Here is a 69,110-nt window from a genome sequence, read left to right on the forward strand (position 1 = left end):
CCGTACGACCAAAAATTGATATCAAGATAAAACATGACCCTTTCAAATTATCCCTATTATCTATTTAATGGTAAACGAATAGATTAATTATCTTCCAATTATAACCAATTACACAATTTATTTTGATCCCAATTACAATCTTGTAATAATTTATTGGAATAAGGTATTGTCAAAGTAAAGTTATTCTGCATTTGTTAAATAATGAATTTCCTATAATCTTATATTTAAATTGGATTTTTTCACTTATTATTAATTAATTTTCAATTTGATGTTTAATATGATATTAAAACCCAAGTTCTATTTCATTGTTTTACCTCCCTTCTAAATTTGTGAAGTAATAAATTTCTTTTTATCTTCACTTATATGTGGTGAAGGTCTATTAAAATAATATTATCTCACATCTATAAATATTAATTTTTTTTATGTTTTTATATTTAAGTTAGGTCTCTTTATCTATTGTTAATCGATTTTAGATTGGATGGTTAATAGATACAAATTTATCATTATACTTATGTGAGGGGTTCAAATTTACCATCAATCTTTTAATTTATGCATGTTTACCAACATACTTATAATTTTGGAATAAACTTACAATCATACTTTAAAATTTGAAGTACTTAAAGAATATTTTGTAAAAATTCTGTTTGAAACTGTTTTATAGTTCAAAAAATAATTATGAAAATGATATGGCAGAGAAAAACAAAAGCTAAAATCAGGAATTCTTTTTATTTTATTTATTTCCTTTTATAACAGTGTTTTCTATTAAATATAATGTTGCATTATTTTTAAAATTTTAAATCTTTTATTTTTTTATAATAACATTTTTTATATAAATTACCACATCATTTTTTTTTCAATTGATTTTGTTTTTCCTGTATTTTTTAGATTTTTTTAATTATAAAAAAATTATAATAAAAATTTTTATTAAATAATCTTTAATTGCTCCAAAATTTAAAATATGATGGTAAATTTTTCCTAAAATTAAAAGTATAATAGTAAAATTACACCGGTTAAAGGATTAGTGATAATGAACCACTAACATAAGTAGAGTAGTAAATTTATATCTTATCCAGTTATCCCTAATTTATTAATTCCTATATATATATATATATATATATATATATAGTGTAGGAAGGGTAAAACTTTGATGGAATTTGTTATGCATGACTATGTTTAGAAACTACTAGTGGAAATTTTTTTTTTATATTCAAATTAAAATTTTTAATACAAAAGACGCTACAGTTTTAAGATAAAGGAAGTATTGCATATTTTAAATTTTGAACAATAAATTTATTGAATTTTAATTGAATTTTTTACCTGATTTTTGATTAGATATTTAATAATATTACACATATATTCATGAATTAATTGGTGACATTTTAAAGAAAATTTGATTTATCGCTTTAATTTCATTGCATTCAACCATTGTCGGTTATTTGTTTTGCATCAAAGAATTCATCGAATTGCTACTTTGAAACTCATGGCAAATGCTGGCCTAAGCCCAACTGTTGCAGTAGTAGAAATGTTGGAATTAGAAATAGTAAAACAATACGTGTTTGATGAATTTTTATTTATTTTAATTTGATATGATTAGATTTTAGAGATGGGTTGATTTTTTTAAATTAAATTCAGATCGAAATCAAATTTTAAGTTGTATCGCCTCGATCTAATATGAGTATATATAAAAAATATATTTTTTATTATTTATTTAATTTTATATTTATATATATGTTATATAATAAAATTATTATTTAATTTTTTAATTTAAAATATTATATTTATATATAATTAAAATGTAATTTATATTAAAAAAAATAATATTTATAAATATTACACTAAATTAAAATTATTAAATTAATTTTAAATTAAATTGATTGTAATTTATAAATATACAAATTAGATGAAAATAATATTTTAATATTGAATTAAACAAAAATCCATTCTAACTCAATTCGGTGCCAGAATTCTCAAGTCTCCAATTACTACCTGCACCTTGCATCAAATTAGTTTATTGGTCGAATGATATTGTACTCATTGTAATCATTCGTCCTACCATTATTTTTAAAAATATTTATAATACATTTAAATTTTATTAAAATAATAATCAAATTAAGTTTCATCTGATCCAAAAATCAATAAAAGCAAACATAAGGAGGTTTGATCCAAAAATCAATAAGACAAACATAATAGAATGCCGGGGATAATAAATAAACAACACAACTAAATCATTTACACTTTCCTTTTCTGATTATTTTAGTAGGAGATAAAATCTTTTTTTTTTAAATCTTCAAGCAGAAGAACAAATAAGCTTTTTATTTCCTTGGAAGATCTTTTTTGGAAGCCAACTTGGGAACCTATCCTTCCTTAACGTGGAGAAATGTATGGGCTACAAAAGGTATTCTCTAACAAGGTGCTTGGTGGAGAATAGGAGAGGGAGAACTATGCGCATCTGGAAAGGTAATTGGACGCCCTTTAATGTAAATTTCAATCCAAACTTGGCAAGGGGTAGATGGGACGAGGATGAAAGGGTTGCAACTTTGGTGGATGAGCAATCACGATAGTGGAACTGGGAAGCGCTCCACGAAAGATTTCCAGCAGAGGTGGCAGAGGCAGTGTGCACCATCTCGCTCAGCAAAATTGGCGTGCCAGATAAGGTGATATGGAGGCTCGAAAATTCTGGTGAGTTTATTGTTAGGAGCGCTTCTAAAATGCTATGTATTTCAACAGAGGCAAATGGTAGTAGAGGAGCAACAAGCCAACAGGGATGGGATAGAACAACCTTATGGTCCATTATGTGGTCAGCACAGGTCCCAACAAAAATGAAAGTATTCGTGTGGAGAACGTGAAAAGAGATTCTCCCTGTAATGCAGAACCTATCCAAACGAAAATTGCAAGTCAATAACACATGCCCAAGTTGTGAAGGAGATGAGGAAACAGTGTCTCACGCAATCTTTGATTGTCCACTGGCGAAAGAGGTCTGGAGGCAATTAGGATTCCTGTGGGACGATGGAGCAAAGGAAAATCTGCAGATAACAAAATGGGCAAGGAAGTTAATGGAAGACCGGTCAAGAGAGCAGAGACAGCTCTTGATCATTGCTGCCTGGGTGACCAGTAATGGTGAAGTCCATGGTGGGCAGAGGAGGAACCACACAACTTCAGTGAGTTTTGCCAAACAACACCGGCAAGATTTCAACTCTGCTCAACAACAATCCTTTGGCCAGCAGATAAAAAGGAACCAGAAGTAGGAACCTTCTCCTATAGGCACGTACAAAATCAACTCCGATGGAGCGGTGAGCGCAACTCAAAGGAGAGGGGGCGTAGTGATAATAAGAAACTCTGATGGACTGGTTATGGTAGGCCGTGGATAACAAATCCTCTAACCATAGAGGCCATTGGGGCGCTGAGTGCAGTGGACTTTGAAAAGGAAATGGGGTTTGCAGATGTGACACTAGAAGGAGATAGCTTAACTACAATGTCAAATTTCTCCCCTGTTGGTACACTGATAGAGGAAGCGCGAATAAAGATTCAACAATTTCACAATGATAAGATAGTCCACACCATTAGAGATTGTAACAAAGCAGCACATTGTCCTGCTAAACTAGGGATAGGCTTGCATGAAACCACTACCTGGGTTGAAGAATGTCCCAATCAGGTTAAACATATTGTTAATTCTAATGCAAACTTTGATTCATGAATGAAAGTACTCTTTTCTAGGAAAAAAAAAAACTTTTTTATTTCTGCCTGCAAATGGATGGTCATATTCTTAAAACCTACTTCACAAATAATGCCATCATCCCATTAGTAACAGTAACAGATTCATAGATTTTTCTTTTTGAAATGTCTATTTATAATATCTATATATATATATATACATATATATAAATTTATCAATTTTATTCAAGAAAAAATTGTAAAAGGCGAATTTTTTTTCAAATTTTTTAATTTTCAATTTTTAGGCTGTCTAAAAAAATACTTTTGAAAGTGTCCCAAAATTTTTTCTTTTAAATTTTGTTATTTTTTTATTTTTGAGAGGTGATCCAAAACGCTCTCCCACAAAGGTACTCCACCGATGACTATTACCGTCGTATTTGAGAGATTTGTAGTACAATAAATATTAAAATTGCAATTTTTCAAAAAAATAAATCAGCTCCTGATTTAATAGATAAAAAGCAAATGTTTCAGGAAGCAGATATTACCACGATCCACCTTTTATGAGTGTACCCAAAATTAGAAAATAATCAAATTTAAAGATTTTTCTTCTAAACATTTTAAAATTTTTTAGCACTTTAAAACTTGAAAAAAAAAAAAAATTTAAAATTTACATTAAATATTATTTTTGTTCATAAAATTGATAAATTTATAAAAAAAATTATATATATATTATAAGCGACACACCTATAAAAACTTTAAATTCACTGCATATTACCTATTGTTCATGAAAGCACATAACTACGAAGCTTAATCAATACATACAAATAATCAAGACCGAAATTTGATACAATGACAAATGTACCTGTATATCTTTGTGCTTATCAAAGCTAAGAAAATAATATGACCATATACAAGTACAGAAGCAATATCATTCAACAAGACAGAAGCAATTCGATCCAAAAGTTGCAGATTCAATGAAAAGAGAAATCCTTTGTCATATGCTCCTGACAGAAAGAAATTGTATGATCAAATTATATAAAAGTATTCTCAAAGTGCATTAAAGTGAGAAACGAAACGTCTAAGGAAGCATGGACACCGCTGAATCCTTTACATCAGTGTATGACAACAATACGGTTTAAACATACCGAAATATGTATCGGATTCGGCTGGATACGATAAAAAAATTTTTAAAAATTCCTTTCATTTTACTTTCTATCCTTTTTTCTTTTTTTTTTTTTAATATCTTAAAATTATGTCCCTTTTAAACATTTAAAATTTTTACTTTTTTATATTTTAAAATTATTTTTATATATTTTTTATTTTTTAACATTAAAAATCATAAAATTTTAATTTTAATATTAAATATATTAAATCAAAGACTTTTTTTTTATTTTAGTAAAAATCAACAATACCTAAATAATTTGGAACGAAGAAAGTATTGATTTTGTAATCGGGCACGGCTTGGACAAGGCAATAGACACTTTTCAAAAAAAATCACGAAAAAGAAAGAGAAATATAGACATTCGTGAAACAATGAAAAAGACGAAGAAGAAATGGAAGAAAAAAAAGAAATCAGAATAAAAATAGCAATAAGTCTGATGAAAAAGATTTTTATTCATTTAAATTTAACTCGATTTTATATAATAAATATTAAAATTCAATCTAACTTGATAATTAAATATTATTTTTTATATCCGACTCGATCCAACTTACACGTATATAAAATCATAATCAATTTAACTTAAAATTAATAAATTATTTTTAATATAAAATATTATCTTTTAAATATAAATAAATAATTAAATAAATAATAAAAAATATTTTATATATATACCAATTCAGGATAAGTTTACCTGATACCCATTTTTTTTTAAAACCTGATCCAAAACTTAATTTAAAAAAAAAAAAAAAGAAAAAAACCTTTTGGGTAGGATTGGGTCGAAACAGATGAATTCGAATTAAATTGTAAACCTAGATAAGAAGAAGAAAGAAAGAATTAAAAAAAAATTGCGGCGCTACCTATGTATGGCAGAATGGGCTTTTTTACTATGATTTGGGCTTTATGGTTTGTACAAGAAATAGGCCCAAATTACATTTTAATTATTTTTACTTTACCCCAAAAGCATAAGATATCTTTTAGGCTTCTGTTTAACTAAAATTTATGAGTGAGCATTAAGATATATGATTTAAAAATATTTAATTATTTGCTGATGAAATTAAATTATTTAAAATTAACACTAATAATAAAATATTAGTTTAATTGCTTAAAAATTTTAAAAGAGAAGGATTTTATAAGAAAAATAAAACTAAAAATCATTTATGTATGAAATTGAATTAATTAAAATATATAATATATTTAACATATTTTTTATTGTCCTATCCTTGCAGTGTCGTGTCCTAAATATTTCAAAAACATCATATTAGCGTGTAGTCGTATCCGTGCTTCCTAGAGAAACATCATAAGTTTTGTCTTGGTAATAGAAATTGAAAGAAAGTGATACCTGTTTCTGAACCGTATCCGATGTGGCAAGCAATTTTTAAAAAAAGGTTGAAAGGCACTCTTTGCATTTGGTTGATCCCACTCTAGTGATTCCCACCATTCTTCTGTTGCTGAGATTTTCTCAAGGTTTGAGGGAACTAGATATAGAGAGAAAGGAAGTCTGTTTAGCCTTGGACACCCATATATTTCAATTACTTGGAGAGACTCGCAACGCAATATTCCCACATAGATACTCTTCAACTTTGGTAGTTCACAGAAAAACAAATGCCTTAACATTGGATGATTTGTTGTTGCTGTGTCCTCATTAATGCTTTCGCCATGATCCTCTTCATGTTCCTTCGCAACTATCTCCTCCATTTCAGGACAAAATGAAACTTCAAGAACTGAAAGGTTGTGAAGCTGCAGTAGCAAACTGGGAGTGAACAGCCTGATAATGTTTGGGCACCGACTAATAAGAAAGCTTTTGAGATTACGAAAGGTGCCATCGGGAAGAGTTACAGCTCCTACTTTGTAGCTTAGGGAAACAAAGTTCAGCAAATCTATAAGTCGTAGCGACTCCAAGCTTTGAAGTGGGATGCTTGAGGAGGCCTGGAATGCACATTTCACATCAGCACACTTGGTGATTTCACAGGACCTCAGGTCAGTTGCATTGTTCAATGAAGAAATTTCACATAAACTAGCAACACCATGACAGTCATACATATCTAGAGTCTGAATGCCATTTGGAAGGCAAAGCTCATCGTGTCCTCTCCCAATGAAGCACTTAACTAACTTTACATGTTTCCCAAAAGACTCCTGTTCTTCCTCAACTGTCACAGCATGTGATTCACCCACTCGGATAGAGTACATATGTGGTTCTCGACCTCTAGTACTAATAGAATGGACATATCTATTAAAATCTTGCATACTGTAGAACTGGCCTGAAAACATTTCCAGCTTCTTCAAACCTGCCACTTCTTCCCCTTTAACCTTTAAAGTCTTTGATGCCCCATACGTTATAAGCACTTGGAGGTTTAAGAGTTTGGATAGAGACCCACAGGGTAAGAACTCCAGATGTGGTGTATAAAGATTAAGATATCTTAGACTGACCAACATTTCTAGGCCTTGTGGAATTTCCTTGATTCCAGCATGACAGAGGTCCAACTTCCTCAGAAAAATGAGTTTGTCCAATGGTGGAACACACCTTAACCTTGCACACCGTCTAAGCAATAAGGCAGTGAGTTTCTCTAACTTGGAGATGGAGTTTGGCAGAACTTCAATGCTAGTATCAGATAGGTCAAGAACCTGAAGGGTGCCCATGTGCAAGAAAAAGGGATCTGGGATCCTTCTCAAACAATGATTTGATGAAAGTAACAAGGTCGAGAGCCTGGGACACATTGGAGATGCATTAGAAGGGATTTCTGATATGTAATTATGCATTAAGGAAACCATCTCAAGATCCTCTGTCCAATATGTCTCATTTGGAATTTCTCTCAAATGCAACCCAGCTTTTACCATTAAATGGGAACTAATGTCAGTGACATGATGGACCATGTCCCTAATCAAATCATGCATCTTCACCCGTTTATTATTCTCATTCTTGTCCGTAACACATTCCAAAAGGCAAGCTTTTTCAAGTTTGTTCAACATAGCATGACCTTTGTCAAACGCTGCCTGCCTGCTACTCATTCCATCTATTACTCCCCCTGCAATCAAACGCTCTATTAACTCCTTTCTTCCAATATCCAAATCTTCAGGGTAAAGTGCACAATAAAGAAGGCAATGTCTATGTTTCTCATCATCTAAGTGATTATAGCTAAATTTCAGCTGCTCAAGCACCCTTCTCATGTCATGATGCCCCCTTGTCGAATCTCTTAGTTCTTCTAGTGCATTTCTCCACTCACAAGATTCAGTGACGCCTTTCATACTTCTAGCAATTGTGACAATAGCAAGAGGTAAACAAGCACACTCCCTTGCTACTTCTTTTGCAATCGCTTTTATGTGAGGAGAAATAATATTACAACCAGCTTTCTCCACAAACAAGGTCCAAGCTTCTTCTTCTGTAAGAAGCTCAGCTTTGATTCTTTTACATCCCATCCTGAAACAAACATCAGCCAATCGGGTTGTTAAAATGAACTTGCTTTCATTATCTGCAGTTGGTTCGGGGATTCCTACATCCTCAAGCTGAAATTCTTCCCAAACATCATCTAAAATTAGAATATACTTCCTCATTGTTCCCATCATTGCAAATAACTCAGCAGCCCTTATCATTTCACTTTCATTTTCCGACATACAAACCCCTAGTGCATGGGCTACTTTATCTTGCAATTGAGTAACACTAGTGGATTTTGATACAGACACCAAAATTACATTGTCAAACTTGTTAGTTTCTTTGATGAGTTTGTTATGGATGTGTTTGATCATTGTTGTTTTCCCCACTCCACCCATTCCATAAACTCCAATCTTCCGATAATTATCATCCATCAAGCAATTCCATATCTCTTCTATTTTACTTCTAACCGTAGTTTCACCAACTAATTCTGTTGTTGGCAATATGTCTTTATTGCCTGGCGGAGCATCAGTTACTAACCTGTCTCCAAAAGCACCCTTTTGATGGAGTTCTTCCACTAGCTGAATCTTAAAACTGATCTTCTTCCCTAAATGTGCACGAGATAGATATTTCCTTTCTCCAACTTCTTGACTAATGGTATGTAGTTCAGAAGTAACCTTTTGGACACTGTCTAACCAAAGTTTGACTTCTTTCTTCAATGTTTTACCTGAATGAAGTTCTATGTTCAATCTTGATTCTATGTCTTCCCTCCTGCTGTTTAATTCTTCCATTTTTTTATGGAGAATCATCATGTATTTTTCAACACTTCGATGATACTTGAAACATTTTCCAATTGGATCCCATATGATTCTTACAATTTCTAGGATTGATCCTAAGACCTCCATGTACGCAAACCTGTCAGTGTTAAAAAAATGTTCAACACCAGTTCATTTGAGAAGGTAATTGATATGCAAAATTTTGAAGAAACAACTCTATCTAAAGTAGAAAGGATCAAGAATTAACTCTCCACCTACTTCCAATTATTTTTAAATTGGATACCTCATAAAAATTTCACAAAAATTCTTTATACTTTTTATGACTTTAATTATTTATATAAATATATATATTTATATATGTTGTCATGATAGCAAACTCAAATAGTTTTCTCCCCATTGCCCTAATGTGAAATTCCCTAAAACTCATAACTGACAACAAAGATGAAGTCATATTATTCTCAAATGGCACTGATGTTTAAAGAAAAGGAAAGCTTGCTTGAGATATTATGATATACCTATAAAACAGGAAAAACAGAATAAGTTGCAGGAGACTGATTATCTGAATTTTTTCTGCAAAAATAGTAAGTAGAAAAGCGACTGCAAGTGGGAAAAAACCTTTGTAAAAAAATAGGTAAATAAGATTGAGAATTAAATTAAAGAAGATGAATATACCTTTGTCTGAGTGCCTTCCGCCAAAAGATGAGAAATAATTTAAGAAGCTGAAAATAAAAAGATCAACTTGACTTGGGCGGTGTTAATGCCGGGCCGGGCAGGGCAGATATAACCTGCTCAAGTTTATGTGAATGTGCTTGTAGCATCATCGTATGCATAGCTGTAGGATCTCGGAGACGTGGCCTTAACATCGTAGAATAAATCGACGGTTTACACGTGATGGGTGTGCTATACACGCCACTGCAACGATATTAGGGACTCCCAAACGCCTGACACGCGCTTTTGCAAGCGTCACCATCCCCAACTCAGAGCTCCGACTGGCATCGCTGGTTCAAGTCAATCAAAGGGCATTGCCTTATTTATATAATTGTAGAATAGTCCTTAATTATTCGAACCTACTAAATACTTGTTTATCAAAGTTTGACATTTAAATTTATATTTAAAATTGAGTTTAAATAATATTATTAAAAATTTAATTCATAAAAAACAATTTAAAATTAGAAAACTATAACTAGAACATTTAATGAATTAATTTAATTAAGTATTATATTAATAATATTAAAAAAAGTATTCTATTAATAATAAATAATTTATAAATACAATATATAAAATTAAGAATTATTGTTTATAATCGGATACAAATAATGGATATCCTAAGAACACAATTCGAATCTATGACAGATAATAACTTTCATACTTCCTCAAAAGGTCATAAAAAAAGTAATACAGTTATACTCAAGCTATTTCTGAAAAGGTAGTCACACAGTAAAGGGGTGAGAGTCAAATGTCATATTATAAGTAGTCCAAAATCATAAAGAAGCTTAAGACTAAAAGATTAACTGACATGGAATCAAGCTTGCATGCTAAAGCACTTATGGTTAATCTTCTCGTAGAATGTAGTGTGGATTGCATGAGTACCTTGTTATGCCTATGTTATGTTTACCTGTCAAAATTTGATCAACATAACTATGTCATTAGGTTGCCTAAATAACCACGTCATTTATCTTAAAGAAAATGGTTTGTTTATTATTAAAGGAATGATTCATCTAAGATTTTACTAACATTCAATTAAGATAATCATTTCAAAGTTAACTATTTAATATTTAATTTATTTAAATTATTAAATACTACTCACATTTATTTAAGATCATTAAATATGATTAAAAATTATTTACGTAAATCATTCTTGAGTTTTATGTAAATATATCATCAATTATTAATTATTTCAATCAAATCACCGTCTTTTGACCTCACAAATAAGAAAATTGAAAGATAAAAAATGTAAGATATATCTACCAAATTTTAAACTTCTCCTTCCATTAAAGCTTCCTCCGTAGCCTTCACCACTTTTACCTCTTTTCTTCTTTTTTTCTTTTTTTCCTTACCTCAAATATTTTATTAACTTTAAGTAACAAACGCCTTAAGTAACAACTCCGACATCATCTAACCATGTTTTTTAACTGTAAGTCATAATTATTTTTTCCTTTCACCTCATCTCCTTAATTTCAATTAAAGCAACTCAAAAACACCATCATCACGGCTGAAAGAGAAAAGCTTATGGGAGATGTTAGCTACTCGAGCTACTCAATGTAGTAGCTGGTGTATGAAAAAGCTATTGCAACTAAGGAGTCTTGCGTCGAAGTCCTTGGTGCAAATGGAGGAAGCAATAGAATGGAACACTAGTGGTGAAATTTTTTTTTAAATGTAGTTGCCTAGGAAAACTTGAGGTCTAAGCAAGTAAAGGTAACACGGCACACGCTTATTTGGTACCAATTACACATTCCCAAGTGTGCCATTATTGCCTAGACGGCTGTCCTTAATAGACTTTTTACTAAGGATAGGCTAAGTTCATAGGGAATTATTATAGATTGAAGCTGCGTGTTGCGTAAACGGTCGGTAGAAAGTAGAAACTATATTTTCTTCAACTGCAACTATTCAAAGGAAATTTGAAAGCAAGTTTTGAGACTTTGCAACCTGCACAGGAAGGTTGCTAACTAGGAATAAGACTTGCAATAATTAAATTGCGATAATTAATGCAATAATTAAATCCTATTAAAGAGTTTGAAATTTAAAATGAAGAGTGTAATAGAAAATAGAGTTTGAAATTTAAAATGACATGATTAAAGAACATTTTTTTTTATCATGTTAATAATTAGGAGTTATGTGAGAGAGGTGAACTAAGTAGAGATATATTTGTAATGTAAGTTTTGCGTTGCTTGATTGGTTTGAACAATCTATTTATAATATGACTTCTTTGGTTTTTGGATAATAAAATATAATTTATTCAAAAAATATATTTTAATATGATAATAAAAAGTAATATTTCTAAATCTATTATTTTAATTTATAATTTTTTTTATTTAAAATTTAATAAGAAGCCTTTGTTGAAATCATTTAAAAAGGTTTAAAATATTATGAAATAATTTAAAAATTAAAAATTAAAATAAGACTCAAATAAAAGTTTTAATATTATAAATGCACTGTACTATTATCATCCCTAGAAATTATCGTACTTAACTTTGTTTCTTTTTTAACCCACCGTAATCAATGTTATTCAATGAAAATAAACAGCAGGAATCACACACGTGGCTACGAAAACCGGATCTGTGGTGATCACTCAATTGTAGGACAGAGGGTATTACATGGCTGTTGTTTTGACCACCAACCGCAGATTTGCTACAACGCCTCTTGATTTTGACACAGATAAATCTTAAAGCCGCTTTTTCATTTCCACAATTTTCCAACTCTATTCCATTTCTGTGTTACATGTGCTAAAACAAATCTCACTTTCTCTTCCTCTCTTTTTTGTCCACAACATCGATAGCCTCTCAAACTCTTCATTGATAAGCAGTTTAGGACAAAACTAGAAAAGCTCCTATGTGGGATCATTTCATCCACCAAAAATTCTAAACACTTTTAAAATTTTGAGTACATTTTTCGTGCGAGGAAAATGAAGCCTTTTTAATTTGAAGACACCGTTTTAAGCTCTTTTGAAGTTGTTTTACAGTTTTGTAGTCAATACCCAGTTTTTGTTTCATCTTGGTTTTTTGATTCCAGTAATTGTTTTATGTGAAACTGACAAAGATTGAGCTTTTATTTCTGGGTTTTTGTTATAAAGAGTGAAACTTTGGAGGTTTTGCTGTTTCCTGGGCGTTGGTATTAAGAATGATGTCAATGACATGCCATAATCTTGATTTTGGAACAAGAGTGCTTGATTTGGCTGCTGTTGACTCTTCTAATTCTTCAATTGAAAGGCATTCAGTGAAGAATTATGGAAAAACAATTTCTAAAGTTAGTAGTAAAAGCTATGGAGCTAGAAGGATGGTTTATTGCAGGCAAAACATTACTAGTAGTCGTGTGTTCTCCACAAAAACTTCTGAGGCTCTGCTTGATGGTAATAATTTGATAGCTAAACATGATTCATGTTTCATTTTTTTTTTTTTGGTTATAAGTGACTTAAATTCCTTTTTACACTCGATTATCTATAAAATTTAGAAAAATTACTCTATTTGTAGTATCTTTAATCTGGTTGTATCTATTTAATTGGTTTTATACTTTTATTGTTACTGATTGGAATTCATGTACTTGGGGTCATTGTCTACTTCTAGTTTTCATTTTCTTTTTATTTTTTATTCCTGAAAAAATCTCTTGAGACTTTGCTTAGGTGCTATGTGTGATAAGCCAGCATAGTTCAACTTTCATCTTATGCTTTGTTCATTAGAAGTTATAGTTTATTGCTTTCTCTTGTTGAAAATGGGTTGTGTTTGCTTTGCATACTTTGTTATTATCCATTTGAGTTCAATACTTTGGAATTATAGTTTTAGTCCACTTTTGACATCAATGTAGGAGTTGGTCAACGAACTGCACCTGTGTTGGATATGAAAAAAGAACTTAGAAGTCCCATTTCACTGGCAAACTTGTTTGAAGCAGTTGCTGATGACCTCCAGACTCTAAATCAAAATCTCCAGTCAGTAAGTGCTTACAATTGCTGTTTGATTGTTGGGGTAGCGAAAATCATTGAGGACTTTAATTATTGTCCTCTATAGTGCTACTATGATATATCAGGTTTTCCGCATGTTTGAAATAATTTTGGTCAAGCTGCATGTTTTGGTTCATCAATTGATGCCACAAGAATTGAACTTATAATCTGTATGTCACTTCCTTCCCGTGAGTCAAACTGTATATAGCTTCAACCTTATAAGTCCAAATACTAAATGCTGGTTGATTCATGATTCTCTTTTTGGAAGTGGGAAGATTTACTCGTATTTATTAAATGCTATTTCTGAAAGGAAAAACTTAGATTCTAAAGTTTGCTTGAATAATTATGTGTGTAGAGGCTCCCTTATTAGTTGTTATCTACATTTCCTGTAACTATTCCTTGTATTTAATTCTCATTTATTGCCTAGCATCACCAAGTTCTTTTAATTATTGTCTGCTGCACATGGAAGGATCAACCATTTTAATCTGATTCTGATTTGTTTACTTCTTTCAAGATCTTAATGTTTGTTATGTATCTGATGATGATGCTCTGCTAGATTGTTGGTGCAGAGAACCCTGTTCTGATGTCTGCAGCTGAGCAGATCTTTGGCGCTGGTGGTAAGAGAATGAGACCAGCCTTGGTGTTCTTAGTTTCAAGAGCTACATCAGAGTTAGTTGGGTTGAAGTAATGTTCAGAATGCTTTCTAAGATATTCAACAAATTTTAATTATAGTATTTGACTAAATTCCATCTTGTATTGCTTTCTTTCCAGGGACCTTACTGCAAAGCACCGGCGTTTAGCTGAGATCATTGAGATGATTCATACTGCAAGCTTGATTCATGATGATGTATTAGATGAAAGTGACATGCGAAGAGGTTGGCCTCTACATTTAACATCTTTTTCATGTGCTCAATTTGTTGTTCTTCTATTCAAGTCTTCTACGTTAAATAGCAGCAATCTCAAATCCGAAGAGATATTAGTTCTTCTATTAAAGTCTAATATATAGTCTGTGGTTATTGGTCTTTTTTGCACATGACTAATGCTATAGATTTCATTCTTTTCATGGACTGGGGAAATCACTGCAATGATTTTTTTTCCAGTCGGTAGATCATCTTGGTGTGCAAAGTTACTTTATGCTAACTCTATCTCATAGTTGAAGGTTTTGAGTTCTGACTTGTTAGCTAAGTTACTGAATCCTGTGGGGATAATCTCTTTTATCAAGAAGTGTGCAGATTCTAGAACAGAAAAAGGGAAAAGAAAAGTCTAAGAACGGAAAGTTCTGAGTATAAAAAATATATACTTTTTCTGCATTTTACAATGGGATTTTTTTCATTTTTCTTAGTTTTTAAACGGTTACGTGAAAATTACCAGATGTTGTTTTAGAAGCAATTTTGAGTCCTGTCACGTATAATCTTGTCAATCTTGAGCTTCTTTCTATTTTGTCTCCTTGTTTTTGACATGGATTAGGAGATTTGTTCTATCTTGCTGGCATCTCTCTTGAACTTATTTCTTGTTTCCTTTCTTTGAGTGCCTAGTCTTTTCTAGTTTTTGTTCTGAGAATGGAATAGCCGAAAAATGTTGGAAAATCCATACATTGATATTTGTTTACATCTTATATGTGAGTTTATATTTCAGTGCTCAGTACCCTTGGCTAAGGGCAAAGAAAATGTTTCTATTTTCAGACTCAACAGTTACAGATGGAATTACTATGTACCTGTCGGGCATCTATGTAAACCATAGTCCATAGATAGATAGCAAAATTTGGTGATTGTGCTGGTGATTGAGGGGCAAAAATTCTGGCCACCATTCTTGTCAGTGCATGTTAGGGAGAGGAACTGGTGCATCTACCATTTTCAAGAATGGTTATTAATGATAGAAATAATTTACTCATGGAAAGAACTTGAATTTCTTCAGTATCCTTTTTTCAAGTCTTTCATCACTTGGGAGACTGCTAATTTGAAACTGCTGTAACTTAACTGCAGGGACAGAAACTGTTCACCAACTATACGGCACAAGGGTAGCCGTACTGGCAGGGGACTTCATGTTTGCTCAGTCTTCATGGTACCTCGCAAATCTTGAAAACCTTGAAGTCATTAAACTCATAAGCCAGGTACATATGACCTATGCCAAACATTTATGATCTCTTTTGGATATAAACTTGGGTATTTGGTATTTGATTCAAATATTCCACGTTTAGGGATTGAAAATGTGCTCCAGCTATCGAGACCATTTTCAAACTATTGATATTTTTGTTAAATTAGTCTAAACTGTAATCCTTATTAATGATATTGCAGGTTATTAAGGATTTTGCAAGTGGTGAGATTAAGCAGGCATCTAGTTTGTTTGACTGTGACCTTGAACTTGAGGAGTATTTGCTGAAGAGTTACTACAAAACAGCTTCTCTTATTGCCGCTAGTACCAAAGGAGCTGCTATTTTCAGCGGGGCTGATCGTAGTGTTACTGAGCAAATGTATGAATTCGGCAAGAATCTTGGCTTATCATTCCAAGTTGTTGATGACATATTGGATTTTACACAATCAGCGGAGCAACTTGGGAAGCCAGCGGGTAGTGATCTAGCAAAAGGCAACCTAACAGCACCAGTAATTTTTGCTCTAGAAAAAGAGCCAAAACTTAGAGAACTCATTGAATACGACTTCTGTGAGACCGGTTCCCTTGATGAAGCAATTGAAATGGTTATGAAATGTGGGGGAATTGAAAGAGCGCAAGAATTAGCGAAAGTGAAAGCTGATCTTGCCATTAAGAATCTACAATGTCTTCCTCAGAGTACGTTTCGGTTAGCTCTTGAAAATATGGTGATGTTTAACCTTGAAAGAATTGATTAGTTGGATATGTTTCACAGTTCAAGCAATTCCTAGATGGAGGTATATTGAACATTATTCGAAAACACAGCCAAGACATAATAAGAGAATGCTCGAAGTTGAAGCCTCTAGCCGTATAGAAAATCTCTCTTAATCGGTTAGTCCTGCTGAATCCCAGGTTCCTTGCTGTTGTATTTTCATACAAGGTATATTGAGCTTTGACTTGAGCTCCTAATATCAATTTATTCAATTATAGATTGGTCTGGAGAAAAAATAATTCTCTATTTCGTTGTTGCATAATTGAGGTCAATGGAGCTAATAATTTTTCATTTCAAGATTGTGTGTTGATCATCAATTAACTTGGTTTGAAAATGCCTGGGATCATGTTCAAGTATGCTAGATAACTTTGTTTAGCAAAACCACTTCACACCAAATTTGAAGAAAAAAAAAATGTATTTCTTTTTTTATATTTGAAGTTATGGAATTTGAACTTTGATTATTAGAATTAAAAATTTAATATTTTGACCGATCACATTGTTATCCGAAAAAAAGATATTATGTAATATTGTAAAGATGTTGAATATATATTTTTTATTAAAATTATTTTTTTCATAAGAGACTAACAGATTTTGACAAGAGAAGTAATTTATTTTATTTCATATTGTGCCAGCCATTATAATAATAATAGAAATAGCTTAATACTTAAATATATCTTCAACTTTTTGGATAAAATCGATATAAGTTTTCGATATTTTATTGCCTGTAAATAAGTTTTTAATTTTTTATTTTATTGTGAATAAAATCATAAACTTTTAAAATTACATAATTAAGTTTAATTTTGCTAAATGAAACTAACATCCGTTTGTATTGTATAGTTGGCATCCTACGTGTAAAGATGTCCATGTGGACTGATGATGTGTTAGTTTGACTAAATAAAGCTTAACATGCAAATATGCATTCAACCTTTTGTATAAAATGAATAAAAGTTATCGACTTTTTATTACATTTTAAAATTTTTGGTTTTTTTTTTTGTTTTGAAAAAATAAGGAAAAAAATTTAAAATCATAAAATAAAAAAAGAAAAGAAAATAAAGAAAGGGATTAAACATTTTTCATAAATTAAAAAATTTAACTTTTATGATAAAATTTTAGTTTTGACAAAAAAAAAAACAAATATTTTTTCTTAAAATTTTTATTTTTAAAATTGAAAAATTACAATTTTGGAAAATAAAAAATGAAAAGAAATTTTGTATTAAAAATTCAAAATATTTTTTTTTCAAAAATAAAATTTTAAAATAATTTTTTTAATATATTAAAAAACTATTTTTATGGTAAAATTTTATTTCTGAAAAATATCAACAAATATTTTTTTCATAAATTTGTATTTTTGAAATAAAAAATATAAAATTTTGTAATTTAGATATAAATTCTAAACTTGAATTTTAGGTATTTTTAATTTAGGAAAAATTTAAATCTCTTTCCAAGTTTCTTTTCATTTTTCATTTATATATATATATTATTTTTTATTTCAAAAAATTTCAAAAAATTAAAAATACAATAAAAAGTCAAAAACTTATATTTTATTCAATCAAAATGATATGTCATCAGTCCATATCATATTTCACATATGATGTTAGTTATGCAAAATAAATGACAGTTAATCTCTTTTAATGGAATTAGAATTCATTACATAATTGTGAAAGTTTTAGATTTTATTTATAATAAAAAAATTATAAACTTATTTATATGCAATAAAAGGTTGAAAATTTATATCTATTTTTTTAAAAAAATTAAAAATCTTATTTGAGTATTAAATAAAAAAATACAAAAAGAAAATCAATCATTAATTTATAATTAACATTCTAATCGAGCATTAGTTGATATAATAGGAGGACAAATGTTTGAAGGGGATTTAAGAAAGTTAAAAGCGTAACATCCTTTCACGTGAATTAAATAAATAGAAATTGAGGATTAAAAGTTAAATTAAATTTTTTTAAAAATAATTAACATTTAAAAAATAATTAAAGTATTTAATTAAAATTTAACACGTTTTAAATGTATAAATCGTGTTTGTAGAATTTTTTATTAACATATTTAATTAAAAACCAAAATTTTTGGGTCAGATGTGTAATTAAATTATAAAATAGGAACGTTTTTATTAACTTATTAATATAAACCTACATAATTTACCTGTCTAACACTAACTTAAACCCAGGCAGCCCGACTTTAGTTTCTGACTTTACATTTTGAAGACACTAAAAGAAAAAAAAAAGAACAGAAGATGAGACAATGGAGAAGCATAGCAAGAGAAGCCGTGGCTCAAGTCTCCATCGTCGTTAAATTTCTCAGCTTCCTTCACGTCACCGACTCCTACCTCTTCTCCTTTACACATGTATGCATCTTTATCAAAAACAGTCCCCTACCTTTTTTAAATTTTATTTTAGGAATTATTCTTTTTAAAATTTTGTTATGCAGGTTCTAGGTCCTAGCATGCTCCCAACGTTAAACATAAATGGCGATGTTGTACTAGTGGAACACTTGTCTCACCGAATTGGCAAAGTGGGTGCAGGTGATTTGGTTCTGGTTCGGTCGCCGCTCGACCCTAGAAAGACCTTGACTAAGCGTATTCTTGCCGTAGAAGGTGATAAAGTAACGTTTTGCTTAGACCCCCCTCGAGACCCCACTCGAGACTACAGGTCTCGTTCTCTCGTGGTACCCTCCTCCTCCTAACTGGATCTGCCTTATTTTGAAATTTCTACAGATTTTTTTTTTATTGTTGAATATTGTAGTTTAATGAAAGTTGTTACTTTTTTTTATTGAAAAATTAAAGTTGTTGAAATGATGAAAAGTTTAGGCTCCGGATTGTTGTTTTTGCCATTTGATTCACAATTAGTAGCAAATAGTTCTGATATTTGTTCATAATTAAAAATAAAAAATCTAATTTTTTTAAGAACAAAATGCATGTTCTTTTAATATGGAAAAATTATGTTAAAATTTGTATTTTTATGTAGCTAAAACAATTAGCACAAGAAAGCAGTAAAAGTAACAACTGAATGGAGCATTGGCTAGATTGGAAGATGTAAAAATTGGAACTTTGCAGAAAAGTATATAAGATTAGATTCTTGGATGGTTTTTTTTTTTTTTTTTTTTTTTTTTTTTTTTTTTTTCTGTCATTTTACTTTGGGTACAAATGGATAGGTTCCAAAGGGACATGTTTGGATTCAAGGGGATAACTGGTATGCTTCTACGGATTCACGGCATTTCGGGCCTGTTCCTTATGGTCTTATTCAAGGGAAAGTGTTTCTCAGGGTAAGTTGTGCAATTCTAATTGCATTTGGTTTTGTTTGCAATATTGATTTGCACTATCTTTATTTTTTGGAATTGGTAATGTAGGACATATGTTAATAAATATAGAGCCATTTAGTGTATGATTTGTTTGGCATCTGCATTTATCTTTTTGCCCTGAATTCGATTCATTTCACTTTTAGTACTTGTGTATCATAAAAACCATATTTTGCCATGATTTTTGCAAAGAAAATTTTAATGCTTAAAATGCAGAGACCATTCTAGCAGACTCAACTAAATTGGTTTCACTTGCCTTATTTCTGAACTTAACCAGTTTAAATGATTTAGGATTTTATGGTTGGGACTTGCTATTTTAGGTGGACTGTGATGTAATTTTTTTATATGAATGTGCATAAACGATCAAAATTGGATTCATGATAAAGCAGTAAACATGGTTTGTCTTGGTAGCTTTGGCTTGAAAGGTTGCAGTTAAGATTTGTCCATCTTAAGAAGACTCAGACACGACTCAACTTGTCTCCAAAGAATCAAATGTTTGATTCACATAATTTTAGGCCTGGGCTTAATGAACTTAGCCAAATTGCTGAAAGAATTGAAAATAAGTGCAGATAGTTGATAAGTAAGGCTTCATTGATAATCTTGCATGTGAAGTGATTTAGAAAAGTATTATGTATTCAATACATTGAGGTTATGTTGGATCAACTTGCAATGTTCATGAACATGGATATGAATATTGCTATATTTGACATGTCTACACTTAAAATTGATTGCTCGAATGGTGGCTAAGATGCACAATTCGCCAAGTCTTTCTATTTATTTTTATATGTTTCCTGTTGTTGGTAAAATTTCGCAAATTACTTAAAGCTTTCTTTTAACCTCTTGTTTGTTAGGTATGGCCACCTAACAGCTTTGGGTCATTGGGTCAATGAGAGTTTACTTTCAAGGCATATAGTTTGCTGTCCATCTCTTTTCAGATATAGACTTGTGCGAATGTTCTTACTGGAAAATGCATGAAGGGAAAACTTCTATTCCAATCTATGAAGGAGGATTGCCTTTTCTGGTGCTACTTTGAAATAATATTGCTGATTGTCGTTGCGATGATAATTCAGTTGCTGTACAGTTTTGATCTATTGTTTTTGTTTTTGATTCTTTTTGGGATCATGCACTTTGGTTATGAAGCTTTTCATTTGCTTCCCATTGTTTGGACTGTCTCCTCTCAGCTTGTGTTGGGTTTTGACTGGTAAAGCGTTGGATTACATTGATCAGAAAATTTCATAAAATAGCTTCTTCAAATGGGGTCAAACTCAAAGTTACTAACTCTATTATAGCAAACTCTTGAGGCAAAAAAAAAAAAAAAAGAAGGGAAAAAATGGATGAAGGGCAATAGTAGGAAACTGATTAAGATGGTTGTTGCTATCTGCCGAGTTCAATTCAATGCCTGACCCGTTACAGGCTCATCTTCGACCCCGCTCCAATGTTTCGAATGTTCCACTCTTTGTTACGAGTTTGGAGTTCAATCATGTTTATCTGATTTCCTCATGGGAACCTTTTTGTATACATTTATGTATTCTTAATAATTCCTTAGGCTAATGTATGTTTCCATTGAATGAAGATGGTTTCTTCCTTTGGCCATCTAAGGCCCAGTTTGGTAAAACATGACAGTGCAGTGCGAAGTTTTCTCGTTGCACCAAAGCTAATGCTTTGCACATCTTATACATGCATATTTCCGTTGAATGAATACGATTTCTTCCTTTGGGCATCTAAGGCCCTGTTTGGTAAAGCAGGACGGTGCTGTGGAAGGTTTTCTTGTTTAACCAAAACTTCAGTTAGGGGTTTAGGGTTTAGTTTTGCACATCTTATACATGCATATTTCCTTTGAATGGAGATGATTTATTACTTTGGGCATCTAAGGCCCCGTGTGGTCAAGCAGTACAGTTCGGTGGAAGGTTTTCTTGTTGCACCAAAGCTTTAGTCGGGGGTTAAATTTTCACGAATCCTTTTATTGGTTCTAGGTTTGATAAACCAAAATATAATATATCAATTAAAACTGTGTTATTAGAATGAAAAGAAAATAAAAGTTGCAATGTCAATTAAAACGATGATTGTGTTGTACAAATCTTTTAATGGTTTTCCAAATGTAAAAGGAAAAATTTTCATTAAATTTTGGAGTTCATACAATATTGGTCATTGTTTTCCTCCACAGAAAAATGAAAAAGAAAAAAAGAAAATTTCAATTTAACCAAAATGGCTAGAATCTTCGAAACTTGGGGATGTGAATTAACATAACTATAAAAGAACCTAGTCGAAGGTGTTAAGGATATTATGCACGTACGTGTACGAGTATTTATAATTTGATTTTAATTGAATCGATCGAAATGATTTAATTTTATTAATTGATTGATTATTGAGATATCATTTCAATTAATTGATTAGTTATCAAAAATAATTTTAAAAAAATTTTTGATTTTCGATTAATTTGATTTAAAAATTAAATTAATTGAATTAATTAAAATTTTAATCAAAATATTAAAAAAATTATATATAAAATTAAAAATATATGAAATTATCTATTTCATTTCAAGTTATTAGAGTTTTTAACTTAATATTTTGGGATTTGAATATTTTTGTTTGATGATTTTATTTAATTTATTTCACATATAAAAAAATAATTTAACTTAATATATTTTATTATTGGATTAATCAAAAAAATTAACTTAATTGATTGAATGAATTTCGGTTGATTAATTTTTTAAATTAAAATTTAATTCGATTAATAAAAATAAAATAAAATAAATTGATCAATTTAATTTTGAGTAATTTGATTCGAAATTAATCAAACTGACCAAATAAATATCACTAATTTAAAGTAATAATTCAATGTCTTTAATAATGATATTTTAAATTAAAAAAATGGCATTTAAGGGCAAAATAGAAAATCAACCTTAATTATCTCCTTATAAAGTAAGGATGGGATTATTTGCACCCCACATTTTTCTCAACACACCCCAATTTTTTCAAGTTTAATAAAATTATTTAAATACCCATAATTTAATTACAATTTTGCCCTTTATGTACCTTTGTTCTCTTTTGTTAGTCTTCTTCCCAGCACAACTTTTTTCTTTTCTTCTTTTTCTCGGCGAGCAACTAGATTGTTGTGAAAAATCTAAACCAAAAGTTATAATTTTTTTTGGAAGTTGTCACAATGGAAAGTGAACTGAAGGTAAACGACTATAGCATTGAAAATTAGGGGGATGAGGATTGGGAGAAAGATGATACAGTAAGTTGATTTTATCTTTAAATTCAAAAATTCAAACTTTCCAAAAATACTTTTTTGAAAACTATGTTAAGTTACTGAACATACATATCGAAATATTTTTGTATTTATCAAAAATTTATTTTTAAAAATTCATAATATATACTGAAAATGTATTTTCAAAAATAAAGTTACTAGAAATTAAATTTTGGGAACATTCTCAATTTATTAGAAATGCATTTCAGAAAAACATATCAATCTTCGAAAGAATTTTTTTTAAGAATTCTAATTTTGTTTGATTAACATGTAGAATAATTCTCAAAATGCAATAATAGCATGGTATAAACTAAATAATTTAAATACCAACTACGACTGTAATTTTTCATTTATTACTGAAGATGTAAGATTATGTTTGTAAAAAATTATGATTTAATGTTTGTTTATGTAGATGCAAAATCAAATTTTCAAAAATTCACAATATATTCTAAAAATGTATTTTCAAAAGTAAAGTTACTAGAAATTAAATTTCGGGAACATTCTTAATTTACTAAAAATGCATTTTCGAAAAACATATCAATTTTTGAAAGAATTTTTTTTAAGAATTCTAATTTTGTTTGATTAACATGTAGAATAATTCTTAAAATGCAATAATAGTGTGGTATAAACCAAATAATTTAAATACCAACTACAATTGTAATTTTTTATTTACCACTGAAGATGTAAGATTATGTTTGTAAAGAATTATGATTTAATGTTTGTTTATGTAGATGCAAAATCAAATTGTTGTGCTTTTATTTTGTAGTAGAGAAGTACTGATTTTTTTGGGTAAGACAAGTGAGAAAAGATATTGGTTTAGTGATAGTGATTAAAAACTTTGATTTAGAAAGTGTAGGCAAAAAGCTAGAATCAAATTCGCGTGTGAATATAATGAAAAATATAAACAATAAAAGAATAAGATAAATGTAAAAAATTTTCAACATAAAGATAAATCAGATTGGAAATAGTGAATAATAAATTTGTCATTATGAGTATGCCCGTAATTTTACGGTAAAAAATTGTAACATGGGTAAAAGGACATTGGGTTTCATCATATTTTTCAAACTTGTGGACTTTGAATTTGGCTTGGATGACCAAATTTGGTACCAGACTAAGCTCGTTTGCATCAGTGCTTTCATAGATATCATTTCCTTCCACCATCTTAAGTCTTTTTTCAAGTTGTTCATACATGGTTTACATTTCCGTGTTCTGAGTTGGCTTTGGCATGCCCCTTAACTTCTTCTGTTCCTGAGGGTCATCTAAATTCGATACTAGGATAGGATCAACAAGACTGGATCTCGGGTTGGCATGCATGTGAACTGGTGGTGGACTGGCAGAAAGACCCTATAGGTATAAGTTTACCCTATTGTTGGCTGTTGATATATACCTCGAGAAGCTTGTACATGGGATAGAGTAAATCCTAGAAGGTATAATGGTTCTTCAGCATTGACCTCTTCTCTCGATTCAAATGTATCAATGATTCATTTACCTTTTGACAAACTTAACAACAGTCGTTTTAGTTCCATTATACTCTCTTACTTCTCAAGCACCCTTTCTCTAATCTTCTTTAGAGCTTTTTCAACCCTTTCAATTTGGCTGACTGTTTGTTTTTCATGATTTTAGCTTGAGTTCGTGTGTTGTACGTATGAAAGGCGGAATGATTTAGACTCTTAGGTCGAGCTATCCTTAAACATTTTATTAATTACTATAAATTAGAAACACATGGTATGAAATTAATGTTGTTTGCCATAAAAGGGATTCCTTAAGATCCCCCATTATCTAGGTAGGATTATCAAAGAAATCACTTTTTGCCTCCAAGATTTGATGAGAGTATATCTACAGCTATCATTTCTTTTCTTAGGCTAGCTTAATAATGAATTGCATGTGCATTATGGTTGTTTGACACAAATGCATTAGGAAATGCTTAAACATGTAATATCAAGTTACCATTATTTGCCGTAAAAGAGGTTCCTTAAAATCCTCCAATATCTAAGTAGGATCTTTACAAAATCCTTTTTCTTGCCTTAAAGGTTCAATGAAAGTATATTTATAGCCATCGTCCTTTTTCATAGGTTAATTTAAAAATGAGTCACGTACATGTTATGGATGTATGTATTGAGAGATTCACTTTTAGACATTTCAAACAAAAAGATCTTTCATTGATTCCAAGGTAGTCAAGATTACATATCATTTACCATTCTTGAATTAGATCCATAACAACATTCAACTTGTTCATATTTCTCATTGGCTTCATTTAAAAAGGTGATCAGACATTGCCCGTATCCACTAATTAGGGCAACTTTTTATTGTAGAGCTTTTGGTTTTACAATAATTTCTCTCGCCTTCCTTACTACCTTGCGAATTTGGATAGTTAAGTGATCTATATACATTTGCCTCATTGAGCTTTCCAATTCATGCAGGCATCCATCTCCAAATCGCACATGTACCGCCAACCTAATTCTTTCTCTTGCCATTCATTCTGCATTACTGTGATATGATTCTTATATTCTTGCAGCTGTTGCTCTAACCCTTTGAGTACGTACTTGGTAAAGTGTATCCTTCTTTCCTTGCATTTCTAGACATTTCCTCTTGTCCCTCTTCAATTCTGTCTTCAGTTTTTCTTTCTCTTCGGCTTTCTAGCAACCTAGCCGTATTGGTTGAAAACAAATTCTCCCAATTTTGTTGTTCTTCGGCAAGATGAGTTGCTTTTTGTTTGTTTTTTTGTAGCTTTGCGTTTCCAAAACTGTATCCATTCTCAAAGCTCATTAGTCTCTTTTTGCTGTCTGGTATCAGGTCTGATCTTTCTGTCCTCCAACTAACCCTTTAACCTCTTGTTTTCCTCATGCAATTCTTTTAAGGTCACCCCGAATCACATCTTTATCTTTTGCGAGATTTTACAATTGGCTTTCCTGTACAATGGTTCCATATTTCAATTGTTCCAATTCTTTTTTGAGTCTTAGATTTTCCTTCCGCTTCCTTTCTTTGTCTGCCCCAAAGTCAAGTCTCGCAAGTTCAATCTTTGATGGTGGTACGTTTGCCCATTGATCAACTATTTGAGCAAAACCATCATCTGGAGGGAGTACTACATCATTAACCTGTTTTACTTTTCATACCAAGTATCTCCAGGTTATGTCATCAGTATACCTTCCCAACTAAAACCGATTGGTTTGCCCCCATGCTTTGGTAATATCACGCACTCTACTTACGTAATTATGTCACGAGTTGAGTTCAAGACTCTTCTTTAAATCCGTTACAATTAATTTTTTTCATAGTAATTAACTGGTCTTATGAATTTTATTGGGCTAAAAGTTGCTTGAAAAGTAAAAGTAAAAAAGAAAAAAAAAATTTTGAATTAAAATTTAATAATCATTTAAATTTTATTTTTTTTAATTAATCAAATCTTCAAATATTTATTTTTATCTATTGAATCTTTGTCAAAGGAAAATTGATAAACTATTTTTATTCAATCAAAGATTTAATTGAATAAAAATAAAAATATAAAGGTAATTGAATGAAAATAAATGTTTAAAGATTTAATTGATTCGAAATAAAAAATTTAAAATTTATTAATTACAATAAAACATTAAGGACTTCAACGATTTTTTGAATTTTTATTCCAAGATGTTTTTGACCCTTATGGCAAAAGTAAATCGCTTCTGGCCATTATTTTTTGGGAATTGCTTGAAAGCAAACATCAAGATATTCGGAAAGCAAAGCGCACTGCTTGGTCAAGTCTAATTTAATTTTTTAGGGGAAGGCTAATTGACATGTACCCCTAAATGTATGTTCTGATGCAAGTTCATCCTTGTTATTCTTGCTAAGAATGCTACATTTTTGTAATTGAGACTTTCAAGGATTTGAATCCTAGTCACTAGAATTAAAAGTTCAACATTTTATCAATAGATCACACCATTGTTCATTGGAATGCTACATTTTCAAGAACTAACCTTTACATGATGAATATCCTGTTAGTACCTAGAGTTTATGTAAAATTATGTGAGCACCATGCTGAGGACGAAGAATAAAAATAGAGCAAGGAGAGTGAGCATAAGAAGGGGAAAGCTCAAACCAGAATTGTCTCAGGATCATTGCAAGCGCCATTTTTGCTTCCATCAGAGCAAAGTTCTGTCCAATGCAGATTCTAGGACCCCATCCGAAGGGGAAAAATGCAACTTGATTCTTTGCCGATTTCGAAACCCCTTCTGAGAACCTGTCAGGTCTAAATTCATGTGCATCATCTCCCCAAAGTTCTTGATCATGGTGAATGAGGAGGATTGGAAGTGAAATTTCTGCTCCAGCTGGTAACAACAATTTTTCAAGTTTTATTTCTTTAGGAACGGAACGTGCTAGAGCAACGACTGGAGGGTACAGCCTAAGAACCTCGTACAAGATCATTGTTACCTGTAGCATTGAAGATATTATAAAAATGTGACAAGTAACTTAGAAAAGCTGGCTTCTAATTGGTCTGATTTTCCGTTTCCAAGAATGAAGCTGACTATACTCGCAGTTGCAGTACCAGTTAAATTATTATAACTCAAACTTTATGGAGTTTTGCTATTTTTGAGTGGTCGACCTCACCGCAGGACCTTGAGAGTAATACAAAGAAGCATTTTCAATTAGAAAACTAAATTTGGTTGAAGAATTCACTACCCAAAATAACAACATGATCTTATTCCAACCATATGGGAATACTGATTTACTAATCAAACAGCTAAATAAAGAAATGATGTGTTAATCCTAGTCCTAGGTGCGGGTAATGTTGCTTTCAACTAAGTTAAGGTTTCGAATTACATCCCAGATATATGAAAATGAAATATGGAGCAACCGCATGGTCTGATGGTCTGTTGGTAGAGTATTAAACTCTTAGTTCTAATAATCAGGATTCAAATCTTGATGACCTCAAATGCAAATATATATATATATATATATATATATATATATATTATATGGAGCAATACAGGTAGAGAATTTAGAAAGACAGGGTTCATATAACAATTTCAAGGACAGGATACTTACAACTTTCAAACGATTCAGGCCATCAGAATCTGGTTTACTGTCACCAAAAACTTGCAGAACCTCTTCTCTAGCCTTTGACTGCCAAGTTGGATACCTTGCCAGCAAAATCATTGTCCAAACCAGTAAAACTGAGGTGGTCTCTTGGCCAGCAAAGTAGAACAGCTTGCACTCCTCAATCACATCTTCAATACTCATTCCCATATTCTTGTGATCTCCATGTGCTTCAATTTCTTTAATGTTGGATTCTACAAGTAAGCCTAATAAGTCATCATTACTAACTTCACCGGCTTTAATTGCCTTCTCTCTCTTCTTTATCATTTCCTTAAGTGAGTCTTTTATATCTCTGTAAATCACCTTTATCTTCCTGTTTGTCTTAGTTGGTAAAAACCTTTAGGCAAACAAATATAAGATATAGCTTTTAGCACATAAATATATCTATGCCCGAAAATAATCTTAAACCAAAGATTTCAGCTATGCTTGAAATTAGAATAATTTATCACAATAATTTATTGAAAACAGCTTTGTGGGAAAATACTTAGTTAGAGTTGGTTTTAATCTTGTTATCTATATATTTATATTTGAATTTCTAAAATTAAGCATTTGTATCCCTAGAATTAAGGACAAAAAACTAGGATAGACAATCCCTCAATTATATGATCGGTTTTAGGAAGATTTAGTTTCCTAATTTACCATCTAATTAGTTGTAAACTTAAAGTACTTGTATAATTCTTAAGAGAAGTTTTTTAATATACATTCAGTTTTACTCTTAATTTTTCATACAATTTTATTTTTTAGCTTTTCCACATGATATCAAAGCTTTAGGCTCTTTTCAAGAAGCAAAATTTTTAGCCTTCATTGCTGACTTTTATTTTAAGCCTTCATTGCCAAATCCTATTAAAGCTTTCATAGCCATCTTATTTTTCTTTTATTTAGCCTTCATTACTAAGAGTCATTTCTGATTATATCTTAATTGTTAAGACTTGTTTAAATTCAAAGAAAGATAACAACATCAAAGATAACAAAATTTGTTATTACTACCACTCGATTTGAGGAAATGTTAACTAATAAAACCACTGGAGTACTACAAAAATCTCAGGAACAAGGTAATTAGACAAAGAAGAGATTCAGAAATTGTGAGGCCTATTTAAAACCCTTAAAAACCCTACTGGGGTATGTTTCTTCGGTAAGGGCTCTAGTTCAAATAAAGTCTTTGATTCTCATGGATTAAATGTCTCGGTTATACCTATTATGAATTCTTGGCTCATTGACTCAGGAGCCATAGACCACATGACACATTTCTCACAGAAGTTTAGTACATATACCCTATGTTCTAGTTATAAGAAAATTGTTGTTGCAGATAGTTCCCTTACTACAATGGCAGAATTAGGACATATTCAAATTAATCCCTTGTTTATTCTTAAAAAATTTTTTTATGTTTCTCGATTATCTACTAATATGATATCCATACAAAAACTTATTATAGACATGAACTGCAAAGTGACTTTTTATCCTTCCTATTGTGAATTTCATGACCAAAGTTTGGTGAAGAAGATTGGACTTGCTAAGGAAAAGGATGGACTATACTATCTTCATACATCAAACAACACAAGTAATATTCAGAATAATTTACCTTTGCCATTTCTTTTTGAAAAATCTCTCAATAAAGACAAAATTTGATTTTATCATTTTAATTTTAGACATCCTTTTTTTTGAAATTTTGAAAAACTTATTTCCTTCTTTGATTAAAGGATTAAATGTTGAAAAATATCACTGTGATGTTTGTGAACTTGCAAAGCATATATGTGTTTTTTTTAATTAGTAACAAAAGAAGTTCTACCCTTTTTTACTTGATTTATGGTGACATATGGGGTCCTTATACAATTTCTAATATTTCTGATGCAAGGTAGTTTATTTTCCTCATAAATGATTGAACCAGGGTCTTTGGGATATTTTTACTTAAATCCAAATCAAATGTGAATAGTGTGTTTTTAAGCTTCCAAAACATTATTCAAATTCAATTTGGAATGAAAATCAAGAGATTTACGTTTGATAATGCAAGAGACTATTTCAACCAGAGTCTATTTACCTATTTCAAAAAAGAAGGGATTATCCATGAGCCAACTTATTTTAATACTCTACAGTAAAATTGAGTGGTAAAAAGAAAAAACAATCATTTATTAGCCACAACTTGAGTTTTACTTTTTCAAGCAAACGTACTCAAATCTTACTGGGAGGAAGCTATTCTTACTATCGCACATATTATAAATAAATTACCTTCAAGGGTTTTGGGATTTAAAACTCCTATGGAACTACTCTCACAATTCTATCCCCACTTTAATACCACAAACAACCTCACACCTAAGATATTTGGTTGCACATCATTTGTTTATGTTCATAGTCATAACAGGAGGAAGTTGGATCCTAGAGTAGTTAAGTGTATTTTTGTGAGGTATTCATCAATTCAAAAATGGTATAAGTGCTATCATCCTCTTACCAAAAAATTTTGTGTCTACAAATGTTACTTTTGAAGAAAGTAAATAATTTTTTACTCAACCTTATCTGGAAGAGGAAACTTCATTCATGGAAGATAAGGACAAAGACTTTTTTTTTGCTTCTTTTGTATTCCTCATCAACATTTTCACTCATTAATTCTTTTGAGTCTAAACTTGTTTCCTTCTCAATATTTTCACTCATTAATTCTTTTGAGTCTAAACCTATTTTTTCTAAATCCAAGCCAAACACTAAATTTGAGTCTGAACCCATTCCAAACAAGAAGTTGTAACAAAGGATAATATTGCTATTGATCCTATGAAGGAATTACAGGTGTACTCAAGAAGGAAACTTCCAACTCCTAAATTGGTGCAAGTTTAAGAACCTAATCCTAACTCTGAAAAGGAGGTGATTGCAGTCTTTGACTCTATTTCTCAAAATGAGCATGAATCTCCTAAAACTAAAACTAGTAATTATGATTTGCCTATTGCTATTAGGATATGAACCAGAGAATGTACTAAGTATCCACTATACCCAATCTCTAATTTTGTGTCATTTAAAAAATTCTTACCATCCCACAAAAATTTACTTGTGAGCGTAAATACTATATCTATTCCAACTACATTATCCAATGTATTATCTAGTGAGAAATGGAGGCAAGCCATGTAAATAGAAATGGAGGTCTTAGAGAAAAATAAGACATGAAAGCTGGTAGAGTTACCTAAAGAAAAAAATCTAATGGAGCGTAAATGGGTTTTTACTGTAAAATACAAGGTGGATGATACTGTTGAAAGGCATAAGGCTAGATTGGTGGCTAAGGACTACACTCAAACTTATGAAGTGGATTATCAGGAAACTTTTGCTCCAGTTACCAAGATAAATACAGTTAAGATTTTGTTATCTTTTGCTACAAATTATAATTGGTAGCTTCAACAATTTGATGTAAAGAATACTTTTCTACATGGTGATTTGGAAGAAAAAATATATATGAAGGTTCCATCGGGATTTGGAGGTTACCTATAAGCAAACAAAGTATGTGAGTCGAAAAAAGCTTTATATGGCCTTACACAGTCTCCTAGGGCTTGGTTCGAGAGATTTGTCAAAGTGATGCTAGCAATGAGATAAAAACAGAGTCAAGAAAATCACACACTGTTTATCAAGCACTTGGATTTGGGGAAAGTCATAGTTCTATTAATGTATGTTGATGATATAATTGTAATCGAAGATGATAAAAAAGAGAGAGAATCATTAAAATAATGTTTGGTTAGAGCATTTGAGATAAAAAAAGTTAGGGAGATTAAAATACTTCCTAGGAATTGAAGTAGCTCACTCACGACATGGTATTTTCATCTTACTACAGAAATATGTGATGAATCTTTTGAAGGAAATTAGGAAGCTTGCATGTAAACTTGCAAATACCCCTATAGATACTAATCATAAACTTGGAGAAACTAATGAAGATATTGTTATAGATAGAGAGATGTACTAAAGATTAGTTGGAAGACTCATTTATCTCTCATATACTAGGCCTGATATAGCATATGTTGTGTGTGTGATAAATCAATTTATGCATAGTCTTAAAGAAGTGCACCTACAGGCTGTCTACTGTGTATTACATTATTTGAAGGCCAATTTTGGGAGAAGTATCTTCCTCCAAAGAAATTCGAGGCTAGTTTTAGAAGCATATACAAATACGGATTATGCAGATTTAATAACTAATAGAAGATCCACCTTGGGCTACTGCACTTTCCTAGATGGTAATCTTGTGCCTTGAAGGAGTAAAAACCAGAATGTGATGGCAAGATCAAGTGCTAAAGCAAAGTTTAGAGCAATGGCTCAAGGAATTTGTGAACTACTATGGTTAAAAATTATCTTAGAAGACTTGAAGATCAAGTGGGATAGACCAAGGAGACTCTACTGTGATAACAAGTTTGCAATAAGCATTGCATGTAATCCTGTGCAACATGACAAAACAAAACACATTGAAGTAAACCGACATTTCAAAAAGAAGAAACTAGACAATGGGTTGATTTGTACACCGTATGTATCAGCCAAGGATCAACTTGCAGAAGTGTTGACTAAAGGTCTCAGTAGTGTAACATTTTAGGAAATTATCTCCAAGCTAGGAATGAAAAACACCTATTCACCAACTTGAGAGAGAGTGTGGCAAAACACTTAGTTATAATTGGTTGTAATCTTATATATTTATATTTAAATCCCTAAAATTAAGTATTTGCATCCCTAGAATTAAGGACAAAAAATTAGGATAGATAGTCCCTCAAGTACATGATCAATTTTAGGAAGATTTATTTTTATAATTTACCCTCTAATTAGTTGTATATAAAACCTAAGGTGTTTGTATAATTCTTAAGAAAAGTTTTTCAATTTTACTCTTAATTTTTCACACAGTTTTATTTGTTAACTTTTCCACAAGCTTAAATCCATATGCTTTTGAGTGAAAAAAACTAAAGGGGAAAAATAGAAACAAAAACGAATCTTGGATAACTTATTTCTTGAACTTGAAAGTAACTAATTTTACCTCCATCCTGGAATATAAACTGACTGTACTACTTTCATTGTAAGATTGGTTTGCTCCTCTAGTAGTTGGAAAATTCGTCTTCCTTCTTCGTAGTTGCTCCCAAATGCTGCTCGGGAAATCACATCTCTTGTCAAATTTACAAGAAAAGGCCACACATCCAACTCGCTAGATCCCTCTACAAACACCATCTGCTCCCATTTGCTGATCATCTCAATACAACTTTGATAAAATGCAGGTAACATATTCTGCAATAATTTCCAAGTGAGGAAAAGAATATATAGTTGGAACTATTTCAAGCAAAGAGATATACATAACTTATTGCTTTCACTGCAATAAGTTAATTTGGTGCAGGTAACCATAATATCTCGGTGTTTATCCACTATTACTACATTTTCTAGGTGTTCCCATAAAGGCTTCATTACCAGCCACAACACTCGAACAAACCAACCAAGGATTAATGAGTCCTGCTCTTATTCAGTTGCAATAGTACCTTACTCCTCATTAAGGACTCTCTGCAAAAACATGATCAAAGAGAATTTTTTCCTCCCCACTCAGTTTTACACAACTTCTCATTTAATTTACTCTGCATTCTTCTCTTTAAAAACTCCAACATGAACTGTGTAGGAGTGGGGTCAAGTAAATGTTATTGGATCCATAAATAATTGGTCGAACTAACATAAAATGTATAAAAAATCTGCATCAAATTAACGCAAGATCTGCAGATCAAATTTTTATATTCTTTACACTAACACCATAACAATTAGAACTTAAAGTTTTATTCTGCAGGTCTTGAATCCAAATCCTAAGAGAGTGAGATGTGAATTATATATGGAATTTGAAAACATAACCCTTTTGTTTAATTCAAAATCCTTACATAGTAAAATTGAATCCTTACATACTAAGAGATAATGATAATAATAACAAACAGAAGTTATTAAGGCAAGCAAATTGATAAAAAAATGAAAAATGAAATAAATAAAGCATATACCTTCAACTTATCTTGATGGAATGCAGGGTTAATAATCTTTCTATGCTTAGCCCACTTGTCTTGGTCGAGATTTACAAGCCCACTTATAAGTAAGTTGAAAAGTGGGTTGGTATGCGACTTCTGAAAGTCATTGAATTTGGTAAGTATCTCTCTTACCTCTTCAGGATCCATAACTATCACCCTTGGTCTCGGACCAATCCACCAAAATGAATTCTTGCCTGCAATTTCCCCAACAAATTGCAGAAGAATTAGGAAAAAATAACAATCTGATATCATGGAGTTGGTCAATGTAAACCATATAAGCTTTGACAAACCATAATTCTTGACAGTTTGACAAAGGAAAGGAGAAACATATTGGGCAATATCATCACCGAGGGCCATAGGTGTGGCTCTTGCTTGTCTGCTCATGGTGAAGAGCTCTTTGATGTCTCCAGAAAAAAACCTGTAAGAATTTCCTGTTAGACCCTGTTGCCTCAAGCACTTTTCCAGCCTCTTTGGCTTCAGCCACACCCAGTTTAAAATTCTCCATCCCCATATCATCAATACCCCGACAAGAAGGAAAGAAAGAAAAGCTCTAATTATAACAAGGGAATTTTCCATGTTTCTTGATTGAGAAAAGTTTGCAGAGTAAATTGAGGTGTTTATGCAAGAGCAGCAGATAAAGACACTAACTCTGGTGGAGAAAAAAATGTGAATGGAAAGAAAAATCTTTGTTTGTATATTATTTTATTTTTGGAAATTAAAATATTTGATGGGAGAATTACTAAGTTTGGTGTTGGGAACAAAATATTTATTAGTTTCCACTATGAAAAAAAATTATTTAATAGAAAAAAAATATCAAGTTACAAAATTAGTGATTGCAAAATTGCTTTTAACCCTAATACTCATAACTAACAAGTTTATTGGGTTTTGGCATTTTCATGTATGCTTGTAATATATATATATATATATATATATCTTACCATACGTATATGTACAATAAGATTAGGTTATATGTATAACTTTTATTTATTATTTTTTTTGAAAAAGTAAATTAAATTTCTATAAAAGTCTAAAAAATCATTGTGCATGTAATTTAATCTCATACTTGGGTTAGTTTTTAGGGTTTAAAAATCTTATATTTAAAAGAGTTTATATTTGTTACACTATTAGTGAATTAGATAATAATATTTTATTAATGAACAATTATCAACTTTTACAATAAATATATTCAAATTAAAATTTTTTTAAAAAATTATTTATTAACGAGGTATTATTGGTGGATTCATCTCATTAATAAATTATCATCATCTTATTCATTGATAGTGTATAAAATTTATACATTGACAATATATTAAATATAAACTCTATTTAAAAATAATATCCAAAGCTTTCCTATATTAATTTTAATTTTTTCATAAATAAGTATTTGCTTTCCTTTTATAAACTTTCATAAAAAAATTATTTGAAAAAGCAAATTAAATTTTTATGAAAGTCTAAAAAACTATTGTACATGTAAGCTAATCCCATATTTGGTTTAGTTTTAGGTATTTAAAAATAAGATCCAAAGCCTTTTTATATTAATTTTAAGTTTTCATAAATAAGCATTTGCTTTCTTTTTCTAAACTTTCATAAAATAGCATAATAAAAAGCAAATTAAATTTTTATGAGTCTAAAAAACCATTGTACATGTAAGCTAATCTAATACTTGGGTTAGTTTTAGGGTTTAAAAATCCTATATTTAAAAGTAAGATCCAAAGCCTTTTTATATTAATTTTAAGTTTTCATAAATAAGTTTTTGCTTACCTTTTCCAAACTTTCATAAAAAAAAATTATATGCTTTTTTTTTTTTTTAAAATAAGCATACATGTACATGCCATTACCAAGAAACTCGTTAATTATAAGTATTAGCCCCATCGTTAATTTTGTAACTTGATATTTCCTTTTTATTAAATTTTTTGCCATGGCAATACATAAAAAATATTGAGGTTCCCAACACCTTAATTTGTAATTTTTCTATATAAATCTAGTGGTCCCTAAACATGAGCTATGTGATCACGTCTTTCATAAGACTTTAATACATGTGTTTGTCATCATATAACTTTGATGGATTGTTTTCAAATTAAAGTTTGACTTTGTTATTATATAATGGGTAAACATTGAATTTTATTATTATATTTTAACTTAGTTGAATTTATCACTTATAAGACAAATTTTGCAAGATTTTTGTTGAAACATGCCTAAGAAAAGTGAAAGAATGAGTCAAAATTTTGGAATGAAAGCGAGAAATAGAGGAATGAAAGGAGCAATAGATGGATGGAAAGAAAATAACAAAAATGAAAAAGAAATGTGAAGACAAAATATAAAAGATAAAAAAAAGATAGAGGTTAGGGAACGTGACAGGAAAAAAGAAAAAGAGAAAATTTAAAGGAGCGAACAATTTAAAAAGGAAAAAAAAGTAGAGAAGTAAAAAAACTTTCGAGGGAAGAGTTTCTGCATGTTTCATATGAAAATGAGAAGAACATAAGAGAGAAAGAATTGAAGAAGAAAATAGAAGGAAAGCGACGTGTGACTGTCACAGAGTAAAGGTTATAATTAGGGATTGACAATGATGTAACACAGAGTGAGAATAAGAGAGAAGGAGAATGAGAAACAGAATAAATCGAAAGAAGAATAGGGAAAAGAATTGAGTAACAGCCTAGTTATTTCTTTTAACAATCCTCTTGTCAAGCACAGCTGTTGGATATACTAGTGGTTGACCATCATCATTAACTTTAGGTGGTGATATACTTGGAACAACTTTAGTCCCAATCTTCTTCTTCAATAAATTTACATGGAACACAAGATGAATCTTACAGAGAAGAGGTAAATTTAGCTTATAGCCGACTGAAGTAATTTTAGATTCGATCGCATAAAGACCATAGTATCTGGAGGAAAGTTTCAAGTTTTTTCTCAAGGCCAATGATGTTTGCTTGTAAGGCTGAAGTTTTAAAAACTTCTTCACCCACCTGAAACTTCCTTTCACTCCTCTTCCTATCTGTGTAGTACTTCATCCTCTCTTGAGCTTTGGTTAATTAATTAATCATTAGTTTACTAAAATGTTTTTTGTCCTAGAGTAAGTCATCTAGCGGCAGAGACTTTAGCATGGGTACCAACATCCTAAGCCATATCTAATTTATTTAAAAGCTTGAAGGTATATTTGCATATTAAGCTTTTTTACTCAATCAAAATGATATGTCATCAGTCCATATCATATTTCACATATGATGTTAGTTATGCAAAATAAATGACAGTTAATCTCATTTAATGGAATTAAAGTTCATTACATAATTGTGAAAGTTTTAGATTTTATTTATAATAAAAAAATTATAAATTTATTTGTATGCAATAAAAGGTTGAGAATTTATATCTATTTTTTAAAAAAAATTAAAAGTTTTATTTGGGTATTAAATAAAAAAATACAAAAAAAAAATCAATCATTAATTTATAATTAACATTCTAATCGAGCATTAGTTTATATAATAGGAGGACAAATGTTTGAAGGGGATTTAAGAAGTTAAAAGCGTAATATCCTTTCACGTGAATTAAGTAAATAGAAATTGAGGATTAAAAGTTAAATTAATTTTTTTAAAAAATAATTAACATTTAAAAAATAATTAAAATATTTAATTAAAATTTAACACGTTTTAAATGTATAAATCGTGTTTGTAGAATTTTTTATTAACATATTTAATTAAAAACCAAAATTTTTGGGTCAGATGTGTAATTAAATTATAAAATAGGAACGTTTCTATTAATTTATTAATATAAACCTACATAATTTACCTGTCTAACACTAACTTAAACCCAGGCAGCCCGACTTTAGTTTCTGACTTTACATTTTGAAGACACTAAAAGAAAAAAAAAAGAACAGAAGATGAGACAATGGAGAAGCATAGCAAGAGAAGCCGTGGCTCAAGTCTCCATCGTCGTTAAATTTCTCAGCTTCCTTCACGTCACCGACTCCTACCTCTTCTCCTTTACACATGTATGCATCTTTATCAAAAACAGTCCCCTACCTTTTTTAAATTTTATTTTAGGAATTATTCTTTTTAAAATTTTGTTATGCAGGTTCTAGGTCCTAGCATGCTCCCAACGTTAAACCTAAATGGCGATGTTGTACTAGTGGAACACTTGTCTCACCGAATTGGCAAAGTGGGTGCAGGTGATTTGGTTCTGGTTCGGTCGCCGCTCGACCCTAGAAAGACCTTGACTAAGCGTATTCTTGCCGTAGAAGGTGATAAAGTTACGTTTTGCTTAGACCCCCCTCGAGACCCCACTCGAGACTACAGGTCTCGTTCTCTCGTGGTACCCTCCTCCTCCTAACTGGATCTGCCTTATTTTGAAATTTCTACAGATTTTTTTATTTTTTATTGTTGAATATTGTAGTTTAATGAAAGTTGTTACTTTTTTTTATTGAAAAATTAAAGTTGTTGAAATGATGAAAAGTTTAGGCTCCGGATTGTTGTTTTTGCCATTTGATTCACAATTAGTAGCAAATAGTTCTGATATTTGTTCATAATTAAAAATAAAAAATCTAATTTTTTTAAGAACAAAATGCATGTTCTTTTAATATGGAAAAATTATGTTAAAATTTGTATTTTTATGTAGCTAAAACAATTAGCACAAGAAAGCAGTAAAATTAACAACTGAATGGAGCATTGGCTAGATTGGAAGATGTAAAAATTGGAACTTTGCAGAAAAGTATATAAGATTAGATTCTTAGATGGTTTTTTTTTTTTTTTTTTTTTTCTGTCATTTTACTTTGGGTACAAATGGATAGGTTCCAAAGGGACATGTTTGGATTCAAGGGGATAACTGGTATGCTTCTACGGATTCACGGCATTTCGGGCCTGTTCCTTATGGTCTTATTCAAGGGAAAGTGTTTCTCAGGGTAAGTTGTGCAATTCTAATTGCATTTGGTTTTGTTTGCAATATTGATTTGCACTATCTTTATTTTTTGGAATTGGTAATGTAGGACATATGTTAATAAATATAGAGCCATTTAGTGTATGATTTGTTTGGCATCTGCATTTATCTTTTTGCCCTGAATTCTATTCATTTCACTTTTAGTACTTGTGTATCATAAAAACCATTTTTTGCCATGATTTTTGCAAAGAAAATTTTAATGCTTAAAATGCAGAGACCATTCTAGCAGACTCAACTAAATTGGTTTCACTTGCCTTATTTCTGAACTTAACCAGTTTAAATGATTTAGGATTTTATGGTTGGGACTTGCTATTTTAGGTGGACTGTGATGTAATTTTTTTATATGAATGTGCATAAACGATCAAAATTGGATTCATGATAAAGCAGTAAACATGGTTTGTCTTGGTAGCTTTGGCTTGAAAGGTTGCAGTTAAGATTTGTCCATCTTAAGAAGACTCAGATACGACTCAACTTGTCTCCAAAGAATCAAATGTTTGATTTACATAATTTTAGGCCTTGGAATGAACTTAGCCAAATTGCTGAAAGAATTGAAAATAAGTGCAGATAGTTGATAAGTAAGGCTTCATTGATAATCTTGCATGTGAAGTGATTTAGAAAAGTATTATGTATTCAATACATTAAGGTTATGTTGGATCAACTTGCAATGTTCATGAACATGGATATGAATATTGCTATATTTGACATGTCTACACTTAAAATTGATTGCTCGAATGGTGGCTAAGATGCACAATTCACCAAGTCTTTCTATTTATTTTTATATGTTTCCTGTTGTTGGTAAAATTTCGCAAATTACTTAAAGCTTTCTTTTAACCTCTTGTTTGTTAGGTATGGCCACCTAACAGCTTTGGGTCATTGGGTCAATGAGAGTTTACTTTCAAGGCATATAGTTTGCTGTCCATCTCTTTTCAGATATAGACTTGTGCGAATGTTCTTACTGGAAAATGCATGAAGGGAAAACTTCTATTCCAATCTATGAAGGAGGATTGCCTTTTCTGGTGCTACTTTGAAATAATATTGCTGATTGTCGTTGCGATGATAATTCAGTTGCTGTACAGTTTTGATCTATTGTTTTTGTTTTTGATTCTTTTTGGGATCATGCACTTTGGTTATGAAGCTTTTCATTTGCTTCCCATTGTTTGGACTGTCTCCTCTCAGCTTGTGTTGGGTTTTGACTGGTAAAGCGTTGGATTACATTGATCAGAAAATTTCATAAAATAGCTTCTTCAAATGGGGTCAAACTCAAAGTTACTAACTCTTTTATTATAGCAAACTCTTGAGGCAAAAAAAAAAAAAAAGGGAAAAAATGGATGAAGGGCAATAGTAGGAAACTGATTAAGATGGTTGTTGCTATCTGCCGAGTTCAATTCAATGCCTGACCTGTTACAGGCTCATCTTCGACCCCGCTCCAATGTTTCGAATGTTCCACTCTTTGTTACGAGTTTGGAGTTCAATCATGTTTGTCTGATTTCCTCATGGGAACCTTTTTGTATACATTTATGTATTCTTAATAATTCCTTAGGCTAACGTATGTTTCCATTGAATGAAGATGGTTTCTTCCTTTGGGCATCTAAGGCCCAGTTTGGTAAAACATGACAGTGCAGTGGGAAGTTTTCTCGTTGCACCAAAGCTAATTCTTTGCACATCTTATACATGCATATTTCCATTGAATGAATACGATTTCTTCCTTTGGGCATCTAAGGCGCTGTTTGGTAAAGCAGGACGGTGCTGTGAAAGGTTTTCTTGTTTAACCAAAGCTTCAGTTAGGGGTTTAGGGTTTAGCTTTGCACATCTAATACATGCATATTTCCTTTGAATGGAGATGATTTATTCCTTCGGGCATCTAAGGCCCCGTGTGGTCAAGCAGTACAGTTCGGTGGAAGGTCTTCTTGTTGCACCAAAGCTTTAGTTGGGGTTTAAATTTTCACGAATCCTATTATTGGTTCTAGGTTTGATAAACCAAAATATAATATATCAATTAAAACTGTGTTATTAGAATGAAAAGAAAATAAAAGTTGCAATGTCAATTAAAACGATGATTGTGTTGTACAAATCTTTTAATGGTTTTCCAAATGTAAAAGGAAAAATTTTCATTAAATTTTGGAGTTCATACAATATTGGTCATTGTTTTCCTCCACAGAAAAATGAAAAAGAAAAAAAAAAATTTCAATTTAACCAAAATGGCTAGAATCTTCGAAACTTGGGGATGTGAATTAACATAACTATAAAAGAACCCTAGTCGAAGGTGTTAAGGATATTATGCACATACGTGTACGAATATTCATAATTTGATTTTAATTGAATCGATCAAAATGATTTAATTTGATTAATTGATTGGTTATTGAGATATCATTTCAATTAATTGATTAGTTATCAAAAATAATTTTAAAAAAAATTTTGATTTTCGATTAATTTTATTTAAAAATTAAATTAATTGAATTAATTAAAATTTTAATCGAAATATTAAAAAATTTATATATAAAATTAAAAATATATGAAATTGTCTATTTCATTTCAAGTTATTAGAGTTTTTAACTTAATATTTTGGGATTTGAATATTTTTGTTTGATGATTTTATTTAATTTATTTCACATATAAAAAAATAATTTAAAAAATAATTTAACTTAATATATTTTATTATTCGGTTAATCACAAAAATTAACTTAATTGATTGAATGAACTTTGGTTGATTAATTTTTTAAATTAAAAAATTTAATTCGATTCATAAAAATAAAATAACATAAATTGATCAATTTAATTTTGAGTAATTTGATTCGAAATTAATCAAACTGACCAATTGAATATCACTAATTTAAAGTAATAATTCAATGTCTTTAATAATGATATTTTAAATTAAAAAAAAATCACATTAAAGGGCAAAATAGGAAATCAACCTTAATTATCTCCTTATAAAGTAAGGATGGGATTATTTGCACCCCACATTTTTCTCAACACATCCCAATTTTTTCAAGTTTAATAAAATTATTTAAATACCCATAATTTAATTACAATTTTGCCCTTTATGTACCTTTGTTCTCTTTTGTTAGTCTTCTTCCCAGCACAACTTTTTTCTTTTCTTCTTTTTCTCGGCGAGCAACAAGATTGTTGTGAAAAATCTAAACCAAAAGTTATAATTTTTTTTGGAAGTTGTCACAATGGAAAGTGAACTGAAGGTAAACGACTATAGCATTGAAAATTAGGGGATGAGGATTGGGAGAAAGATGATACAGTAAGTTGATTTTATCTTTAAATTCAAAAATTCAAACTTTCCAAAAATACTTTTTTGAAAACTATGTTAAGTTACTGAACATACATATCGAAATATTTTTGTATTTATCAAAAATTTATTTTTAAAAATTCATAATATATACTGAAAATGTATTTTCAAAAATAAAGTTACTAGAAATTAAATTTCGGGAACATTCTCAATTTATTAGAAATGCATTTCAAAAAAACATATCAATCTTCGAAAGAATTTTTTTTAAGAATTCTAATTTTGTTTGATTAACATGTAGAATAATTCTCATAATGCAATAATAGTATGGTATAAACTAAATAATTTAAATACCAACTACGATTGTAATTTTTCATTTATTACTGAAGATGTAAGATTATGTTTGTAAAAAATTATGATTTAATGTTTGTGTATGTAGATGCAAAATCAAATTTTCAAAAATTCACAATATATACTAAAAATGTATTTTCAAAAGTAAAGTTACTAGAAATTAAATTTCGGGAACATTCTTAATTTACTAGAAATGCATTTTCGAAAAACATATCAATTTTTGAAAGAATTTTTTTTAAGAATTCTAATTTTGTTTGATTAACATGTAGAATAATTCTTAAAATGCAATAATAGTGTGGTATAAACCAAATAATTTAAATACCAACTACAATTGTAATTTTTTATTTACCACTGAAGATGTAAGATTATGTTTGTAAAGAATTATGATTTAATGTTTGTTTATGTAGATGCAAAATCAAATTGTTGTGCTTTTATTTTGTAGTAGAGATATACTGATTTTTTTGGGTAAGACAAGTGAGAAAAGATATTGGTTTAGTGATAGTGATTAAAAACTTTGATTTAGAAAGTATAAGCAAAAAGCTAGAATCAAATTCGCGTGTGAACATAATGAAAAATATAAACAATAAAAGAATAAGATAAATGTAGAAAAATTTCAACATAAAAATAAATCGGGTTGGAAATAATGGATAATAAACTTGTCATTATGAGTGTTCCCGTAATTTTACGATAGAAAATTGTAACATGGGTAAAAGGACATTGGGTTTCATCATATTTTTCAAACTCGTGGACTTTGAATTTGGCTTGGATGACCAAATTTGGTACCAGACTAAGCTCGTTTGCATCAGTGCTTTCATAGATATCATTTCCTTCCACCATCTTAAGTCTTTTTTCAAGTTGTTCATACATGTTTTACATTTCCGTGTTCTCAGTTGGCTTTGGCATGCCCCTTAACTTCTTCTGTTCCTGAGGGTCATCTAAATTCGATACTAGGATAGGATCAACAAGACTGGATCTCGGGTTGGCATGCATGTGAACTGGTGGTGGACTGGCAGAAGGACCCTATAGGTATAAGTTTACCCTATTGTTGGCTGTTGATATATACCTCGAGAAGCTTGTACATGGGATAGAGTAAATCCTAGAAGGTATAATGGTTCTTCAGCATTGACCTCTTCTCTCGATTCAAATGTATCAATGATTCATTTACCTTTTGACAAACTTAACAACAGTCGTTTTAGTTCCATTATACTCTCTTACTTCTCAAACACCCTTTCTCTAATATTCTTTAGAGCTTTTTCAACCCTTTCAATTTGGCTGACTGTTTGTTTTTCATGATTTTAGCTTGAGCTCGTGTGTTGTACGTATGAAAGGCGGAATGATTTAGACTCTTAGGTCGAGCTATCCTTAAACATTTTATTAATTACTATAAATTAGAAACACATGGTATGAAATTAATGTTGTTTGCCATAAAAGGGATTCCTTAAGATCCCCCATTATCTAGGTAGGATTATCAAAGAAATCACTTTTTGCCTCCAAGATTTGATGAGAGTATATCTACAGCTATCATTTCTTTTCTTAGGCTAGCTTAATAATGAATTGCATGTGCATTATGGTTGTTTGACACAAATGCATTAGGAAATGCTTAAACATGTAATATCAAGTTACCATTATTTGCTGTAAAAGAGGTTCCTTAAAATCCTCCAATATCTAAGTAGGATCTTTACAAAATCCTTTTTCTTGCCTTAAAGGTTCAATGAAAGTATATTTATAGCCATCGTCCTTTTTCATAGGTTAACTTAAAAATGAGTCACGTACATGTTATGGATGTATGTATTGAGAGATATTCACTATTTGACATTTCAAACAAAAGGATCTTTCATTGATTCCAAAGTAGTCAAGATTACATATCATCCACCATTCTTGAATTAGATCGATAACAACATTCAACTTGTTCATATTTCTCATTGGCTTCATTTAAAAAGGTGATCAGACATTGCCCGTATCCACTAGTTAGGGTAACTTTTTATTGTAGAGCTTTTGGTTTTACAATAATTTCTCTCGCCTTCCTTACTACCTTGCGAATTTGAATAGTTAAGTGATCTATATACATTTGCCTCATTGAGCTTTCCAATTCATGTAGGCATCCATCTCCAAATCGCACATGTACCGCCAACCTAATTCTTTCTCTTGCCATTCATTCTGCATTACTGTGATATGATTCTTATATTCTTGCAGCTGTTGCTCTAACCCTTTGACTACGTACTTGGTAAAGTGTATCCTTCTTTCCTTGCATTTCTAGACATTTCCTCGTCCCTCTTCAATTCTGTCTTCAGTTTTTCTTTCTCTTCGGCTTTCTAGCAACCTAGCCGTATTGGTTGAAAACAAATTCTCCCAATTTTGTTGTTCTTCGGCAAGCTGAGTAGCTTTTTGTTTGTTTTTTTGTAGCTTTGCGTTTCCAAAACTGTATCCATTCTCAAAGCTCATTAGTCTCTTTTTGCTGTCTGGTATCAGGTCTGATCTTTCTGTCCTCCAACTAACCCTTTAACCTCTTGTTTTCCTCATGCAATTCTTTTAAGGTCACCCCGAATCACATCTTTATCTTTTGCGAGATTTTACAATTGGCTTTCCTGTACAATGGTTCCATATTTCAATTGTTCCAATTCTTTTTGGAGTCTTAGATTTTCCTTCCGCTTCCTTTCTTTGTCTGCCCCAAAGTCAAGTCTCGCAAGTTCAATCTTTGATGGTGGTACGTTTGCCCATTGATCAACTATTTGAGCAAAACCATCATCTGGAGGGAGTACTACATCATTAACCTGTTTTACTTTTCATACCAAGTATCTCCAGGTTATGTCATCAGTATACCTTCCCAACTAAAACCGATTGGTTTGCCCCCATGCTTTGGTAATATCACGCACTCTACTTACGTAATTATGTCACGAGTTGAGTTCAAGACTCTTCTTTAAATTCGTGACAATTAATTTTTTTCATAGTAATTAACTGGTCTTATGAATTTTATTGGGCTAAAAGTTGCTTGAAAAGTAAAAGTAAAAAAGAAAAAAAAAATTTTGAATTAAAATTTAATAATCATTTAAATTTTATTTTTTTTAATTAATCAAATCTTCAAATATTTATTTTTATCTATTGAATCTTTGTCAAAGGAAAATTGATAAACTATTTTTATTCAATCAAAGATTTAATTGAATGAAAATAAATGTTTAAAGATTTAATTGATTCGAAATAAAAAATTTAAAATTTATTAATTACAATAAAACATTAAGGACTTCAACGATTTTTTGAATTTTTATTCCAAGATGTTTTTGACCCTTATGGCAAAAGTAAATCGCTTCTGGCCATTATTTTTTGGGAATTGCTTGAAAGCAAACATCAAGATATTCGGAAAGCAAAGCGCACTGTTTGGTCAAGTCTAATTTAATTTTTTAGGGGAAGGCTAATTGACATGTACCCCTAAATGTATGTTCTGATGCAAGTTCATCCTTGTTATTCTTGCTAAGAATGCTACATTTTTGTAATTGAGACTTTCAAGGATTTGAATCCTAGTCACTAGAATTAAAAGTTCAACATTTTATCAATAGATCACACCATTGTTCATTGGAATGCTACATTTTCAAGAACTAACCTTTACATGATGAATATCCTGTTAGTACCTAGAGTTTATGTAAAATTATGTGAGCACCATGCTGAGGACGAAGAATAAAAATAGAGCAAGGAGAGTGAGCATAAGAAGGGGAAAGCTCAAACCAGAATTGTCTCAGGATCATTGCAAGCGCCATTTTTGCTTCCATCAGAGCAAAGTTCTGTCCAATGCAGATTCTAGGACCCCATCCGAAGGGGAAAAATGCAACTTGATTCTTTGCCGATTTCGAAACCCCTTCTGAGAACCTGTCAGGTCTAAATTCATGTGCATCATCTCCCCAAAGTTCTTGATCATGGTGAATGAGGAGGATTGGAAGTGAAATTTCTGCTCCAGCTGGTAACAACAATTTTTCAAGTTTTATTTCTTTAGGAACGGAACGTGCTAGAGCAACGACTGGAGGGTACAGCCTAAGAACCTCGTACAAGATCATTGTTACCTGTAGCATTGAAGATATTATAAAAATGTGACAAGTAACTTAGAAAAGCTGGCTTCTAATTGGTCTGATTTTCCGTTTCCAAGAATGAAGCTGACTATACTCGCAGTTGCAGTACCAGTTAAATTATTATAACTCAAACTTTATGGAGTTTTGCTATTTTTGAGTAGTCGACCTCACCGCAGGACCTTGAGAGTAATACAAAGAAGCATTTTCAATTAGAAAACTAAATTTGGTTGAAGAATTCACTACCCAAAATAACAACATGATCTTATTCCAACCATATGGGAATACTGATTTACTAATCAAACAGCTAAATAAAGAAATGATGTGTTAATCCTAGTCCTAGGTGCGGGTAATGTTGCTTTCAACTAAGTTAAGGTTTCGAATTACATCCCAGATATATGAAAATGAAATATGGAGCAACCGCATGGTCTGATGGTCTGTTGGTAGAGTATTAAACTCTTAGTTCTAATAATCAGGATTCAAATCTTGATGACCTCAAATGCAAATATATATATATATATATATATATATTATATGGAGCAATACAGGTAGAGAATTTAGAAAGACAGGGTTCATATAACAATTTCAAGGACAGGATACTTACAACTTTCAAACGATTCAGGCCATCAGAATCTGGTTTACTGTCACCAAAAACTTGCAGAACCTCTTCTCTAGCCTTTGACTGCCAAGTTGGATACCTTGCCAGCAAAATCATTGTCCAAACCAGTAAAACTGAGGTGGTCTCTTGGCCAGCAAAGTAGAACAGCTTGCACTCCTCAATCACATCTTCAATACTCATTCCCATATTCTTGTGATCTCCATGTGCTTCAATTTCTTTAATGTTGGATTCTACAAGTAAGCCTAATAAGTCATCATTACTAACTTCACCGGCTTTAATTGCCTTCCTTCTCTCTCTTCTTTATCATTTCCTTAAGTGAGTCTTTTATATCTCTGTAAATCACCTTTATCTTCCTGTTTGTCTTAGTTGGTAAAAACCTTTAGGCAAACAAATATAAGATATAGCTTTTAGCACATAAATATATCTATGCCCGAAAATAATCTTAAACCAAAGATTTCAGCTATGCTTGAAATTAGAATAATTTATCACAATAATTTATTGAAAACAGCTTTGTGGGAAAATACTTAGTTAGAGTTGGTTTTAATCTTGTTATCTATATATTTATATTTGAATTTCTAAAATTAAGCATTTGTATCCCTAGAATTAAGGACAAAAAACTAGGATAGACAATCCCTCAATTATATGATCGGTTTTAGGAAGATTTAGTTTCCTAATTTACCATCTAATTAGTTGTAAACTTAAAGTACTTGTATAATTCTTAAGAGAAGTTTTTTAATATACATTCAGTTTTACTCTTAATTTTTCATACAATTTTATTTTTTAGCTTTTCCACATGATATCAAAGCTTTAGGCTCTTTTCAAGAAGCAAAATTTTTAGCCTTCATTGCTGACTTTTATTTTAAGCCTTCATTGCCAAATCCTATTAAAGCTTTCATAGCCATCTTATTTTTCTTTTATTTAGCCTTCATTACTAAGAGTCATTTCTGATTATATCTTAATTGTTAAGACTTGTTTAAATTCAAAGAAAGATAACAACATCAAAGATAACAAAATTTGTTATTGCTACCACTCGATTTGAGGAAATGTTAACTAATAAAACCACTGGAGTACTACAGAAATCTCAGGAACAAGGTAATTAGACAAAAAAGAGATTCAGAATTGTGAGGCCTATTTAAAACCCTTAAAAACCCTACTGGGGTATGTTTCTTGGGTAAGGGCTCTAGTTTAAGTAAAGTCTTTGATTCTCATGGATTAAATGTCTCGGTTATACCTATTATGAATTCTTGGCTCATTGACTCAGGAACCATAGACCACATGACACATTTCTCACAGAAGTTTAGTACATATACCCTATGTTCTAGTCATAAAAAAATTGTTGTTGCAGATGGTTCCCTTACTACAATGGCAGAATTAGGAGATATTCAAATTAATCCCTTGTTTATTCTTAAAATTTTTTTTTATGTTTCTCGATTTTCTACTAATATGATATCCATACAAAAACTTATTATAGACATGAACTGCAAAGTGACTTTTTATCCTTCCTATTGTGAATTTCATGACCAAAATTTGGTGAAGAAGATTGGACTTGCTAAAGAAAAGGATGGACTATACTATCTTCATACATTAAACAACACAAGTAATATTCAGAATAATTTACCTTTGTAATTTTTTTTTGAAAAATCTCTCAATAAAGACAAAATTTAGTTTTATCATTTTAGTTTTAGACATCCTTTTTTTTGAAATTTTGAAAAACATATTTCCTTCTTTGATTAAAGGATTAAATGTTGAAAAATATCATTGTGATGTTTGTGAACTTGCAAAGCATAGATGTGTTTTTTTTAATTAGTAACAAAAGAAGTTCTACCCTTTTTTACTTGATTTATGGTGACATATGGGGTCCTTCTACAATTTCTAATATTTCTGATGCAAGGTGGTTTATTTTCCTCATAAATGATTGAACCAGGGTCTTTGGGATATTTTTACTTAAATCCAAATCAAATGTGAATAGTGTGTTTTTAAGCTTCCAAAACATGATTCAAAATCAATTTGGAATGAAAATCAAGAGATTTAAGTTTGATAATGCAAGAGACTATTTCAACCAGAGTCTATTTACCTATTTCAAAAAAGAAGGGATTATCCATGAGCCAACTTGTGTTAATACTCTACAGTAAAATTGAGTGGTCATTTATTAGCCACAACTTGAGTCTTACTTTTTCAAGCAAACGTACTCAAATCTTACCGGGAGGAAGCTATTCTTACTATCGCACATATTATAAATAAATTACCTTTAAGGGTTTTGGGATTTAAAACTCCTATGAAACTACTCTCACAATTTTATCCCAACTTTAATACCACAAACAACCTCACACCTAAGATATTTGGTTGCACATCATTTGTTTATGTTCATAGTCATAACAGGAGGAAGTTGGATCCTAGAGTAGTTAAGTGTATTTTTGTGAGGTATTCATCAATTCAAAAATGGTATAAGTGCTATCATCCTCTTACCAAAAAATTTTGTGTCTACAAATGTTACTTTTGAAAAAAGTAAATAATTTTTTACTCAACCTTATCTGGAAGAGGAAACTTCATTCATGGAAGATAAGGACAAAGACTTTTTTTTTGCTTCTTTTGTCTTCCTCATCAACATTTTCACTCATTAATTCTTTTGAGTCTAAACTTGTTTCCTCCTCAATATTTTCACTCATTAATTCTTTTGAGTCTAAACATATTTCTTCTAAATCCAAGCCAAACACTAAATTTGAGTCTGAACCCATTCCAAACAAGGAGTTGTAACAAAGGATAATATTGCTATTGATTCTATGAAGGAATTACATGTGTACTCAAGAAGGAAACTTCCAACTCCTAAACTGGTGCAAGTCTAAGAATCTAATCCTAACTCTGAAAAAGAGGTGACTGCAGTCTTTGACTCTATTTCTCAAAATGAGCATGAATCTCCTAAAACTAAAACTAGTAATTATGATTTACCTATTGCTATTAGGATATGAACCAGAGAATGTACTAAGTATCCACTATACCCAATCTCTAATTTTGTGTCATTTAAAAAATTCTTACCATCCCACAAAAATTTACTTGTGAGCGTAAACACTATTTCTATTCCAACTACATTATCCAAGGCATTATCTAGTGAGAAATGGAGGCAAGCCATGTAAATATAAATGGAGGTCTTAGAGAAAAATAAGACATGGAAGCTGGTAGAGTTGCCTAAAGAAAAATATCTAGTTGAGCGTAAATGGGTTTTTACTGTAAAATACAAGGTGGATGATACTATTGAAAGGCATAAGGCTAGATTGGTGGCTAAGGACTACACTCAAACTTATGAAGTGGATTATCAGGAAACTTTTGCTCCAGTTACCAAGATAAATACAGTTAAGATTTTGTTATCTTTTGCTACAAATTATAATTGGTAGCTTTAACAATTTGATGTAAAGAATACTTTTCTACATGGTGATTTGGAAGAAAAAATATATATGAAGGTTCCATCGAGATTTGGAGGTTATCTATAAGCAAACAAAGTATGTGAGTCGAAAAAAGCTTTATATGGCCTTACACAGTCTCCTAGGGCTTGGTTCGAGAGATTTGCCAAAGTGATGCTAGCAATGAGATAAAAACAGAGTCAAAAAAATCACACACTGTTTATCAAGCACTTGGATTTAGGGAAAGTTATAGTTCTATTAATGTATGTTGATGATATAATTGTAACCGAAGATGATAAAAAAGAGAGAGAATCATTAAAATAATGTTTGGTTAGAGAATTTGAGATAAAAAAAGTTAGGGAGATTAAAATACTTCCTAGGAATTGAAGTAGCTTACTCACGACATGGTATTTTCATCTTACTACAGAAATATGTGATGAATCTTTTGAAGGAAATTAGGAAGCTTGCATGTAAACTTGCAAATACCCTTATAGATACTAATCATAAACTTGGAGAAACTAATGAAGATATTGTTATAGATAGAGAGATGTACTAAAGATTAGTTGCAAGACTCATTTATCTCTCATATACTAGGCCTGATATAGCATATGTTGTGTGTGTGATAAATCAATTTATGCATAGTCTTAAAGAAGTGCACCTACAGGCTGTCTACTGTGTATTACATTATTTGAAGGCCAATCTTGGGAGAAGTATCTTCCTCCAAAGAAATTCGAGGCTAGTTTTAGAAGCATATACAAATACGGATTATGCAGATTTAATAACTAATAGAAGATCCACCTTGGGCTACTGCACTTTCCTAGATGGTAATCTTGTGCCTTGAAGGAGTAAAAACCAGAATGTGATGGCAAGATCAAGTGCTAAAGCAAAGTTTAAAGCAATAGCTCAAGAAATTTGTGAACTACTATGGTTAAAAATTATCTTAGAAGACTTGAAGATCAAGTGGGATAGACCAAGGAGACTCTACTGTGATAACAAGTTTGCAATAAGCATTGCATGTAATCCTGTGCAACATGACAAAACAAAACACATTGAAGTAAACCGACATTTCAAAAAGAAGAAACTAGACAATGGGTTGATTTGTACACCGTATGTATAAGCCAAGGATCAACTTGCAGAAGTGTTGACTAAAGGTCTCAGTAGTGTAACATTTTAGGAAATTATCTCCAAGCTAGGAATGAAAAACACCTATTCACCAACTTGAGAGAGAGTGTGGGAAAACACTTAGTTATAATTGGTTGTAATCTTATATATTTATATTTAAATCCCTAAAATTAAGTATTTGCATCCCTAGAATTAAGGACAAAAAATTAGGATTGATAGTCCCTCAAGCATGGGATCAATTTTAGGAAGATTTAGTTTTATAATTTACCCTCTAATTAGTTGTATATAAAACCTAAGGTGTTTGTATAATTCTTAAGAAAAGTTTTTCAATTTTACTCTTAATTTTTCACACAGTTTTATTTGTTAACTTTTCCACAAGCTTAAATCCATATGCTTTTGAGTGAAAAAAACTAAAGGGGAAAAATAGAAACAAAAACGAATCTTGGATAACTTATTTCTTGAACTTGAAAGTAACTAATTTTACCTCCATCCTGGAATATAAACTGACTGTACTACTTTCATTGTAAGATTGGTTTGCTCCTCTAGTAGTTGGAAAATTCGTCTTCCTTCTTCGTAGTTGCTCCCAAATGCTGCTCGGGAAATCACATCTCTTGTCAAATTTACAAGAAAAGGCCACACATCTAACTCGCTAGATCCCTCTACAAACACCATCTGCTCCCATTTGCTGATCATCTCAATACAACTTTGATAAAATGCAGGTAACATATTCTGCAATAATTTCCAAGTGAGGAAAAGAATATATAGTTGGAACTATTTCAAGCAAAGAGATATACATAACTTATTGCTTTCACTGCAATAAGTTAATTTGGTGCAGGTAACCATAATATCTCGGTGTTTCTCCACTATTACTACATTTTCTAGGTGTTCCCATAAAGGCTTCATCACCAGCCACAACACTCGAACAAACCAACCAAGGATTAATGAGTCCTGCTCTTATTCAGTTGCAATAGTACCTTACTCCTCATTAAGGACTCTCTGCAAAAACATGATCAAAGAGAATTTTTTCCTCCCCACTCAGTTTTACACAACTTCTCATTTAATTTACTCTGCATTCTTCTCTTTAAAAACTCCAACATGAACTGTGTAGGAGTGGGGTCAAGTAAATGTTATTGGATCCATAAATAATTGGTCAAACTAACATAAAATGTATAAAAAATCTGCATCAAATTAACGCAAGATCTGCAGATCAAATTTTTATATTCTTTACACTAACACCATAACAATTAGAACTTAAAGTTTTATTCTGCAGGTCTTGAATCCAAATCCTAAGAGAGTGAGATGTGAATTATATATGGAATTTGAAAACATAACCTTTTTGTTTAATTCAAAATCCTTACATAGTAAAATTGAATCCTTACATACTAAGAGATAATGATAATAATAACAAACAGAAGTTATTAAGGCAAGCAAATTGATAAAAAAATGAAAAATGAAAATAAATAAAGCATATACCTTCAACTTATCTTGATGAAATGCAGGGTTAATAATCTTTCTATGCTTAGCCCACTTGTCTTGGTCGAGATTTACAAGCCCACTTATAAGTAAGTTGAAAAGTGGGTTGGTATGCGACTTCTGAAAGTCATTGAATTTGGTAAGTATCTCTCTTACCTCTTCAGGATCCATAACTATCACCCTTGGTCTCGGACCAATCCACCAAAAGGAATTCTTGCCTGCAATTTCCCCAACAAATTGCAGAAAAATTAGGAAAAAACAACAATCTGATATCATGGAGTTGGTCAATGTAAACCATATAAGCTTTGACAAACCATAATTCTTGACAGTTTGACAAAGGAAAGGAGAAACATATTGGGCAATATCATCACCGAGGGCCATAGGTGTGGCTTTTGCTTGTGTGCTCATGGTGAAGAGCTTTTTGATGTCTCCAGAAAAAAACCTGTAAGAATTTCCTGTTAGACCCTGTTGCCTCAAGCACTTTTCCAGCCTCTTTGGCTTCAGCCACACCCAGTTTAAAATTCTCCATCCCCATATCATCAATACCCCGACAAGAAGGAAAGAAAGAAAAGCTCTAATTATAACAAGGGAATTTTCCATGTTTCTTGATTGAGAAAAGTTTGCAGAGTAAATTGAGGTGTTTATGCAAGAGCAGCAGATAAAGACACCAACTCTGGTGGAGAAAAAAATGTGAATGGAAAGAAAAATCTTTGTTTGTATATTATTTTATTTTTGAAAATTAAAATATTTGATGGGAGAATTACAAAGTTTGGTTGGGAACAAAATATTTATTAGTTTCCACTATGAAAAAAATTATTTAATAGAAAAGAAATATCAAGTTACAAAATTAGTGATTGCAAAATTGCTTTTAACCCTTATCCTCATAACTAACAAGTTTATTGGGTTTTGGCATTTTCATGTATGCTTTTAATATATATATATATATATATATATATATATATATCTTACCACACGTATATGTACAATAAGATTAGCTTATATGTACAACTTTTATTTATTATTTTTTTTGAAAAAGCAAATTAAATTTCTATAAAAGTCTAAAAAATCATTTTGCATGTAATTTAATCTCATACTTGGGTTAGTTTTTAGGGTTTAAAAATCTTATATTTAAAAGAGTTTATATTTGTTACACTATTAGTGAATTAGATAATAATATTTTATTAATGAACAAATATTAATCTTTAAAATAAATATATTCAAATTAAAATTTTTTTAAAAAATTATTTATTAACGAGGTATTATCGGTGGATTCATCTCATTAATAAATTATCATCATCTTATTCATTGATAGTGTATAAAATTTATACATTGACAATGTATTAAATATAAACTCTATTTAAAAATAATATCCAAAGCTTTCCTATATTAATTTTAATTTTTTCATAAATAAGTATTTGCTTTCCTTTTCTAAACTTTCATAAAAAAATTATTTGAAAAAGCAAATTAAATTTTTATGAAAGTCTAAAAAACTGTTGTACATGTAAGCTAATCCCATATTTGGTTTAGTTTTAGGTATTTAAAAATAAGATCCAAAGCCTTTTTATATTAATTTTAAGTTTTCATAAATAAGCATTGGCTTTCTTTTTCTAAACTTTCATAAAATAGCATAATAAAAAGCAAATTAAATTTTTATGAGTCTAAAAAACCATTGTACATGTAAGCTAATCTAATACTTGGGTTAGTTTTAGGGTTTAAAAATCCTATATTTAAAAGTAAGATCCAAAGCCTTTTTATATTAATTTTAAGTTTTCATAAATTAAGTTTTTGCTTACCTTTTCCAAACTTTCATAAAAAAAAATTATATGCTTTTTTTTTTTTTTTAAATAAGCATACATGTACATGCCATTACCAAGAAACTCGTTAATTATAAGTATTAGCCCCATCGTTAATTTTGTAACTTGATATTTCCTTTTTATTAAATTTTTTGCCATGGCAATACATAAAAAATATTGAGGTTCCCAACACCTTAATTTGTAATTTTTCTATATAAATCTAGTGGTCCCTAAACATGAGCTATGTGATCACGTCTTTCATAAGACTTTAATACATGTGTTTGTCATCATATAACTTTGATGGATTGTTTTCAAATTAAAGTTGGACTTTGCTATTATATAATGGGTAAACATTGAATTTTATTATTATATTTTAACTTAGTTGAATTTATCACTTATAAGACAAATTTTGCAAGATTTTTGTTGAAACATGCCTAAGAAAAGTGAAAGAATGAGTCAAAATTTTGGAATGAAAGCGAGAAATAGAGGAATAAAAGGAGCAATAGATGGATGGAAAGAAAATAACAAAAATGAAAAAGAAATGTGAAGACAAAATATAAAAGATAAAAAAAAGATAAGGTTAGGGAACGTAAAAGGAAAAAAGAAAAAGAGAACATTTAAAGGAGCGAACAATTTAAAAAGGAAAAAAAAGTAGAGAAGTAAAAAAACTTTCGAGGGAAGAGTTTCTGCTTGTTTCATATGAAAATGAGAAGAACATATGAGAGAAAGAAGAAAATAGAAGGAAAGCGACGTGCGAGTGTCACTGACTAAAGGTGACAATTAGGGATTAACAATGGTGTAACACAGAGTGAGACTAAGAGAGAAGAAGAATGAGAAACAGAATAAAATCTCGTATAGGTAAAGGTTCAAATTATGTTTGCTTAATTAATAACTAAAATTTTTTAATTTTTATTTATATCTTATTGCTTTTATCAGTTTATTTTGATTGTTTCTAACTTTATATTTGATCAATTGATAACTAAAATATTTTTTTAGCTATTTTTAAAAGTAATGATTTTATTGTATGAAGTTTGTAGTAAAATATTTAAAAATAAATGTTATAATTAGTTTTATTGAATTATTTTTAATTATTTTTGTTTTAAAATAATTAATTTAGTATCGATCTATTTAATTATTTTACCAAAATAAAAAGTATAAAGAACATTATTTATAATATATACTAATAAACATAAAAATTCATTTCAATTACATTATAATAATAGATACAATTTGAAATAGTAAATTCAAAAGATTTTAAAAGATAATTTAAAGTTATAAAATTAAAATAAATTAATACTTTGTATTATATTGATTATTTTCATTAATTAATTTTTTAAAAATAAAATAATATTTAATTTAAATTTAAATTATTTTAATTTAATTTTTCAGATTAATTCAGATTCAAATTAGACAGATTTAAATTATTATTTTTTTATAAACAAATCGAATGGGATCAAATTTTAGTTTACATAAAATTTTCAAGTTCCAGTCAGGATTATTAGAAGCAAGTGCAAGTCTTTTGCTTTCCACTTCTTTTACATGGAAAGGAGAATTACTGGGACCTAAAAAACAAGAAAGAAAAATAATTTTAATCTGAGCTACAGAATAATACAAATTATTATGAATTTCATCCTTTATATTAAAAAAAAAAAAAAATCATCCTCCTCCCTTTCCATCTTTCTTACCGAACACAATAATTTCGCACCACTTCACGGTTATCAATAATAATGTCTTTGATTAGAGTTCATTCAAAATAAGTTGGGTAAGAGTATAAGAATTAGAAAGGAAAATGAACATTGATAGCACAATCCAATTGAGGAAAATCTGCATTTTCTACCTTCTTTCATCTCCATTTTGCACCTAAAAATGGTTCTATTTCTCTCCATTTCCCTTTTACCCATTTTCATAACCATCATTGTTAGCTATATTATTTACCACTACAGAAGTAAAACTGAAATGATAGAAACAGGTGTAATTCAACCATACATATAGATGACCAATGATTTACTAGCTCTTTTCTATGGAGTTTAGATCCCTTCTAGTACTTTTCCAATTAACATTCCTCATTTCATCACCCAAAATATTATCAAGTGTTGAAGATTTCTGATAATTGTATTGATATTATTGGGAAACAAAGTACTAAAATAAAGCTTCCTAGGATTAAGGTTGTGCAGATCAACCACAAATCGATACTCGTATTCTAAGTATAAGATTATATTGCAGACCATGCATACAACTTAGCACAATATATATTATGTATTTGCTTAACAAATCTTCATAAAAGTTTATGGAGTAAAATTAATTCAGAGCATTGATGATAAATAAACATTACGAATATTCCATCATTCATGATTATAGTTCTCACAAACTCTTCTAGCAAGTTCTCATAAAGATAACTTTCATTAAAAGACATATTTTATTTTCCAGCCTATACATCTCAGAAGAGCTTACCAATCATCAACTCCCATCGTTACACCAAGAATAATTGCAATTGTAGCAAGAATGGCCTGCAAAAGCAGCAGTCTTGTTAAAATGGTTGTTGAAAGAACCTCACTGGAGGAAGAGAGACAACAAAAATTTTCATTCCTCTGTAGGTGTTTAATAAACACCTAAAGAAAATGGCTTGAAAACATGAGCTAAACAAGAAGCACAACCAGTTTACTTGGAAGAAACATTGTTACAAAAGCAAAGCTGCATGGAAGATCATCTCTGTAAATCAGATAACGACTTAAAAAAAGAAAAAAGAAATGAACAAAAGGAAAAGTTCTTAGGAAGGACAAATACTAATACAAGGATTTTCCAACTAGACTTTGTCGATAGGGAGCCGAGCAGGGCTTAACCCATTTATAGATTGCTCCTGGGTAGCAGCACATTCACATATTGAGAAGTAACTCCACAGATCAACTAAGAAAATGTGATCTTGATAAAAAAAATTATCAAACCTGGACAGCACATAGCGTGAAATCTGAAATCAGATCCAGGACTTTGAAATGCAAAAAACATTTAGAGATTATTAAACCTCGCAAGCATCGTATGCAGAATCCAATTTCTAAACATGCAACCTATAGACAGAGACATTGATAACAGGAAGAACTTTGCCATGTGCAATTTTTGAGATTCCTTTATTAGGAAAAGCCTTTTATAACAGCACATGGTGCCCTTCCACCAGCTTCCCTTACCCCAAGTTTCCACTCTGATCACACACTCAAATATGTATTCTAAAAGTTCAATACTAGCATTTCGATTCTAAATTCATATCTACTCCCCTGTCCTGATTCAGAACCCCAGTTATGCACATTGATATGAATGCAAAGAGCCAGCAACGAGTAAACAACCTATGCAAGTACTGCCACTTAGTTTTATATCATTTTCAGATAATAAAACTTTTAAATTAAAAAGCCTTTGAACAACCTTATTACCAATTGAAACTCTCTAGATTAGTTTTTTTCATCTGTTCACTAATTCAGACTTATAGACTCAATCTTCAGATCTTTTATATTTCTCTGATCTTTTAGATGGAAAATAAAAAATTAATTGAACCTGATAAAAATCAATAAGAATGTAAGATAGATGTGAATTTTAGGTGATAAACCATAGCCTAAAAGATACAACAGCCGTTACAAGATAATATATTTACATAGAAAATAAAGCATAGCACTTACAGGTGATAGCGGTTCAGATTGGGTTGGATTCAGTTAGGTTCAGTTTTTCAGATTATGCATAATATTATAAATTCTTAAAATCCGATCTGAATTCAAGCTAACCTGCTCTTTGAAACCGATCTAATCTGACTTGAATTCTATCGGTTCGGTTCGATTCATTGGTTTTTAAAAAAAATTTTTTGATATATTATTTTAATACGATTTTCAATATATTTAAATAGATTTATATACAAAATAATTATTTTATTTTATAAAAATTTATAATATATATTAAAACTAATATATAACTCAGTTCGGTTCGATTTTTTTTTTGTTTTGCACATCTTGATCAAAATTCAATCCAAATTTAATATGTACATTTAATATCCGAACTGAATAAGAAAAAACCAATCCGAACCAAATTGAATATTACAGTTTCGAATCAGTTTTCTATTTTCTTGGTTTTTTTTCTCACCTATCACTAATACAAACATATATAATGACAAAGTCGATGATCTATTCAAAGCAGCACAGCAGTCATAAAATTGAAAACAAAATGAAAGAAAAGATACTCACAGCAATTGTGCAAGCAATATATCCTGGTTTCTCTCGGTAGTCTATCCTTGCAAAGAGTAGAACAAACAATCCAATGTACCAGGGGATGGTCCCAAGGAAGAAACCAATGATAAACCTTAAAAGAAATATGCCTTTATTATAAATCAAGAAAAAATTAAATTTCATAAAATACTTAAGTGGTAGCTAAGACTGCGGAAAAGAATAACCAAGATAATAATAAATATTATGTGAATTTTTATAAAACTATATGTCATGTGGATTGAGTAACAATATCAGGTTTTGGGTACACATCCAAGAGTCAATTGAATCCACTTTAAAAGATTTCCACATTTTGGGATATCTAGCAGCCACTTCCTTAACCACACTGTATCATGGAAATGGTAGCTTTAAGCCGACATGAAGAGTTAAACATTTTACCTATGTTTATTGCATTAGGCTGCTATAGAATGGTATTAAATTCGAGCCATTTCAGCATGAATAAGAACATGGTATAGTTAACATACTGCGAATTATTTGCAATTGCAAATGAAAAAAACCATCTAAGACGTGATTGTCAAGTAAGGTTCAATGATGCCGTATCTGCCTTGCATTTCTTATCCTGTGTTTTCTTGTACATGCAAACATTCACCTCAACATTCTAACTATGATCATACTTATCCTATTAACAAGTCTCTTCCTAGACCCCAAAAACTAAATGCTCTAAACCATAGTTATCCCCTCACAGCTTTCTTATATAATTTTCCTTCCAATATGACAGGATACTTCCAATCAAATAGTACAGTATATTAACTTCCCATTTGTCCAAGCTGTACCTTCACTCTTTTTATTTTGTTTTTCTTTTTGGAGTTTTTTTTATTAACCCATGATAATTGAAGATAAACGAAAATAGTTTGTTAAATTTACAGCCCAATGACATATTCATTAAGTTGTTATTTGTTTGACTTTATATTTAAAAAACACTTAAAACAAGAAAACTATGTATGACTTACAAGAACCATCCAACACCAATGCCACAGCACGGTAGGCGATGCTCTCTTACTGGTCTTCCTTCAGCAACAGCATAACCTAGACATCAAAGATATCATGGACGAAAGCAACTTAGAATAAAAATTTTTCATCCACATGATGCAGGTGTAATCAGAAGAATTACCATTTCAGTTCATGTAAAATTGTTATTGATACATTTATATACAAGATAAAAAGCTAGGAAACACCAACTTTAATTACAAAATATATCAATCTTACACTGACTTAGTGATACGCATCCATGAAGCACAACATTCTACCTTTTCGCACAAATGTTAGCAGCCTAAGTTTTTCATCACATGGGGCATACTCTCACATATGATATAAGCAAGTTATGCATGATTATAAAACATGTTCTTGCATCTAAGATCAGTTTGGTCAAATCCAGAGTTTTGCACCAGTTCCGGAAAGGTTTTATGTGTGTTTCATTCAAATTCAAGGTTGTTTATTGATCGTTATTGGTAATTTTCTACCTTATAGTCAAAATACCCTGATTAAACCCAGCTATTTACGTATTTTAGAAGGATTTGGTTAATGACTTATATGCTATATCTATGCTTTTTTCTCCCATCTTTCTCTGAAATCTCCTTCCATTCTAATTAAATATTATAAATTTTACAGTAAAATATCTCTGCTTGGATCTTTCCCACCCCTATTCAGGTCACAACCCCTAAAAATAATTTTTTTTTCCTCCATCCATCAAAAATCCAAATCCAAAATTCTTGCTTTTAAAAATTTCATTCATCCCCCAAGAATAAGGAAGTCTTTCTATTACATCGAAAATAAAAGATCAAAGCTGCTTATAGATCTATGAAATTTAGCTCTCTTCTTTGTCTGCTATGAAACTCCCAATATTTAAACACCTTTTACTCTAAAACATCAAAAACTTGGATCTTTCACCTTAAAGAACATGTTAGTTCTTCCATCCAACAAAAACCCAACAGCAAAATCCTTCCTTTTAATTGACTAATCACAAAGAACAAAGTTTTTTCTTTTTAAGAGTACCTGGAACGGTTTGATAACCTTGGGGGTAATACTGAGGAGCAGAAGGAGCAGAGGGCTGATGTAGGCCAGGAGGTGGAACAGGCTCAGGAAACCCAATAGCCGGCTGATGGTGATGGTGCTGGTACTGTGGAGGAAGTGGTGGAGGGTAGTTGGCTACTCCTTGGAAAGTTCCATATTGGTGATGCTGGTGATCTACAACTACAGCTCTGTTTTTCTCTTCACCACTCATCTTGTCTTTTCTCTTTGGGTGATTTTTGTTTAGGAAATGGGATCTGGTTATGTTGATGGATCAACTAGGAAAAGAAATGGTTCCTCTCTTACATTTTAGATAGAATGAACATAACCCACGGAATAGCCCCCGAAAAAAGCGACACAGCTTTGGCTCAAAATCAAATTTTTTATGTCCTCTTTAGTCACTGTATCAAAGGCTAAGGACAGAAAAAATTAAAAAAAAAAAAAAAGAAGAAAAAAGGGTTGGCCTGTATTAAGGTTTTTGTTTTTGGGGTGGTGGGATCAGATTTGGAAACTTTGTAATTTTATTTATTCATTTTTTATTTACATTTATGTTATTATTGGGATAAACATTTAAATAGAAGCTCATTTAATTAATTAAATCTTAGGTTAATCTTTGTTACTTGGATCAAAATGAAGATTCAGAAAAAAGAAATCTAAAATGTAGCCTTTTGCTTCAAGATTGGTAGTACTATTTAACCGTGGAAATTACGCTATAACCAAAACAAGATTTATTCTCCCCAAATTGATTGTAATATGAAGGAAAAGAAAATACAATTATTTTGTCCCATAAACTAATTAAGATATATATGTAAGGCATATTGGTGAGTATCTAACAATTAATATTATAAAACATGGTAGGTCCATAATAAAGGATATGGATGCATGTAGGTATCAGATTGTGGCCTAGCTATGATTTAAACCACCTTAAAACCTCACGTGGAAGAATTTGACAATATGTTGGGTCCATGAAAAACAAAGTTTTAAACATGAAAACTGGGAAATCTGGAAGAAAAATTGGAGGACAAGACGAGAAGATACCGAGGTATCACGTCTTCGGAGATTGTAGCAGAATTTTTGCAACTAAGGTAGGAAGAAGTTAAGATTGTTAGTGCTTTAGACTAAGAAGGTAATGAGATCGAATTTTTGCTCACTTCGAATTCGATTCAATTTTATATTTTTAATATTCGAATTTGATTTGATTTAATTTTTTTTAAATATTTAAATTTGATATTATATAAAATTATATTTAATTTATTTCAATCAAAAATTAATAAAATATTATTTTTATTATAAAATTATTATTTTTAATATAAATATAAAAAATACATATAATACTAAATAAATAATTAAAAAATAATATATATATAGATCAAGTTGGGACAAGTTTACTAAAAACTTGATCTTAATTTTTTTTAATTATTATTAAATCCGATTGAAAATATAATTTAAAAAAAAATTGATTTTATGAAATTGGATTGAAACTTATTAGATTCGGATTGGATAATCATCTCTACTTTAGACATCAAATTGATTTATTTAAATTAACATATTAAAAAATTTAAAATTTGATTCAATTAATTTATATAATTATTTGTACAAATAACATTTAATATATTAACATTTAAGTATCAACCCATGCAACTTTTTCTTTATTCCTATAATAAGACTTCTTTGTTAAAAAAAAAAAAACCCCTCATAATTCAGATTTTCCATAAAAAAGGAAAGAAAACATTCAAAAACTCAGTTGAGTCTGCCACTCTCTTTCCACACAGCTTTACTGAGGAAGTAAGCTGAGGAAACCAGTAACTTAAAGACGGTATGCATAAACAATATGGGGAATGCAGAGTCAGAGTTGATACTGTTACAAGCTTACAATAGAGTATCCAGAATTTTTTGTATCTACTTATAATATATATTTATATATAAAAATATCCATGAATTTATCAATTTTATTGATAAAAAAGATATCCAAGGAAAAATTTTGTAATGTCTAGAATAAAATTTTTCTTCAAATTCTTTTATTCTCCAATCTTTGAATGTATCTATGGACAACTTACTTCAATGCATGGATCCCCCTATGGAGTAGTACAGTTTTTTTTTTTTATTCCTTCATTTATTTGATGGTTTATTTATTGATATTTTACATTGAAGTAGTATCCCTAGCCATTTTTCGCACATTCAATGATGTCAAGACCCGGAATTATGCTACGAATCATATCTCTGCATATGTGGATAGCACAGTAAAGCCTCAGCTGGCTTTACACTCCAAATCTTGCAATCCACAAACGCGATTTGCTGGCACTGCTACATCAATCATTTTAGGCTTTGGTAAGTTAAGGTCTGTTGCACCAAGGAAAAGGAGGAGAAATTAGAATTCGCTATCAGAAACTACTCATAGATGCAAAATTTTTTATTCCTAGAAACTGGGAATATTGAGCAACTTACTTTCCATGATGCTTTTAAATGTCTCCTGCAAAAGGGCGTTCAACAAATAATTATTAAACAGCCTGATAGGATAAACTGGAACAAGTATTCTATAGCCAAAGAAAGGAAACGAAGGGTTCTATTGCCATTTGATAATACAGACTATATCATGTATTTCCCACAGAAAAGGAAAGATAAATTGTTAAAGAAAAGCATACCTCATCCTTTGTTAAGCGAGGATTGTATAGCATCTCCTCTGCCACCGTAGTTACCTAAAATCAACGAGTTTATATAAGCAAACAACCATTTGCATATTTAAGAAACTAGATGAATCAAGTTATATGTTACCGCGAATCCTTTGTAATCATGAGCTGGATACAGCAATGTGTCCTTGGGCAATGTAAAAATCTGGATCCATGAAACAAAAATGTACATATTTTTAATTTAAAGTTTTGATAAATATTAAAAGAAATAATTGAGCAATTCTCAAAGAAAAGGCCCAGAATAAATATCCTATCCTTACCTGTGAATGCACTGACTTGTAGAGTTGCTCCGAACTTCCACCCTGCACAAAGAGTTAATTGCTACTAGTCAATTGGTGCTGAACCTTGGAGAACTAAGGAAATTATCTCAAAAACTAAAGTAGAATCAACATCTTGGAAAAAAACCCAAATATGAATGAAATTCTCATCCATATGGAAAGAAGTCGCCATATTTCTGTCACATATAAAACAATCACACTGTGATACTCGGAGACTGAAAATCAAAGCAAAAAGAATATTATTTTATTTTTCATCAAGGCAGGGTCATTGTGGGTTGCCCAGATTCAGGCCTATGTGCTTAAGGGTAGATCCATTTGGCAGGCCTCGATTACCCAAGGAAGCAGTTGGAAGTGGAGGAAGTTTTTGCAGCTCAGAGACTTGGCCAGGTAGTTCATCAGGCAACAGGATGGGTGAGCAATTTGGTTTAAACCTAGAATCCATTACTCAGTAGCCTGGATGGAAAGAATTGAGACCAAAGCAGTTGAAAGTTGTCTAAGACAGATTGATTTGGTTTCCATATTACACTCCTAAACATTCATTGATCTCTTGGACGGCCATCCTTAGCAGATTGCCTACCAGAAATCATCTCTTATTGAATTTGAGTTTTCTAAATGCATATGGCAGGATGTTCTCCAGCTGAACAGACGAGTTGCAACTTGGAATAAAGAACTTAACTGGGCCACAACCAGACTTAAAGGGAGGGCTCTTATTTCCACCATACTAAGGATAGCTTGGAAAACTTTTATCAATCAGATTTGGCGTGAAAGGAACAGCAGACAGTTCACTCAGGTTCAACAACAAGGCTGGTGATGTTTGATTATGTTAAGGAGTCGGTTTGCATAAGGAACCCTAGGTTAATATGTTAGATTGCTTCTAGTATCCTTAATGACTTTGATTGTTTGATATTAACAGTGTTAATATTAATTCATTTCATTTTTTGCATCAAACTGCAATACATTTTTCAAGACATTATACCTGAAAATCTGTCCTCCCACAGCCTCTTATCAGTAGGGCATCTCCAGTGAAAGCCATCCTTGGCTGAGGCTGATCAAGTCCATCTCCCGTGACATAGGTAACACAGCCCAATGTATGACCAGGAGTAGCACGAACCTGCAGTTATACATATCATTCACAAAACAGTTTATGATGTATTAGTCTAGATCAGTCTGGTGCAACATATGTTGTGACGATGGATATTTTCCACATCGACCACTCGTTCTTCATAAATCAAGGATATTCCAATGATATCATACATGTAACCATATTTTTTAAAACAAGTTTTCTAAACACTCAGCTATTAGAAACTCCGGGAAAGAATATTCTTCCTTCAAAATCCTGCAGAATCAAATATGAACAAAAAATGTAGAGCGAGTCGCATATAGATATTTATCCTAAAACCATGGACCTGTCATAAATCAAATTTCATCACAAGCAGGCACTTTCGCCAATCTGTCAAAAAAAAGGCAAGAGAGGAAGATTTTCTGTTGTATTAATATTATCAGGGGACCAGACTGGAAGTTTGAAACCCAAAAAAAGCCATTGGAAATCTGGCAATTTGCTAATGGCTCAGTAGTCAAGAGAGAAAATTAAAGTTACATTTAAGACTGTTAGAAATAGGTATTTCAAGTCACGAAGGCAACATACCAGCTACGATTACTAAAGTGTACTCAAGTTCATAATGAATCATGATTCTCTTGCTATTTGGATTGTTATGTTTAGTTGGATCATAGGTTTCTGATTCAATGCAGTAAGCATCATGAAAGTAACACTGCATATATTTCTAACAGCCGAAGCTATTCTTTGAAAGTCAGGGTTACTTGAATTTTGTTCTCAAGAGGCATGATAGTTTCACAATAATTCAGAATTAATTGGTTAAGGTAAAATGAAAAAATTAAAATGCTGATCATGGTCCATCAACCTTCTGATTCTTAAACTGATTTAGCAAGAACTAGATCAAATGCCTTGCAAACTGCAATGTTGCGAAGTCGATGAAATGGTGTAAGGAATTGAATGAATAAACTAATGTGACTATTTCTCCTCTTTTAAGCTAAGAAATTGATCTAACAGCTAGATGCAAAGACCAAGAACTTAAACAGAAAATAGTGCAGCAGTATATCAAATGGCCATTATTAAAATAAATGCTCATTACCACCCACTAGAATTTTCCAACCATCAAAACCAAAATACCAGTCAAATAACAAATCCGTGAGAATGCTGATAATGGTATCTACACAGTAAACACCTTACTCAGTCACATCTCTAACCCCATTGTATTAAATTATAAAGCATGTCAGAAATTCGAAAACAACGTAAACATCATAGCTGTATTCTATACTATTGTTGAAAAGATCCACACAATGAAAATGACACCAAAAGCAGTTTGGCATACGCATGCCTACCTCAAGAAAGAGATTCCCAAAAAAGATTTTATCACCAGGTTCAACAAAAACATCAGCCTTGGAACCACTTGCTTTTGAAATAACAGATTTAACGCCAGGTGCCTTGCCCTACAAGAAACAATCACATTTATATACATCAATCTCAGCAGCAAAATCCATCCCCTATATGGTTAGAACCTAAAATTTCAATTCGACTGTCTCAGTTTGAGGTTTAGGGAAGAAGATTGGATTCTATATTATAGGAAACAATCTAAGCAACAAAAATGGAATTAGTGATAGACCAAAAAAAGAACATTGAAGAGTGAAAGTGAAAAGGAGAAAACCTTTATGAGGCCAGTTCCAGTGATATGATCAGCATGTACATGAGTGTTCATGGCATATATAAGCTTCAGCCCCAATTCTTTAACCAAACGTAAATCTCTATCAACAGTCTTGTCTACAGGGTCAATCAACTGCACATCCAATTCATCATATCAAATACTATTAAAAACCCCAAAACAAACAAAACCCAGTTTTTTTTTTTTTTTCTTGAGAAAAACATAAGTATAAACTAAAAAAAAAAGGCTTACAAGGGCTGGTTTATCAGGGTGAGAGAAATCAGCAAGGAGGTAAGTGTAAGTAGAGGATTCTTTCTCAAACAGCTGACGAAACAAGAGCTTTGGAGATGATGAAGACGAAGTCGGAAAGGACACCATCGTTGATCGTAGAGCAAAACTGATGGTTTGCTTTGGAGAGAAACTAAAAGAACAAGAAGAATGATTATTAATAAGAAAAGGAGAAAACAGACAAGGTATTATATATGAATCTCAATTTCTGCATTGTCGACTCTGCTTTGCGGGGTTGTTGAACTTTAATTAAGATTCTATATTTGAGTTTTTTTTTAATGTTATCTTTGGTAAGGTCCGTATTCGAAAGCACGGTGTTTTGGAAGTTCTACAACAAATCAACTTCAATTTTGGTAATAAAAATCGTAATTTGAGGGGTGGAAAGAACATACCATATAAAACAAGCAAAAGAAAAGCTTCCAATCATAACATGAAGAAAATCTAGTAACTATTTTTGTAATTCCTTTTTCCAATAATCCAATCACGGAAACTTTAAGACAAAATTGAGAAGCGGCAGAATTATTCAACAGCTTTAGACATCCGGGTTGACTCCAAGGATTCATTCCTCTTATTCTGGGAAAGGCCTCGACAAGGCAAATACTCCGCGTGCCAATTTTTAAGGACGGTTATTGTTGTATATATAATTAAAGACATGGTTTTTTAAAAAACATATTAAAGAAAAAAATTTTTTTTTAATAATTTAATATGCAAGAATATTCAAGAATAATGTTTTGGAAGTATAAAAAAACCATTAGAACGAAGCAAGGAGCTGACTACCCTAGCAACTGCTTTTGAGGAGTTAACATTTAAAAAAAAAAAGTCGTGTACAATCAACGAGCCTTGAAGATTAGTCGATTGTTCTATTAAGAAAAGTGGAAAATCGATTTCTTAAACTAAGGCACTCGAATATTTGCATTTTGTTTAAGATTTCATTTATTTCGCAAAGAATAATTTTTAAAAAATAATTTTTGAAAAATATTTATATTTTTTAAATTAGAAGAGATTTATTGTTATTTAAAAGAATTAATGAAAACTATTTTACATTATTTATTTTTTTTGAATTTTTTTCAAATAATAGTAAAATATATTGAAATTATTTGTTATTAAAATTATTAATATTAAAAAATAATTATATTTTAATAATAATATTTAATATTAAAATATTATGTTAATATAAAAAATACTTAAAATAAAACTATTTATTATTTTTATATTATTTTAATAATATATTATAATATTATTTATTAGCAATTTATTTTGCTGATTCGATTCACTGCCTACGTTCTGCACAAACTTCCCTTGTTGTCTAGAGGGCTGAGAAAAAAAAAATCGTTGATAATTGAGGAATAAAATTATCAGATTTAAATTTCGAGTATGGAATGCCAACGGCTGCCTTCCAAAGCCCCAACTTCCATTGTTTGGCCTCATAGCCACCATTTCTTTATTTCTACTCCCGGAAACTTGCATCGCTATAACCAGAAACAAGGATTGCGGCTCTTCTATGTGCGGAAACGTTAACATCAACTACCCTTTTCGATTAAAAACCCAACCTCCCAAGTGTGGTGGTGACCCCATTTTTGAACTTGATTGTGATGAAAAATTAAACCTCACGATTTTAGCATTGGAAAAGAGGAAATTCTATGTTCAAGACATCTTTTATGACAATTATACAATCCGACTTGTCGATGCGAGTCTGGGAAGGAATACTTGCTCTCTTCCTCTTAGTTCAGTATATTATTTAGTGGATGGCAAAAATAGAAGTGAATGCACAAATATTAAACAATTTAATTACAAGTTACAACACATTTTTAAATTCACAAATAGAAATGATCATATATAAGAG

General features: G+C 30.9%; 9 protein-coding genes across 23 annotated transcripts; 4 read left to right on the plus strand and 5 right to left on the minus strand.

Moving 5' to 3' along the window:
• Positions 1–2,864: 2,864 nt before the first annotated feature.
• LOC149513588 (uncharacterized) lies at positions 2,865–3,694 on the plus strand. Its single transcript, XM_089747787.1, has 2 exons — positions 2,865–3,241; positions 3,358–3,694. Exons 1-2 carry the CDS (start codon positions 2,865–2,867, stop codon positions 3,692–3,694), a joined length of 714 nt encoding a protein of 237 aa, XP_089603913.1.
• A 797-nt stretch (positions 3,695–4,491) lies between these two features.
• LOC111298874 (disease resistance protein At4g27190-like) lies at positions 4,492–9,994 on the minus strand. 3 transcript variants are annotated; one of them, XM_089746906.1, is made up of 4 exons: positions 9,629–9,993; positions 9,472–9,526; positions 6,153–9,095; positions 4,492–4,655 (listed from the first exon to the last, which is right to left on the minus strand). In XM_089746906.1, exons 3-4 carry the CDS (start codon positions 9,083–9,085, stop codon positions 4,646–4,648), a joined length of 2,943 nt encoding a protein of 980 aa, XP_089603032.1. In that variant the 5' UTR covers positions 9,086–9,095; positions 9,472–9,526; positions 9,629–9,993; the 3' UTR covers positions 4,492–4,645. The 3 variants fall into 3 exon arrangements, with proteins under 3 accessions (XP_089603032.1, XP_022749331.2, XP_022749333.1); XM_022893596.2 differs by lacking the exon at positions 9,472–9,526 and having other exon boundaries at positions 9,629–9,994; XM_022893598.2 differs by lacking the exon at positions 9,629–9,993 and having other exon boundaries at positions 9,472–9,563.
• A 2,441-nt stretch (positions 9,995–12,435) lies between these two features.
• LOC111298875 (solanesyl diphosphate synthase 1, chloroplastic-like) lies at positions 12,436–16,761 on the plus strand. Its single transcript, XM_022893599.2, has 6 exons — positions 12,436–13,022; positions 13,475–13,599; positions 14,164–14,291; positions 14,379–14,482; positions 15,590–15,717; positions 15,902–16,761. The coding sequence occupies exons 1-6, from the start codon at positions 12,794–12,796 to the stop codon at positions 16,448–16,450; spliced, it is 1,263 nt and encodes a 420-aa protein (XP_022749334.2). The 5' UTR covers positions 12,436–12,793; the 3' UTR covers positions 16,451–16,761.
• A 1,867-nt stretch (positions 16,762–18,628) lies between these two features.
• LOC111298876 (mitochondrial ATP-independent inner membrane protease subunit 1a-like) lies at positions 18,629–21,008 on the plus strand. The gene is made up of 4 exons (XM_022893600.2): positions 18,629–18,817; positions 18,901–19,137; positions 19,624–19,734; positions 20,619–21,008. Exons 1-4 carry the CDS (start codon positions 18,707–18,709, stop codon positions 20,655–20,657), a joined length of 498 nt encoding a protein of 165 aa, XP_022749335.1. The 5' UTR covers positions 18,629–18,706; the 3' UTR covers positions 20,658–21,008.
• A 5,881-nt stretch (positions 21,009–26,889) lies between these two features.
• LOC149513589 (cytochrome P450 72A397-like) lies at positions 26,890–34,704 on the minus strand. The gene is made up of 5 exons (XM_022893601.2): positions 34,365–34,704; positions 34,051–34,268; positions 33,063–33,307; positions 28,034–28,421; positions 26,890–27,418 (listed from the first exon to the last, which is right to left on the minus strand). Exons 1-5 carry the CDS (start codon positions 34,648–34,650, stop codon positions 26,993–26,995), a joined length of 1,563 nt encoding a protein of 520 aa, XP_022749336.2. The 5' UTR covers positions 34,651–34,704; the 3' UTR covers positions 26,890–26,992.
• A 3,164-nt stretch (positions 34,705–37,868) lies between these two features.
• Positions 37,869–40,150, plus strand: LOC149513590 (mitochondrial ATP-independent inner membrane protease subunit 1a-like). The gene is made up of 4 exons (XM_089746907.1): positions 37,869–38,056; positions 38,140–38,376; positions 38,852–38,962; positions 39,844–40,150. Exons 1-4 carry the CDS (start codon positions 37,946–37,948, stop codon positions 39,880–39,882), a joined length of 498 nt encoding a protein of 165 aa, XP_089603033.1. The 5' UTR covers positions 37,869–37,945; the 3' UTR covers positions 39,883–40,150.
• A 5,950-nt stretch (positions 40,151–46,100) lies between these two features.
• On the minus strand, positions 46,101–53,989 carry LOC111298877 (cytochrome P450 72A397-like). Of its 7 annotated transcripts, none has more exons than XR_016329555.1 (5): positions 53,556–53,972; positions 53,242–53,459; positions 52,253–52,497; positions 47,237–47,493; positions 46,101–46,629 (listed from the first exon to the last, which is right to left on the minus strand). XR_016329555.1 is itself a non-coding variant. In XM_089746910.1 (4 exons), the coding sequence occupies exons 1-4, from the start codon at positions 53,839–53,841 to the stop codon at positions 46,626–46,628; spliced, it is 753 nt and encodes a 250-aa protein (XP_089603036.1). In that variant the 5' UTR covers positions 53,842–53,971; the 3' UTR covers positions 46,490–46,625. The 7 variants fall into 7 exon arrangements, 4 of the variants coding, with proteins under 4 accessions (XP_089603034.1, XP_089603037.1, XP_089603038.1 ...); XR_016329556.1 differs by having other exon boundaries at positions 47,237–47,481; positions 53,556–53,971; XR_016329557.1 differs by lacking the exon at positions 52,253–52,497 and having other exon boundaries at positions 47,237–47,628; positions 53,556–53,989.
• A 3,220-nt stretch (positions 53,990–57,209) lies between these two features.
• LOC111298879 (large ribosomal subunit protein eL20z-like) lies at positions 57,210–61,819 on the minus strand. Of its 7 annotated transcripts, none has more exons than XR_016329558.1 (5): positions 61,283–61,819; positions 60,241–60,316; positions 59,252–59,366; positions 57,819–57,976; positions 57,210–57,541 (listed from the first exon to the last, which is right to left on the minus strand). XR_016329558.1 is itself a non-coding variant. In XM_022893605.2 (4 exons), exons 1-4 carry the CDS (start codon positions 61,509–61,511, stop codon positions 57,482–57,484), a joined length of 480 nt encoding a protein of 159 aa, XP_022749340.2. In that variant the 5' UTR covers positions 61,512–61,792; the 3' UTR covers positions 57,210–57,481. The 7 variants fall into 7 exon arrangements, 2 of the variants coding, with proteins under 2 accessions (XP_022749340.2, XP_022749342.2); XR_002691198.2 differs by lacking the exon at positions 57,210–57,541 and adding an exon at positions 57,672–57,725 and having other exon boundaries at positions 57,825–57,976; positions 61,283–61,768; XR_016329560.1 differs by lacking the exon at positions 57,210–57,541 and adding an exon at positions 57,672–57,743 and having other exon boundaries at positions 57,825–57,976; positions 61,283–61,768.
• A 1,457-nt stretch (positions 61,820–63,276) lies between these two features.
• Positions 63,277–67,898, minus strand: LOC111300216 (persulfide dioxygenase ETHE1 homolog, mitochondrial-like). The gene is made up of 10 exons (XM_022895856.2): positions 67,660–67,898; positions 67,232–67,400; positions 66,986–67,114; positions 66,663–66,770; positions 65,239–65,373; positions 64,245–64,286; positions 64,070–64,129; positions 63,940–63,993; positions 63,743–63,767; positions 63,277–63,637 (listed from the first exon to the last, which is right to left on the minus strand). Exons 1-10 carry the CDS (start codon positions 67,692–67,694, stop codon positions 63,546–63,548), a joined length of 849 nt encoding a protein of 282 aa, XP_022751591.2. The 5' UTR covers positions 67,695–67,898; the 3' UTR covers positions 63,277–63,545.
• Positions 67,899–69,110: the final 1,212 nt, after the last annotated feature.

This window comes from Durio zibethinus, chromosome 18 (genome assembly GCF_047325235.1).
Source record: "Durio zibethinus cultivar Kanyao isolate XHJ-2024 chromosome 18, ASM4732523v1, whole genome shotgun sequence".
Lineage (NCBI taxonomy): Eukaryota > Viridiplantae > Streptophyta > Magnoliopsida > Malvales > Malvaceae > Durio > Durio zibethinus.

Coding starts and splice junctions, on each gene's coding strand:
- LOC149513588 (XM_089747787.1), top strand. CDS start 2,865: ATGCAGAACCTATCCAAACGAAAATTGCAAGTCAATAACACATGCCCA. Junction 3,242..3,357: donor CAGATAAAAAGGAACCAGAA/GTAGGAACCTTC, acceptor TGGTTATGGTAG/GCCGTGGATAACAAATCCTC.
- LOC111298874 (XM_022893596.2), bottom strand. CDS start 9,085: ATGGAGGTCTTAGGATCAATCCTAGAAATTGTAAGAATCATATGGGAT.
- LOC111298875 (XM_022893599.2), top strand. CDS start 12,794: ATGATGTCAATGACATGCCATAATCTTGATTTTGGAACAAGAGTGCTT. Junction 13,023..13,474: donor TTCTGAGGCTCTGCTTGATG/GTAATAATTTGA, acceptor ACATCAATGTAG/GAGTTGGTCAACGAACTGCA. Junction 15,718..15,901: donor TCATTAAACTCATAAGCCAG/GTACATATGACC, acceptor ATGATATTGCAG/GTTATTAAGGATTTTGCAAG.
- LOC111298876 (XM_022893600.2), top strand. CDS start 18,707: ATGAGACAATGGAGAAGCATAGCAAGAGAAGCCGTGGCTCAAGTCTCC. Junction 19,138..19,623: donor ACAGGTCTCGTTCTCTCGTG/GTACCCTCCTCC, acceptor ACAAATGGATAG/GTTCCAAAGGGACATGTTTG. Junction 19,735..20,618: donor AAGGGAAAGTGTTTCTCAGG/GTAAGTTGTGCA, acceptor CTTGTTTGTTAG/GTATGGCCACCTAACAGCTT.
- LOC149513589 (XM_022893601.2), bottom strand. CDS start 34,650: ATGGAAAATTCCCTTGTTATAATTAGAGCTTTTCTTTCTTTCCTTCTT. Junction 34,269..34,364: donor TCAAACTGTCAAGAATTATG/GTTTGTCAAAGC, acceptor GGGAAATTGCAG/GCAAGAATTCATTTTGGTGG. Junction 28,422..33,062: donor GTTTATATTCCAGGATGGAG/GTAAAATTAGTT, acceptor GTTTGCCTAAAG/GTTTTTACCAACTAAGACAA.
- LOC149513590 (XM_089746907.1), top strand. CDS start 37,946: ATGAGACAATGGAGAAGCATAGCAAGAGAAGCCGTGGCTCAAGTCTCC. Junction 38,057..38,139: donor ACCTCTTCTCCTTTACACAT/GTATGCATCTTT, acceptor TTTGTTATGCAG/GTTCTAGGTCCTAGCATGCT. Junction 38,963..39,843: donor AAGGGAAAGTGTTTCTCAGG/GTAAGTTGTGCA, acceptor CTTGTTTGTTAG/GTATGGCCACCTAACAGCTT.
- LOC111298877 (XM_089746908.1), bottom strand. CDS start 53,841: ATGGAAAATTCCCTTGTTATAATTAGAGCTTTTCTTTCTTTCCTTCTT. Junction 53,460..53,555: donor TCAAACTGTCAAGAATTATG/GTTTGTCAAAGC, acceptor GGGAAATTGCAG/GCAAGAATTCCTTTTGGTGG. Junction 46,630..53,241: donor TTCATCAAGATAAGTTGAAG/GTATATGCTTTA, acceptor TCAATGCTACAG/GTAACAATGATCTTGTACGA.
- LOC111298879 (XM_022893605.2), bottom strand. CDS start 61,511: ATGAGTGGTGAAGAGAAAAACAGAGCTGTAGTTGTAGATCACCAGCAT. Junction 60,317..61,282: donor AGGTTATCAAACCGTTCCAG/GTACTCTTAAAA, acceptor TTTGATGTCTAG/GTTATGCTGTTGCTGAAGGA. Junction 57,542..59,251: donor ATATTGCTTGCACAATTGCT/GTGAGTATCTTT, acceptor CTGCTTTTGCAG/GCCATTCTTGCTACAATTGC.
- LOC111300216 (XM_022895856.2), bottom strand. CDS start 67,694: ATGATTGGAAGCTTTTCTTTTGCTTGTTTTATATG. Junction 67,401..67,659: donor TCTTTTGCTTGTTTTATATG/GTATGTTCTTTC, acceptor TTGTTCTTTTAG/TTTCTCTCCAAAGCAAACCA. Junction 66,771..66,985: donor CTGGAACTGGCCTCATAAAG/GTTTTCTCCTTT, acceptor TGTTTCTTGTAG/GGCAAGGCACCTGGCGTTAA.